Genomic DNA, 72,089 nt, shown 5'->3' on the forward strand with positions numbered 1-72,089 from the left:
GACATCCTACACTGGTGTGTAAATTAAATTTCCCTATTCAATATTGTTCATAAACACAAATCTTTGGCCTGTAGTGTTAGTATTTACAGCAGGAAAGTAGGCCGTTAGTGTCCGATATGAGTGACTATTCGAATTGCCTGATATCAATCACATTAAGACGAGGATTCCGGGGAGCCCTTCTATAATTATGATTCAGGTCTGCTCGTGATATCTTTATTATATATTATGCACTGTTTTATCAAAGTATTATTATGACAGTTGGCTGAACTCCTAGAAAAGACTTTGAGCTGCTGTAGTTTTGGAAAACGACTTCTCTGTTTCTGTGAAATATGATGGTTGAGAAAGTATCGTTGCAACGTCAGTGAATTCACCGTTGAGGGAAAGTCCGCGTCTGTTTTCCAAAGCAACATTAACAACATCACGCATATATTATCAGCAAACAAGCATAGATTTTATGTCGTCAAAGCATATTTCAAAAAAATACAAAAACCGTAGCGAGCACGGACGAAACTTAGGCCTGATTTCTAAATGCGCATGTGTTTGACAATTCAAAACGTACAAGTTGAATATGGGCCTTCTGCATCTTTATTATCAACCAAATTGACCAATGTTTCCCTTTCATCACCATAGTTCGACCTAATCCCATTGTTTTCAATGGTAAAATTGGATCTTTATACGGGAAAACAAGGATCCAACGAAATTGTCGAACTAATTACACATAAACGGAAGATTTCAAATAACTTTGTAGCTGTAAATTATCTCACATACAGTATTTACGTGTTTCATACATTACTCTATGCCAAACAAAATAATCGTTGACGCAATGAGAAAACAAAACAATATCACTGTACAATATCACTATACATTGACAATGAACAGACGTCCCCTATGCCGACCACTGTACCCTAATAGGCAAACAAGACGTTCCATATATCTCTTTATTGTTTTATCTCTAGGTCTCTGACGGGAAAGTGTCGAATCACGGGAAATTGCGGTTGTTGGTATGACAGAACACATCAAAATCTTTCACAAAATATTTTGGGAACCTATATCATATCATATCATATCATATCATATCATATCATATCATATCATATCATATCATATCATATCATATCAACGCTATGTCGCGTTTGGTGAAACAACAGATACAAACTATATGGTAAATAATAACCCAAAGCATATCTACGTGTTTCAACATTCTTTTCTTGTTGCCACCTCACAATAAGGTATATTCAAATAGAAAGGATACTCAGAATATGCACAGAAATAGATGAAAATTTGTAGAAAATGTATTATTCAAGAAATGTGACCATACATTCAAACTATATGCAGAAAATCGTAAGTTCAAAGTACGGTGTTTGGAGTCACGGTGACTGATAACTAGAGTGAATGCCTTAAAATTGACTATGCCTCCATCTACTAAAGTCACATTTGCTTGGTGTCGTCGTCATGCGCCATTATTGCAATATATCTTTTGTAGTATACGTTTGACACTTATCGTGTCTATTTACATTAACGGGCCAGTAGCTGTAACTTCTTAAGATATTTTGACTATTTTTGTTTTCAATGTCAACTACAGTGTTTCTTGTTCTACTCCCAAAACCATTTTGAGGTACACAGTATTCAGGTTGTAACTCAGCTTGTACATGTGTAGACTGTATTGTTATTGTTGACAAGTGAATTCTGGTCAGGACTAGAATTCAAATGTAAACAGTAACTGTGCATTCAGCGCATATAGACACCGTGTTTGGTATGAGAGCTAACTAGTCGGTCTTTCAACATCCTTTGGGGAGTAAAAGAAAAACTTTCGATTGACATACAAAACAAATAGAGCGAAATATCATCAAAAGTTGCAGTTACTGGCCCTCTAAAGTGACACTCCAACTTGGTAACTTTTAAAACACATTTTTTTTTAGTGCCAACGGTCGATATTTGACGTGGCGACTGCGCCCGGATCGCGAGATATCGATAAAAACATGTCATTTCCCGAGCGTATTTTTCATATCCCTGAAGTTTTACGATCGTTTCTGATTATGACCCGAAATCCCCCGAAGGTTTGTTGTGCCGATTGACGATATTCTAGGGAGTCCATAATAAGTTGGAACAACGCAATTACTAGTAATTTACCTCCCACTGCGAGGACTTTATATACAGCATTATGCCTTTACCTCAGATAAGTTTTTTTAAAACCTCTCCTTAGTTTTTGTCGTTTTCATTATTCTCAATCAGTTCTATTATATTTTTAACCAGTACCACACAGATATCAGTTTATAAGTGTAAAATATTAGCCGCCTCTGATGACTACTTTTTGTCGTCTGCTAGTGCTGAGACAGCCTGTCGGCCGAAACTTAACCTCCGTTTCGTAAAAATGTTTCCAATTTGAATATGCAAGAAAATGTACAGTTCAGATTTATATCTCTGATATCATCTCCTACCGCGTCAGGGTAGTTTTAGCCATATTCAGTTTCAAAATGTTGAAATCCTGTCAATGTCCATTGCCACTGTATTGTATTGCATTGTCGACTCGGGTCGGCTATCCGTGCAGTGTGAAGATGTGTTATACTTAGGTGTGCCGACCGCTATTATCCAGGGTGTTTCCGTGATGAAATGTTGTTTATTTTCAAGTTAAATGTACTCCAAATATTTTGACAGTTTTCCTGTAGAAAGGGTTAATCTGTGTGCGACTAGAATTGAGTCACAGACGATAGATGCATCGATTATCAATGGGTAAAGAATGCCGAGGCGCTCCCGATAGTTTTCCCAGCGGCTATACTATTCACCTATGCGAATTCTGGTGGAATCAGCAAACTTTCTTTTTCGCTTTTTTGCCTAGTCAGTAAGACTCGTCTCGGGAATGACCTATCACCAACGCGAGTGGTACTATGGCGTACACCAGCGTCAGCGTAGACTCGTACTCCCTAGCGTAGTTGACAATGTCCCCAGTGCCGAACGTTCGATGTTCGGAAGCTGAATTTAGGCGGGCCACCTGAATTCGAACTTTTACTTTTTTGAGGACATGTTTTTATCGATATCTCGCGATCCGCGCGCAGTCGCAACGTCAAATATCGACAGTTGACATTTAAAAAATGTGTTTAAAATGTTACCAAGTGGGAGTGCCACTATAAGGTAGAACGCGCCTCGGGGACAGATGTTTGGACCCTCAAACTTTGACAATTCTTTTCTGATATGCCACTTGTGGGGGTTCATTTTAAAGCTCTCGGTGTATGAAAACTTTTCACAGTCTTATTTTTTCGAAAAACGAAAATTTTATTTTTCTCCATGGAGTTTACACAGAGATGGCGGCCATTTTGAATTTCAGATATCGGTAAATCTTGAGTAATTTGTGTCCGTAGAACCAAAGTTTGCACGGTGACCCCCGATTTTTATTCTTGATTTTGAAAGAGAATAGTTGAAATATTCCTTGAGGAAATTTTGGGCAAAAGTTTAAGTCTTTCACTTTCGAGGCGCATACTACATTAAGCATTCCTTTTTGGCGATGTAAAGTTCCCATAACTTCCCCAAGTTTCTTCTTTGGCAGCATTAGGGACTTCTTTTCATTAATCTTCGAATCCAATTCTTGCTTAGAAGACCCAAATCGCCATGATTTCTAGGTTGTACGAGTTTTGCTGTTTGATTATTACTTCCTTACAAGGAAGCATAGCGTTCGCCATTATTTGTTCATTAAGACCTTGTTCAGTGTCCCTTCATCAATTCTTGAAAGGCGGTGTTCAAAAGCCGTGTAACCTGCAGCAGTTGTTTAATTAGCTTCAGGAACAGAAATTCACTTTCAGGTCGATAATCCGTCCGAGTGCATTTCCACTGCTATCTTCAAATTACATTGAGTATGTTCACCTCCCTGGCATTGACTCTCAGGGTCAGATCAACCTCACATCCAGCAGCGAAAATGAAAATAATCCATCTCTCATTTAGAAGACAACGATGTCTACATTGGCGATAGAGCATCTCACCCAAGGAGATCAGTTGTGCTGGTGTTGATACAGCGCATATCATTGCCATCTCTTGCATCGTTGCAATGACGTCATAGGAAACTTAAATTTCCACTCTTGTCTTTCTTCACAAATACAGCAGTGAGGTAAGAGAAGTTAACTCCAAAAATGATAGGTACATTAATACGCCTCTCAATTACGAACATGCGCATGCACTTATAGGTGACTTCAATGGGAAGGCAGGTGCAGGGTGCAAACTAAGCGTGTGGTAAACAACCCACTGCTTTAAAGTGTCAGTCACAACATATGTTTAAATGCACACAGTATTCTGTAAATTGGGTGCAAGGATCGAAAATTTGCCGATACGTGTGACGTTGAGAAATGATAAAACACCAAAATAATCGCATTTCATGGTAAAATGTTGAAAACAACGAAACAACGAAATGGTAAAGTATATCTGTTGTAGTCATAATTGACCAATAATAAGTGTTCGATATTCAAACCTCGTACACAGTGATTCCACCTGCCAAAAACTCATGGACCACAATTAATAAAATCGTGAATGTCGTGCTGTATTCATCTGCAGTGAGTCTCACAAAATTGGCTGCACGCAGTGAGTGAAGACGAACAGTCTGGCAGCCGGCAATAACCACACATCACTGGTGGTGGCGTAGATTCATTTCCATGGTTGTCGACGATCGTCGGCGTCGGTCCGATGGTTGGCACTTCCTGAAGAGTTGCGATATCTTCCTTTTCGTAGTCAGCAGTCGAGAGTGCGGGGCCCTTGTCCCTGTCTATATTCAATGCTTTCTCACCTCCCAGTTTGTCGGTGATGAAGTTCGGTGAAAGTCGGAGCGGAAATGCAAAGGCTGATGTCACTGTTGTCATAACTACCACAGCGACGACGAAAACCTCAGCATTTGCCATCTTTGGCGATCTACAATATTCAAAGCATTCAGAGAAACACTTGTCAGAATTAGGTTAATTTTTTTTCTCGATCTATAAAGCGTAATACCTTGAAACCGTTTGGGACTAAGCATTACAAGCAGAAATTATGGACTCCCAAGGCAGTATAATATTATCATAAATACAGCGATTTTATTATCTTGGCTGGGAGATAATCTTTGTATGGACAAAAATAATCCATCTATCACAATCCATTCATTGGAACACATGGCATTCTAAAACCCTTGCCCTAAGAAACTTGATATTTGCTCAGACCACGGGGGATAATGTATGCGTTGTTACACTAAGGGAGGCGATACAACATAATATATTTATGATCTGAAGTGATCTTGTAACCCGATGACTGTTGTCAGCCTCTATCCGAAGGTTTCTTGGTCTCAGTCTATCTCATCTTGTCTAGCTATCTATCTCATCTTATCTATCTATCTATCTATCTATCTATCTATCTATCTATCTATCTATCTATCTCTCTCTGTCTGTCTGACTGTCTATCTCTATCTATCTATCTATCTATCTATCTATCTACTATCTATCTATCTATCTATCTATCTATTCATCTATCTATCATCTATCTATCTATCTATCTATCTCTATCTATCTCTGTCTATCGGACTGTCTATCGGACTGTCTATCTGACTGTCTATCTATCTATCTATCTATCTAGATCTATCTACCATCTATCTATCCATCTATCTATCCATCTATCTATTCATCTATCTATTCATCTATCTATGTATGTATGTATGTATCTATCTATCTATCTGTCTGTCTGTCTGTCTGTCTGTCTGTCTGTCTGTCTGTCTATCTGTCTGTCTGTCTGTCTGTCTATCTATCTATCTATCTATCTATCTATCTATCTATCTATCTATCTATCTATCTGTCTATCGATCTATCTGTCTCTGTCTATCTGACTGTCTATCTCTGTTTATCTATTCATCCATCGATATAATATCTATCTTATCTAGCTTTATACATGTATCTATCTATACCTATCAGCTCAATGTGTATCTATCTCTAGCCATCCAATATGTATGTATCCAATTATTTATCTATTTAAATTATCTATCAATCTATCTATTATCTATCTATCTATCTATGTAATGTTTATGTCATACATCTATCAATATCTAGATGCATCTATCTAGATCGATCAATATGGATGCTTATGGGAGTGATTATTCTCATGAAAGATCGGTAACAGATTTAGGAAACTTGTAAATATGTGTCCAAATAAAATGAACACAATACAACAGTTACTGTATGAACTTAACGTATACACTGCAATACGTTAAGGTTATCCCTATTTGCTAGTTTTCCTGCATTGTTATCAGCTTTCACTGCCAACACTTTGTGAGAGAACCATACATGAATATGACAGTACTGTAAACTAATTTAGCTGGTGAACATTATTCACCAGATACATGCGACTTTTATTACACAGTACTTAGTTATTCATCTAAAACGAGTGGATGCAAACATGACTAATCTCTCAGACAAACGCTAAACAAAATATGCATGTGAGAAGAAAGTTTTAGTGAGAATAATTAGTCAATATTTTATAAACCATTTTATTTAAATTCTGACGACGATTTGAAGAAAAACAACGTCGACTTTTCTCATCACCACATAGGATGCACACCCTTCATTATAGGTGAAGTTGTTCATTTGAATAATCTAGTTGACGTTTTTGTTCAATTTCCTCGGTAACTAGACCGTTGTTTCCATCTGTCCCTTTCACAATCTTGCTTGTAGCGTCGAGGTATCAGTAAGTGATCCATCGGGTTTAGCGATGCATAATCAAAAACTTCGCCTCAAACACTACTCTGCATGCTGATATTTGTAACATATGTGTGAAGTCAATGCCCTTTATTGTATGTGCCAGTGTCATTTGCATATTGATAGGTCAGGCGTTTTCTTCCAGCAATGGGGATACACCAGTCGGAATGACAAAGCTGTAGAAGATACATGTGCTTCATGCGCGTCGGTTTTGAATCACAATCTAGATTCTTGTTACGGCTCTGCATGTGATGTCGAGCCGGCAGCACTCTGTTGGACTCCGCTTTTTCTCGCCACGTTCTTTCAAAAAGAGCTATACAGCAATATTAGTGCTTGGAGAGAAAGACTTCAAATTTTCAAATCTGGTTATATTACCTTGTTTGGCGTACAAAATGATTCATGGAATATGACAAAAAACCCGAAAGTCCTTGACTGTGACGGTCTTGACTATGTATATCTAAAAGCATAACTAACTTCAGCCCATATTCACAATTTTGTAGTTTTCAACAAATTTACCCTGGGCGAGATTTACCACACAGGTGACGTTTCTTAAAAAATGTGTATCAGTGGTGTCTAATCACAGATCTTCATTTAGTAGCCGCCAAAAAAAATGTACTGACAATATTAAATGGTGCTGCGGTAGTTTTGTGAGTAAACTTGAATGATATGGCAGTTTTATCATGAACTGATATATGCCACTTTTCGTTCAGTATTTTAATGGAACACTGCACAATTGAATGGGTATAGTTCCTTCAAAAGTCAATAACCGAGTAAGATTTAACCTTTATTGAAGAGAGATATTTGAACTGAAACCAATTCCTGATATTAAAGATGCCCACCCGACATGAATACTGTATGTGGTATCCATTATGACTTTCAATATGTTTAGTGCATTCAACATTTTAAGTCCGTCACTAAGATTGATCTGATAACGAACAAGATCTAGTACAAAGTCACATTCTAAAACTGCACATGCATATCAGTCTGCGAAAAAGGGCCATACACTCACCATCTTGTATTATTGATGACCAAACGACATAGCCATTAATGTGTGAATTGTTATTTTCAGATAACGAACACCTCTCCGCTTTCACAGGCGTACATATATAAACCAAGACGTACATTTTATGCGTAGATGCATGCATATTGCATACATGCGTACATACATACGCACATTATACTGTACACATTTGTCAGTCCGCTTGTCTGTCTGTCTCCCACACTGTTTCTTTCTGTCTTTCTGTCTCTGTATCTCTCTATACTTGTTGCCGTCGCGCACAATGCAAATTTCATCTATTTATTATAACGCGGCATTTTACTGTTAAAGATGTAGTCATGCTTATATTGTCGAAAACTCTGTAAACGTTGCTTCGTCATAATGTGTGGAATCTATACTTTTTTCCCGCCATCAAAGTTCGACATTGCAGGTAGCATGTTATATTTCATAGCCGGCATAGAAACTTTGAATAATGACAGAATACCTCAATACTCATCGAAGTCTTCATCGAATCTTTTACAAAAATATAAAACTGTACTAATATGTATTTTTCAAAAGACATAGCGCACCAAACGATTGTTAATGTATTCCGACTGATTTTCTAAAAGAGACAACCCCATCTCAGTCAAGCTTGTTCAGAATTATTTGAATGGTGAATTCTTAGAGCAATACGCTCACTATGATATTATAATAAGGTCCATTCAAACACAACACCAGATTTTAAATGGAGTAACTCTTAGCGAAACATCAACAAAAAGTTTCGTCGTATTGTGTATCACCTGCAAGACGATAGTACAGACTAAAATACCTGGCTCGCAGTACCCATTTCTATAACTCTATTAAATTTTACCTGTACGCTGACACGAAGAGCTTTACGCGCTTTCCTTATTTATGTATTTAAAAACTTTGCTACCCTTACCGCAGAATGTGCATGAAAAAAGTTAATGATAATATCTTCCAAGTGTTCGATGTTAAGCGCGCGGTTTGGCGTTACGTATTTCAAGCAATTACCAGTAATGGCTATCACTGAGATTTCTTATACAAAAAGCACAACAAAAGGCAATTAAATCCATTGCCAAGTTGTGAGTATAAAGATGGGCTTACCTTTGACCTTTTTGCATGGAAGTACGATGACAAGGCACTCGATTGTATTTTCAGATCGGACAACTGAGAACTGTGTGCAGTAATTCTTGAAGTTTGCGTTGTCGTGTACACAATCTGTCACTGTTGTTTATCGGCGGCGCCAGAGAGATACTAACTCAAGCTGTTTCATTTGCACGGTTTCTTTATCTGCACTACGTTGGTCTTGAAGGCTAAATACAGAATAAGTCCTAATTGGCGGACACTTAGAGGGCCTCAGTGTCTCTCGGTGACTCTAAAAGCAACGATGCCACACACAAACACTTCGTGATATTTCAAAGTTTAATCAAACGCTGCTTGCCGTCATGAATTAGTCTTGGAGAAAGACTTCGCCTAGCGATTAGCGTTTTGCCGCGGCACCAATCCCAGCGTGCTACCGTTATTCATAACTTCGCAAAAGCTGGTTTTCCATTCATCAGTAGTTCTTGTTCGCGCCTCCAGGCATCTAGAGTTTTCCAAGTAGCGGCCACAGAAACAGCTTCTTGTTTTGTGACACGGGTTCTCATTAAACGAGTCTGTTTTTTATGGTTGGCGATTGTTACCAAAGTTATATCCTCATAATTATCGGCATATCACAACGCACATGTGCCATGAACGGTAAAGTTTAGACAGAAAATTCCTTGCAGTTGAATCAATGTTCTCATATCACAGACGTCTAATAACTCAACAACGAATCCAGGCTTCGTGGTAATATCTGCAACAAAAATGGAGAAAATATACATAAGTCATGGTGCTTCAGGGGCCGTGAAATGTATTTCTCTAAGACTTACAAAGGCGAATAAGGATTGTGCTGTCTGAGCCCATATTTGAATGTAATTTCAATATACAAATGTAAAAATGTTTCTTTTCGATGGAATAAACAGTTGCATAGAATCCTAAACACTGGAGTCACTAAAGTTAATTATTTATCACTCCGATCTTGTTTCTCTATGTTGCGTATTTTTTTCAGAAAATATCTTACATTTTGAGGTATTCTTCAATAACAAAGCGGGGTCGAAACTACGGTATAGTTAAAGTAGTTTCCGATCCCTGTAGGCAAGCTTTTGGCTGGGTTTTTCCTTGGCGTTTCGATTGTGAAAGACTGAAGAAAATAGCAAGTCATTCGTGAAATAATTTAGCTCTTGGAGTAATAACCATCCACCTTGATAACTATTTGATGATATGTAAATCTTAATTGGATTGATACATGACTGGGCTAAACCAGGGAATTAATACACGGCTTCGTCATCCATCTAACTACTCAACCATTCGAATGAGAGCGATGCGCTTCGGGTGTCTTCACGTACGTGCTCAGATACCGAACGTAGACATATTCACGCGTTGGGCAAAGCAGAATCGAAGGACAGCGCCTCTGGTCGTAACATAGCATGCGATAACTTTCATTTTCAAAATAAATATTACACAAAAATCTACGTACACAGGATTCAAGTTTACACCGAGTATAACTGTTATGCAATTATCCTAAAGCTTTTTTGAATAAGATCGCAGTATTTTAGAATAGTTCAGGTAGTTTTTTGAGCGGGAAAATAGAGTAATTCTCAAAACTATACAAATGGTGTGTATTGCGTTTTTTTATTTTGTTTAAAATGTTTCCGCCATTTACTTTACCATGTGGATCCTTATAGCGCATCCATTCAGCCAACCTGGTACTTTGGTTAACCTCTCTTCGATCACTTTGGACTTATATAGCATCTCCAGCTTACATGTATGTGATTGTGGCCTCTATCCCTTTATTGTGACCTTTTTATGACACTTGATCAAACGCTACATCAATTGTTATCATTGTATTTTCCGACATTTTCTCCGACTCGCTTCTCGTCACTACTATAAACCATGTGTATTCTTTGCAAATGTACGATTCATCTCACTGTTAAATAGAATTCAGATTTTCAGGACCTCGATCTCAAATCTCATATCACGACAAGACTCGAAGAATATGAACTGTTATTAACCCACAAGGTAAGGCATAGTTAGGGGATAACAGTGTCGGCTTTCTTTTGTTTAAAAATGCGCCGCGCATAAAATGACACCAGCCGCCCGCCAGCACGGAGTCTACGGTTCCGTTCCCCGATTCAGAATGAACAACCAGCAGAGTCTTTAGCACATCCTACTGAGTGTAACCGATAGGACGGCTTAGAAAAGCGGAGCATATTGTAAAAGGCGAGTTTATCCGTCGATACAGGGTCACGCGCTCCCATTTTCAATCTTCCATGGCCACAAGACTTGCGCGCGCGCTTAGCATAGCAGGATCCCTCCATTTTCCACATACTATACTGCCATCACAATTGACTGACACGGTGAGAGTATAAAGAGGGACACGAAACTCTGACGTGGTTCAATGCCATGCATTTACTCCGAAACTTGAGCTAAAAACCACTCTATCAAAGAAAAATATCTTATGAAGTGATGCCTAAGATTTTCATATTCAAGGATACACCTCATCCAGTCAATTACGTCAGCAGTTTGATATGCAGCAACTTCCAGCACACAGCACATTCAATGTCCGTTAGTGATTTTGTTTTCAAAATTTGCAGTTTCTTTTATGTTGGTATCACCGTTGTCTTTGGGGTCTCGAGGCTCGACACATGCAGGTGAAAGTGAAAATGCTGCTACAAGTAGAGTCTCAAAAGTTAATTGGAGACAGACGCTACGCTATGTAAGCGCACAATATCCCAACGCTGAAATCGAAAGCCGTACTACACAGAGTATATAAGTTTAGCGATACCTATATATATATATATATATATATATATATATATATATATATATATATATATATATATATATATATATATATATATATATATATATATATATATATATATATATATACAAGGGATGCTGGAGAATTGATTTTACAATGTCATCTCTACAACGTTGTTTCGTGAGTCGCGAAACTCACTCATCAGGAGACTAGACTGGAGTGAATCTACATGGGCTAAACATCGCTGGTTACACAGGTGGTGGAATTTTGGTTGAGATTGACAGTTGTTGCATAACAATATATTGCTGCTGCTATGAATATTCATGTATACGGAGAGGACTGATTTACTTCGATGGATATACCGGGAGTTACTAGTTATTGCATAACAATGTCTTGCTTCTGTGACGGCATGATGACACAAGTTCATTTCTTTTATTGAGTGTGGAACATTCTGGATGGCGGATGATAATAAATTTTTCTGTTAAACAAAGGTTGCCCGCTTGTTAGTACTGTCATATGGCTTGGCTTTGGCTAGGACCTTCCATGAGATAGTGTGCGTGATATTGTTGTTCTTTAGCGTCTAAATGTGTTTACTGAGTTCGGTGGAGTTTCTGGAGCGTTCATGTCGGAATGATGTGATGTGGTTTCTGTATCTTGTCTTGAAGTTGTTCTCTGTAAGCCCAACGTACGTTTTTGCAGTTTCTTTTATATTGGTATCACCGTTGTCTTTGGGGTCTCGAGGCTCAACACATGCAGGTGAAAGTGAAAATGCTGCTGCAAGTAGAGTCTCAAAAGTTAATTGGAGACAGACGCTACGTTATGTAAGCGCACAATATCCCAACGCTGAAACCGAAAGCCGTACTACACAGAGTATAAGTTTAGCGATACCTATATATATATATATATATATATATATATTATATATATATATATATATATATATATATATATATATATATATATATATATATATATATATATAGGGATGCTGGAGAATTGATTTTACAATGTCATCTCTACAACGTTGTTTCGTGAGTCGCGAAACTCACTCATCAGGAGACTAGACTGGAGTGAATCTACATGGGCTAAACATCGCTGGTTACACAGGTGGTGGAATTTTGGTTGAGATTGACAGTTGTTGCATAACAATATATTGCTGCTGCTATGAATATTCATGTTTACGGAGAGGACTGATTTACTTCGATGGATATACCGGAGTTACTAGTTATTGCATAACAATGTCTTGCTTCTGTGACGGCATGATGACACAAGTTCATTTCTTTTATTGAGTGTGGAACATTCTGGATGGCGGATGATAATAAATTTTTCTGTTAAACAAAGGTTGCACCGCTTGTTAGTACTTGGCTTGGCTTTGGCTAGGACCTTCCATGAGATAGTGTGCGTGATATTGTTGTTCTTTAGCGTCCAAATGTGTTTACTGAGTTCGGTGGAGTTTCTGGAGCGTTCATGTCGGAATGATGTGATGTGGTTTCTGTATCTTGTCTTGAAGTTGTTCTCTGTAAGCCCAACGTACGTTTCGGAGGTGTTGTTGTCTGACCGTGTGACTGTGGCTTGGTAGACGATGGAGGCTTGAAGGCAGTTACCGTCGAGTGGGCATGTGTCTTTTTGCCGGCAGTTGCATGTCTTGCTGTTATTGGTCTCAGTGGTATTGTTGTTGCTTTGAGGCCTCAAAATGCGTTTGTTGTGGCTGTCGATAATCTGCTTCGTGTTGTTCATGGTGCTGTAGCTGATCTTTATGGTGTTTCTGTTGAATATTTTTCTGAGCTTGTGATTTACCGGAAAACATTTGTCTACTAAGGAAAGGAATCTCTGTCCGATGTTGGTGCTTACATTTTTGCTAAATGGTGGGTTGTACCAGATGATGTTGTTTCTTTGCCTGTTTCTTCTTTTGTTTGTGGTTGTCGGTTCGTATCGTAGAGTGTATTGGTATCCACTCTCGTCAAGTGCTTTTTGATATGGTGGGGTAGATTGGTCGAAGGAGGCTTGGTCGGATGATAGGTTGGAGAGGCGTTTGTTGATTCCGGCTGGTATATTCCTTATAGTGCTAATAGGATGGTTGCTTTCACGGTGAACGTACTGGAGTGTGGTATTAGGCTTCGTGTAGGGTTGATATGTATTTGCGGCTAAGTTGAATGTGACATCGAGGAAGTTGATAACTTGTTTGTTAGCTTCGATTGTGATTTTCAGCCCGTTGTTTTTGAAGATGCGGCAGATTTCTTTTTTGATGTTTTCTGTTTTTCTCGGGTTGGCGTCTGAAATGGCTAGTCCGTCGTCTCTGTAAAGTCCTATGTTGTTGCCGAATTTAGTATGTAGCTGGGAAAGAAGCAAGCTGCCTACCAATTCGCATGTTTCTGCACCGTCAAAACTGCCCATAGTTACGTCAAATGCTGTAGTGTTTTTCTTCTGCCATGATTGTTGTTTATGTATCAGGAGGGCGTTTTTGGCGTGGATGATGATGTTTCGTTCATCGGTGGTGATCTTGTCGTAGGTAGAGGCGAAGTCAAGTGCTTTGTTGAGGAGGTCTTTGCTGATGGATGGGTAGAATTCCTCGATGTCGAAGCAGATAAAGTTGTATTTTGCCTTGTTTTTGATAAGCTTGAACCATTCAACTACAGCTGAGGTGTTTTTCCATTGGTTTATTTTGGTTGCTGCAGTGATTTTCATGTTTATTCGGTCGAGGATCTCTTTGCTGATTTTGCCTATTTCGGATTTGGTGGGGTTGATCAATCTGCAGGTCGGTTTGTTTGCAAAGTTCGGTTTGTGGTCTTTTAGCGTAATAAATGCGTCTTTGTTGGCTGTAACGTCTATCCTGTCGTCGATATCTAGTTTCGATGCGATGCGCTTGTTCTCTATATGGATGGCTTCGGTAGTGGCGTGGTGGGCTTTTTTGTAGGATTTGGTTATGTTTTGTTCTAACAGATCGTTGTACGTTGAGGGATCTATCTTGTAGAAGTTCGTGGTTTTGTCGGCGGCGATCAGTAGTTTGCTTTCGTTCTTGATACGTTGGGCATCGTCTTTAAGCTTGTTTAGAAAGGGGTTCCTTACTTGTTTGAATTTCGTCGTCTGTATTATATTCAGCATGCCGTCTTCAAATTCTTTTAGCTCGTCGATCGGGGTGGGTTCTTTGTGGACTTGAAACCGTACGTCTGTTTGCAAGATGAAGTTGAAATGGGATGGAGGAAAAGTGTGCTATCCATCGTATTCTGCGTAGAAACTGTTCAGTCTTTTCGATGAGGCGGTGTAGATAATCTTTCCTTGATGGGAGAGGAATGTTCTTGGTGGAGTAGCCGATGGTGAATTTCTCCATGTCGGGTAATCGTAGAGTGCTCGACAAGTATTTAAACTGGAGCGTAGTATACGAAGTATGCGGTTCGACTTGTCCGATACAAAGTGCTCAATACAAAAGTAGAGCGAGATATACAAGGGATGCTGGAGAATTGATTTTACAATGTCATCTCTACAACGTTGTTTCGTGAGTCGCGAAACTCACTCATCAGGAGACTAGACTGGAGTGAATCTACATGGGCTAAACATCGCTGGTTACACAGGTGGTGGAATTTTGGTTGAGATTGACAGTTGTTGCATAACATATATTGCTGCTGCTATGAATATTCATGTATACGGAGAGGACTGATTTACTTCGATGGATATACCGGGAGTTACTAGTTATTGCATAACAATGTCTTGCTTCTGTGACGGCATGATGACACAAGTTCATTTCTTTTATTGAGTGTGGAACATTCTGGATGGCGGATGATAATAAATTTTTCTGTTAAACAAAGGTTGCACCGCTTGTTAGTACTGTCATATGGCTTGGCTTTGGCTAGGACCTTCCATGAGATAGTGTGCGTGATATTGTTGTTCTTTAGCGTCCAAATGTGTTTACTGAGTTCGGTGGAGTTTCTGGAGCGTTCATGTCGGAATGATGTGATGTGGTTTCTGTATCTTGTCTTGAAGTTGTTCTCTGTAAGCCCAACGTACGTTTCGGAGGTGTTGTTGTCTGACCGTGTGACTGTGGCTTGGTAGACGATGGAGGCTTGAAGGTCATCATGCCGTCACAGAAGCAAGACATTGTTATGCAATAACTAGTAACTCCCGGTATATCCATCGAAGTAAATCAGTCCTCTCCGTATACATGAATATTCATAGCAGCAGCAATATATTGTTATGCAACAACTGTCAATCTCAACCAAAATTCCACCACCTGTGTAACCAGCGATGTTTAGCCCATGTAGATTCACTCCAGTCTAGTCTCCTGATGAGTGAGTTTCGCGACTCACGAAACAACGTTGTAGAGATGACATTGTAAAATCAATTCTCCAGCATCCCTTGTATATCTTGCTCTACTTTTGTATTGAGCACTTTGTATCGGACAAGTCAAACCGCATACTTCGTATATATATATATATATATATATATATATATATATATTATATATATATATATATATATATATATATATATATAAAACTGTCAGCGATAGATCGGATGACAGTTGTCATCTTGTAAGAGAAAGACACCATTGGACATGATGCGAACCTGCACGCAGATATATAATTATGCAACTTATTTTACCACTATTGGCCACGTGATATTCTATTGTCATTCGTTTAATCCAGTAAAAACCAACGCCCTCCTTTTCTTTTCATGCAAATTAACAAACCACCACTTTGTAAATCAGTTAACATAACACTTTTATCAATATTATTTATGTAGTAATTCATTGGTATACAAATAGTGTAATTTCACTAATTCAATTACAAATAGATGTATTGCGGTTTAGTAATCCGTATATGATTGCGACAAGAATTACAACATGCTTGCTTAGTATAGGGTGACCGGACGATTTTTAAAACTGAAATTTTTTGCCAAAATTTTGATGGCACCTGTTGAAAGTGTTGATACAAAGTCCAAATCTGAAAAAATAATTTGGCTAATTAGGATAATCACAATTTGGCAGCCTCTGGAAAATCAAAGTTTCCAAATTCTTTCCCTGACAATATTGTAACTAGGAATTATGAGACAGTGTGACCAAAATCGGATCAAATATTGTTAAAATGGCTCAAAGATGGCTAACTGTACAATAATGAGTCAGGTGAAAGGTGCATTGATAGTTTCCCAATTATTTCCGTGAGAATATTGCATTGGTTGATAAGTCCAGTGAAAGAAAATGGATACAAGCCATTGTTTGTGGTCAGAGACAGGTGCGCACGGGTGAAAAAGCACGTTGTTCAAGTACGGCACTATTGCGAACTTTTCTTCCTGCTTTGGGAAAACCGTGGGCGCTAAGTTGCGCTGCATAGCTGAGCCTTTTTAGAGCACAAAACAAGTAGAAAAATAACTAAGGTACAATTTGCCCGTATGGCCATTCCTTCCCTTCTTGGAAAATGATGCCAAAAGACATAGTCGTTTCAAAGTAAAACTTTCGTCAGCAGCAGGTTCTCGGATGAAAAACACCTTTTTAGGAAATGTTTGCACTCATCTTGACTTCCTAGTCTTCACAACATTCAATGTGAAATGCAACGGTTTCCGTGCACGCGATCTCGCATAACGACCGTTCGCGTGCGAGTAGACAACTTTCAAAATGGCGTCCCCTCTAACATTTGTTGACAAAATGTGTTCATAAGGGACTGGACATAAATTACAGGGGGGGGGGCGATTTTTTTCGAAACACCGCTGCATCAAAAATAGTGACCCTTCAAAAGTTCAAGCACAAAAATTAGTGATCCTTCCCCTTATCCGTGCATGAAAATAAGTGACCCTCCCCTGTTACTCAATACCCCTCCCAACAAACCCGCAATGTGTTCAAGACCTCCTTCTGACTTGCTATACTTTTGAAGTCCTCTCCCAAAAGGAAGGCAAAATGTGGCCGATATAACGCTTTGTCCAAAAAATATCAAATCATATGTGTGTGATAATTCATGTAAATGTACTTTGCTTGAAGTGGCAGGTAAAAAGTGCATGCGTGTACAAAAAATGTAATTTTTAGATTTCATCGATAATGGTGATTCACTATACATGGTAGTCGACAATAAGAAAACTATGAACGTGTATTTTCCAATATGAAACTAGCAATATCTGTTCATCCATAGATGTTTAATAACTGATATAAATATACTTGATTTGCATGGGTTGTTTACAGGTGCTCATGTGAACAAGATATTTGATTTTGGAATTTCGCTCAAAATGTTGATCAACTATACATGGGAGTCCATGACAAAACTGTAAAAATTTTTTTCACAATTACAAATATGCTCTATTTGTGCATATATGGACCCTGAATAATTGATATAATTGTACTTGATTAGAAGAGGGTGGTAACACGTGCATCTTTGTACAAGAAATTTGTTTTTGAAATTTTGCATAAAATGTTGATCCATTATGCATTGTTGACTATGACGAAAGTATAATTTTTTAAAAAAACAAAACTTGGCAAATCTGTGTATTTATGTATGCTTGATCATTGATATTTATGTTCTTGATTAGACTAGAGTAGTTACAAGTCAATGGTTGTGCAAGAAATTTGATTTTGGAATTTCACCGTAATGTTGATTCATTATTCATGGCAGTCTATGATGTAACCCTATGAATAATTTTTATCAAATATAAAAACAGGAAAATCTGTGCATTTATTTACACTCGATTATTGGTATTAATGTTAATGATTAGACTAGAGTGGTTTCAAGTCAATGGTTGTGCAAGAAATTTGATTTTGGAATTTCACAGAAATGTTTATTCGCTATGCATGGCAGCCTATGATGAAACTATGAATATTTTTTTCCAATACAAAACTAGGTAAATCTGTGTATTTATATACACCTAATTGTTAGTATTAATGTTCATGATTAGACTAGAGTGGTTTCAACTCAATGGTTGTGCAAGAAATTTTTTTTTGGAATTTCACTGAAATATCGATTCGCTATGCATGGCAACCTATGATGAAACTATGAATATTTTTTTCCAATACAAAACTAGGTAAATCTGTGTATTTATGTACACCTAATTATTAGTATTAATATTAATGATTAGACTAGAGTGGTTTCAAGTCCATGGTTGTGCAAGAAATTTGATTTTGGAATTTCACCGAAATGTTGTTTCACTATACATTGTAGGCTATGAGGAAACTACAAACACTTGATAGGTTATCTGATCTTAAATTGTTATTCAAAAGTTTTTCGACCTGAAGCTTCCAGTTGTTATTGATGACATTTTGCACTATTCTGAATAGTTTGTATTCTGTCAATGTCCTCAAAAAATATAAAAATGTACATACAGCTTCATGAACATTTGACACCGACCTATACCCAATGTATTGTCAATGGGAGAATGATATCAAATAAGTGATCTCCCAAATTGTTATTGGAAGCGTCGTCATAGGGGACAGTTTATATGCACAATAGAGGAGTTGGATAAGTAGAAATCATGACAACTTAAATCAATGTGGCTTCTTGGATCATCAATATATTGTTTATTATACCCTTAAACTTGCGCCCGAAGGGCGCGCCGAAATGGAAATGGCAGGAATTGAAAGTGCCAGGAGGAATTTTTCCTTTTTTCAGTATTCCATATTCTTCAATACGTGCACATGAAATTTCAGGTTTGATGCATGAAAAAAGGTGACCCTCCCCCATAGGCTTGCACAAAATTTTATGACCCTTCAAAAATGCTTGCGCGAAAAATGGCGACCCCCTGTAATGTGTGTCCAGTCCCTAAACTTCAAGATTTTCACATTATTACCTTGTTCACAGACATAAATGTGCACAACTGTTGCATACTTTAGGTGAATTTGTACAATTTATCACTACCTGGGTCCCCCTTTAAGCCTTCGATTTCGAGCATTCAATCTCAGAAAACTCGTGTAAGCCCCATTGTAGGGAATAGGAGGGCCTCTCGTCACCCTACTTAGTAGAGAGACACAAAACAATTTTGTATATATATGAGATCCCATTGCGTGTGCATTCGTTATAGACTTTCGAAACTCAAACTTCCAGTTGTACAACATAATACACCAAATTGTACAACATAATACACCAAAAATTGTGATTCGCTTGCTTCAATGTCTGCAGTAAGATTACGTACCAGTGTACATATTTCATCACTTCTCACTAATAATAATACACCAAATTGTACAACATAATACACCAAAAATTGTGATTCGCTTGCTTCAATGTCTGCAGTAAGATTACGTACCAGTGTACATATTTCATCACTTCTCACTACCTTATTAGTCATACGGTGATTTCTGTCGTGACCCTGGGAATCCCCCACACAGTGACGCCCCAATTGATGTATAGTATTTCTTGGTACAAACGACATGCTCATTGAATTTCAAATAATCTCCCTACGCTCCAAGACAGGGTTTCGTAAAAAAATCACGGGTTTAAAATCTTCGGACAAGTTTTGTTCTATGGAGAGTATCAAACTAGGAAAATATAAATTAGGAAACCTACCGCCCAAGGTCGCTCTCAAATTCGCTTTCCGACATGAGAGAAGTACATCATGTGCATCCTTCACAAGAGCTTCGACCCAAATGAAATGGAGAACTGTTCACGTGTACAGATAATTAGTATAGCACGTGTGAATCTTCTAATGGACCAATCAGATCAAAGCATTGCTTATAATGCAGATGTTTTCTTCTCAAGCCAACACTGATTAGTATCGATCGTCTGTCACCACATTGTCATTTACTGGGATTAATCAGGAAGATCAATTTGATACTACAATTGATTATAATCGAGGTAAAACTCGGAAATACAACTCAACTCGTGGTATTTCCTATACCACAGTCCCTCCTTTCGGGGAACACTGTGTCCATATTAAAAGTTTGTGTACACGTTCCTTGACCGGCAATGTTATCGAATCGGCTTGTAAAGCATGGCGTAATTTACATACGCGCCACCCTAAAGAGTTATTATATCTTATGTGTATAGATTCCTCAGATTTGCTCATATGCTGATAATGTCAAATAAACTCAATTATGACCAGTTTACGTCTTTTAAATTCAAGCATAGAGACACAGAAATGGAGATAGTACAGGAGTCATACAGGGCATCTTATTTCCCTATTTTTAGTCCCTAGTGTAGATACTGACGTAAACAGCCTTTATGAACCGAAGAAAACGCATGAATTCCAATAAAGTTTGCTTTATTCTTATCTCTCGAATCAACTCTGATACTTTCCGCTACCATATTGACTGAAACGCGTTCACTTTATGATCAGAAGTTGTCTTCCCTTGTTGTAGTCTGGTTTCCTGTCCTGTCCTACCACTAGGCCGCTGTGCTAATGAAAAGGGTCAGGTATGCGCCATTCTATCCACGGCTGTGATTGGACAACACTATTTAACATGTTGATTAGCTAACAAAGCTTCATGGGTGTATGTAGTCTGCTTCTGTGTCTGCTGCATTGTCAGTATGTTGTTAGAAAAACCCCTCGATTTTGTCACTTTGGAATACGCACTTTCAGAAGTCAATCATGCACCGACGCAGTTCACCTTATATGTTCTACAAACCGAAACAGATTAATTGTTTGAAGGGTTGTGTTTGTGGTGACGGCCCTGCCTTGTTGCTGACTTACTGTCAAGGACGTTCCAGACTGACATTTTGCCCAAAATCTAGCCGTAGAAAGGGGCAGGGAACCAGCCTATCCTTGTTGCGGTCTCAGATGAGCTTGTACAAGCCTCGTTGTGGACACAGACGTTTTTGTACAACCCTCTTTGTGGTCTCAGACGAGCTTGCGCAAGCCTCTTTATATAGTCTCTGACAAGCTTGGACAAGCCTCATGGTGGCATATTATGTCCAAAGTCTGAGGGTATATAAATATCAAACTAAGTAAATTGAAGGAATGAACTTCATCAGACTGTCACTTGCTAATGAGGGCATTGCAAATTAAAAGTTTCGAGTCGGCAAGAGGGGTTGTTGAAAACTTGCACGTGCGGAACGGGCTAATCAAAAATTGTGAATGCCCACAGCAGTTCTGCGGCCGCCCCTCCGCCGGCCACGGCCCTAAGCATGGCAAGATGACAAACAAATAGTCGAGATGTGAAGCCTAGTTGCTGATGAACAAATATCGTGAAAACATTTTCTTCAGCGACGACTTGCATAAATGCACACTTTGAAATATTCGAGCCCTAAACTAGTAACACAAGATCAGTAATACCGACTCAAAGTCAATTGCATGGTTCTCTCAATGACTGCAGAACATTCCGTAAGAGCCATCAACACTTTACTTCAACAATACCCGTATACGTTGAAATGGCGCATCTTCACCTATAATTGGTGCTAAGCTAGTCTAAAACACGGTCCTTTTGTGGAGGGACCGTGTCTAAAAATATGAAGTGTGCGATACTCAGTGCATGAGCTCCTTGAAATGTAACGGTCATAGGAAACGATCGCCGTCACGGATGCGATAACTCTTGTTCGCCATTTAGGACCGCACATCATTGTGAAACAACTTTTCAAAAATCTCATTTTTAGTTTTGTCCAAAAAACTGACTCATCCACTGCAACGATGAAAACAGGCCATTTGAGACTGAACATCTGCCAAGCATTGGTTTCAAGTAATACGTTATTCTGGTCAAAAGTTATGTAACTGTCACGCGATCAGAAATCTACATTCCTAAGCTGTGCAATTTCGCACTCGAGGCGACTTCTTTTGGTGTTAAGCGACGTTAAATACTTTATAAATCTATCAAAAACGCTGTAAGCCATGTCCATTCTGTTCAAAAGATTTTTTGTTTTAGAATATGTTCGTAGACGATGTTCCTACATACCCTATTATCTTGTTAGAATTTTCCGAAATATTTTGGCAAATGTGCAGCGTCTCGGAAAGTTTTATCGAATTGGGTGGCTGAATCTTACCGTTATAATTGAATAATACAAATAACCTTCAAGGCACGCTGCACACGAGCAGAAATATTAACGAGATTTCCTTCTGTGCCTCTGTGTGGAAGATGCAATACCATGCTGTTATCGTACACATCTTCCTTTGGCGTCTTATTCAGAGTAAAAGTTGATCGATCAAAGGAAGACAATTTGCAAAACATGATACTTGGAGTTTGGAGGCAATGAACTGCAGCGAGTATCATTTTGCAGACCTATACTAATTCAGAGACCTTATTATACGTAAATAGAGACCCAGTGGTCCTCACTTGCGCAAGTGAATTCGCCCTGTTTGTCTTATACCGAGGGGATTAATCCTTCAAGTCACTTTAATTTGAAAACCTTGAAGGTGATTCAATCTAATTCCAAATTATGGCAAGGTTTTTCCCCCTGATTCTTAGTCCATATGTAATCAAGCTGATACTCTCTGTTTCTGTCCTGCTTCCAATCACGTCTGCATTGTGACTGTATATCAGTGAGGTCATGATTGTCGACAATCTACTGCATATAAGAAGAAACTGAAACTGAAAATCCCATGTGAATGGTTTGATTCCTAGCCTAAACCCTCTACACTTCATGACTTATGTATTTTGATTCAAATGAAATCTTGGTTGATTTAATATATCTAAAGCGAGTCAGAATCAAAAGAGACTTCTTCTATATGTATACCGACACACAGACTCCACACCGGTGCTCTATTGAAGCAATTGCTTGCGTCGTTTTCTCCATTTTCAAATTAATTAGCGTGCAAGGGAACACATTGGACATAAACAAGGAAAGACTTCTCGACGTTTGTTGTTGGAAAAGCTATTGTAACCATGAAAATACAAGCATTTGATCAGTTGCCTTATTTTTTGTTTTGTTTGTTTGTTTGTTTATGTGAGTTTACTCACTCATGTGATTTGAGTTTGTGCACACTGTTAGTGCTTATCTGACAGACTTCTCCTTCGAATGTAGACACTGCATGGACAATTATCACCGATAAAACGAAGTAGAGTCGTCGTTCCTAATTCTCATAAAATCTCACAAAATACTGCTATTCATCACCTAATTTTCTGTACCGATTGTTTGATCGATGATAGAGATTTACACAAAAGTTTTTCCTTCATTATCTAATCACTTCTGACAATTTTGTAAAACTGATACACATTTAGTAGCTTTATGTCAACAGCTAATTGCCATTTCGTTTCATTAAAGCTTTACAAAACTCTCTGAGCCTGCTGCGGATTTTTTTTATTATTATGAATTCAGTAGGAGGCAACACGTTAACATATTTCTAATTACCTTATCTGGGTAACGGAATGCCATCTATTACTATGCGTTTTTTCGAAGCGTAACAGACCATTCTTTATAGTTGACGTCGGTCTGTTCAAAAGAGAATATATAATCTTTTCAATTAATTCAATACCGCCGCGTGAAGTTCTCTCACACTTACAAAAGCTGCCGCCGCCATCACTATGACAAATGTGTCATTGATAATTTTTGTGATAAAATCTACTTTATTGAAATTAGGTGTTTAACACTGGTTTTAATGAGCCCTGTACAATATTTTAGGCTTTCAAGAACTAATAAATAAATACCATTCACTTGTGTGTCACTAAGGTCAATTTATTCAACGTTTTTAATGCAACGCCGAGCAATTTTAACGGGTACTTAAAAACATAGACTCAAAGCTCTTTGAGTCGAAGCAGAGAACTAGAATCATTATAAAACATTTGACAAATCTAAGCCGACTTGTATGTAGCGTTTGTGTCGCATTGTTTAGTGTATTGATTATATTCATACAGAAAGACATGTACTATCCGCCGTGCCGATTATTATCACTCAATTTATCTCCCGCTTTAATGACTGCTTCAGTCTGTAAAACGCAGATAATTTGAATTTTTCAAAGCAAGAATGGATACACTGGAAGACAGTGTGTTGTAAATTTAGGGCACTGAGACAAAATTTACTGTGTCGTTTTGAACAAGTAGGAATGAGCATTATTTGTACCCGCTGTGCACATCCAAGAGAAGATTCCTTGCCTTCTTTTAAGCAAAAAAGAAATCTCTATCCTAAAGTTTAGTGAGAACAAATTTTGACACTATGACCCCCTTCGAGTTTTGCGTTGAATGATTCCCTTCCGACAGACAAATTGTTTTTGTCATCTTCTTCATGGCCCTGCGTTGATGTTTGAATACAATTCAAGTAGACATACCTTCAGGGATAGAAGCTTTCGATAGAAAATTGCACAATCAACCGACGATACGGTTTCTGTAAACCAATTATGATTTACTCGGAGCAATGGCATACTATCTTTATGTTACCTTCTGTCAGTACACACTTGGATCCGAGTCGATGCCCTTCTACGTCAAAATGAGTCGCGAGGAAAACCTTCAGTGTGCCTGACCAAGCTCGTCTAGATTGTTCTAAGTGGTTCTTGTGAACAAACTCGGTAAATTTCCAGCTTGCGTTCTATTTCTATCATCACCGAAAGTCACAATCGATAACAAAATCACCAATGGTAATTATTTATAAGTGATTATTAATAAGTTATCACAATTAATATATAGGCCAACTGGGTACATAGAGTTTATAAGTGTTACAGTAGTGTTTATGCTGGCTCCACATTTCAGAAATGTTAATTCAATATTCATAGCACGAAGATCAGATAGATATGTTCATTTCGGTCATCGAGTAACAAAGACTGACACCCATATATATATATATATATATATATATATATATATATATATATATATATATATATATATATATATATATATATATATATATATATATATTATATGTAGAATTATGATTTACTCGGAGCAATGGCATAGTGTTTATGCCGGCTCCACATTTCAGAAATGTTAATTAAATATTCAGCACGAAGATCAGATAGATATGTTCACTTCGGTCATCGAGTAACAAAGACAGACACGCATATATAAATATATATATATATATATATATATATATATATATATATATATATATATATATATATATATATGTGTGTGTGTGTGTGTGTAGGTGTGTGTAGGTGTGTGTGTGTGTATATTACATATATTTTACATATAGAACATTCAACACTCTTGAATGTTCTATATGTAAAAAAAGACTAAGAATGACTGCTCGGCAGCAATCTAAACTTGCGTCTTGAAAATTGACATATTATATGTAGGTCAATGCATAATGTCATTTGCCAAGTTTAAAAGCAGTCAGTCAAACAATGGCTGTGTAATGGCGATAGATATGAAATGTTTCATGACAAAATGACCGCATGATAAGTTCACATGACGAAAGTCGAACTGCAGTTTGTTTATTAGTCAAAGCAGCCATACGTCAGAGGGATAAAAAGTAGGTGGATTAGAATTCAATTTTACTCCATAAAAAGTAACAATTGTGAACAGTTTCCTGTTCGTTGAGTTAGTCCACTTTCGATAATACCATTCCTAGGTATAACACACCATAGGCAGTAAAGTACATGGCATACAACGGGAAAGTACATAATGATTTAGCTATCTCATCAGCGAGATTGACTCTTCGAACTGAGACTGAAATCCAAACATGTTTCATCCATTTGCGGAGACGATAATGGCCACACTGTAAGGTGAAAATGCCAGTCACTCTCTGAGAAGTCACGCTCCCCCGTTAAAAAATCCTCAAAAATGGATAAGCTCTTTAACATCAAACACATCTTTTCTCGGGGCATTGCTGCCTGTGCATTTACTTCACGTTAGGTTGTCAGTCTAAATTACCTTAAATGCAGACATGATCTGCTCTGAACATGGTTTTTTAATCTTTTAGGCGTTCTCGCGAGAATTAACTCACACACCTAGAACTCGGTTATGACTGTTGTGAGAACACTGCAATCTGTCTTACTGTATATTTTAGACCTGAGCCATGGTTTTGAGGATGTCTTTCATTGGGTGTTCGTTGCATGCAGTTTCAAAATGAATCTGACGGCCCTTTTTCTGGATATTCTGTCACTCATCTATTCTTGTCGTTTTTTGTGTATCGTACAAATCATAGCTTGCTTTTTCTCTGCTTGTATAAGCTTCTTTCTCTAAGTGTCTGTTATTTGCCTGTTTGCATTATATATGATATATGTGTATAACGTCTTTTTGTTAGATAACATTTGGTCAGTCTCCTTGTCTGTGTTCTTCTGTGTCTGATATCTGCCTACAGAACTGCCTCTATATTCCTTTGACAGAAATAATTATCATGATATAACAAGGGATCTGATATAGTTACGTTTCTTTATGTCGATAGAAAAGTACACGTGATTTTTACACATAAATATTCTAAGAAAACCAATAAAACCGTGTTGTTTGACAAAGGAGCATATATCATGCAGGAGCGAATATTATGAGTGAATAGTTCATTGGAGATGCTACTTCCAACGAAAGGAATAAAATACCCGATATATGTTTATTGTCGTCTGCCCTCAAACCCTTTAACTGAGAACAATTAGCAGGACTCTTTTAACGAGAACGCGGGACAATTCACTACGCCTAGATTGAATCTGATAAAAGTTACGCTCTAAAGACTAAGCCAAGCCTAAACCTTCATAATATTTGCAAGACGAGATAATCTCCGCTGAAAGAAGAATAAATGACCTTCACTGAGCTGTAAAATTGTTAAAAGTTCTGTGACCTGTATTTATCGGATTAAAGCTACTTCATCTTCCCATCAAAGTTGGCAATCAGCGACATTTGACTTATTTGTGAGACTTTAATGCTGTTATGTGGCATTCAAATTTTACCCAAAACGTCAAAACGTCTGATTTAATTGTATACAGAGAAAACTTTGAAATACCATCTCAACGCACACAAATATAAAATCCTTTACTGGGAAATATTATTCATCAAATTGACGCTTGTTTCCTGTAATTTCTATATTGCTTGTATTTCACCAGTAAATGAAAGTGAAAGAAGCAGTATGCTTTGCATCGAATGACATACTATTGTCGTTTAGTGAAGTATGTTTGCTGGAGTATGCTTGGCGTGAACCTATCAAACATTCCTGTTGTGTTCCCCGACGGCGTAGCAAACAATACTCAAGTCATATTATCCTATATCTATAGTTAAATGCATGGACACCGGGCACAACACGCCCCAATATTATTAGCAAACATGAGCTCGAGGGATATTTACTCAAAATAAAAATGATTCGGTATGATTCTTGTAAACACAAAAGCTTGAAACTACTTCACATTAAGAGCAAAATGACCGAAATAATTAGAGACTGACGGCTTAACTACGGGCAAATACGGAGTTCACAGACCAATTAAAGAACGATACAATTGTAAATTTGCACCTTTTGCAGTTTGTAATAATGTTCTTTGCTAATTAATAGGAAGTCCTTTAAGTCACTCTTAGGATAAGTCACCTTTACCAAATACTCATCGCATGAATCCTTCTGTGAAACAGGGAAAGGTAAACACATAAGTAAGATGGAAAAATCACCAATGAATCGACAGATGCAGAAAGGCAGCGACCGATGGAAGGACAGTTCACATCATTTTTCGCGCCAAATGACTACGTGCATCATTAAAACAAGAATAAAAGGATTTCTGGATATTCATATTTGCTGCCAAGCTGTCGATGTCATATCAGAGGTGTATAAATACGTGTCGTTGTAATTAGGAGCCGCGATTAAATAGTTGTCAATTTTATGCGTCTTCTAGACCTAATACCCCTTTCTTTGATGAAGTGTACGATAATGCACTGGAACACATCACATGCGTGTTCTATCGCCACATCGTTCGGCTATGTCGTCTCAATCTTTAAAAAGTACTTTGAAAAATCAGCTTGTTTTATAGTCGCGTTAGGCCTACAGTCAACATACAGGAAAAGTTAAAATCTGAGTCAGGCATTAACGGGCCAATAGCAGTAACTGTTGATGATTTTTTTCACAGTTTGTTTTGTATGTCAACTGCAAATTCTTCTTATACACCCCAAAAGCATATTTAAACATGAACTATTTAGCTCGTCAAGGAAGTGTCTATACGTATAAACTGTACCGTAATTACTTACATTAGTATTGCTGTCCGGACCAAAATTCACTTGTCAACAATAACAACTCAGTATAAAAATGTAGAGGCTGAGTTAACAAGCGAAAAACTGTGTATCTCAACATGCTTTTCGTAGTAGAACAAGAAACTGTAGTTAGCATTAGAGAAAAAATAGTGGAAAATTATCATTAAAATCAGAGCTACTGGGCTTTTAATTAATCAGGGCATTGATTTACTGAAATGTTGAACTTCAAGGTTTGCAGAGAAAGAATCATCTATATTGTACAAATGGAAAGGGACTTCAAGCTAGAAGAAGGCGAGATGTTTAACAAGCTTGAATCTTGAATAACTTTTGACTGTAGGGTTCAGTAGCTTTTGTGAGCGGTCCTAATTTGCTGAGGTGTGTCAATTTTCATAGAATGCTCTAATTTAACATCAAGAGGTCCGCGTACCTATTATGACGGTCTTTCAAAGGAACGAGCGTTCTTGCTACAGAGTTATCGTCGATAAAGAGACATGACCCATTTTGGTAATTTTATAGGAAGATCTTATGTCAGGGCATTACTCTACTTTGACGATAAATTGCTGGTTTAAATTCCGTTTAAAGCGAAAACGCCGCTCTCACGTTTCGTGCTGTGTAAACACACGGCAGGAACTGAAGAAACATAATCATCCCATGACATGAGACTTAAGATTTCTTTTCATTTCATTTCTTTTCAGGCCAATTGCAATATTTTTGAAATTAAATGCAACCTTGATGTGAAAACAGAGATGCAGATTATAAGTTACAGAGCCCGTGTACTCTTGATTAAAACACTTCTCAGTTATTAGGTACACGTATAGGCTAGTAGACGCTGTATCTGCATTGTGTAAAGAATTGTAAAAGATACTCGTACATGGCTACCAGTAACAGCCATCATCGCCTAACTGTCTGAATTAGTCATTGTAACTAAAGTGAGAAACACCAAAGAGTCGGAAGAGAGTCGCGATTCGCCATTTGAATATATAGAACTGTAAGATCTGGTGAAGTAGAATTGTATTTGGCGATAAGTGTTAATTCTGTAAGCTGTAAATACTATATCGGACAAAGAGAGATCCACAGTCAGTCAGCAGTAAATTAGTCATCGTTCTAGATCACCTATAAGAAGGAACCTTACACTCTTGAATTCACAAGGACACTGTACAAGGATACCTTGACTGTTTCTCGAAGGTGATCACTTTTCTTCTCCGCAGAGAGGATTTTCTCGCAATGAAGTGAATTAAATAGCTAAATCTTACCTGTAATCGACGGTTAGCGACTTGGAATCATTCAAGGTGTGTCTGTATGATTGAATCCAGACGTGATAGTGAACATTTGATAGAGGTTAAACATTTCTGTTTCGTTCGCTGCGAGCAGATTACAGTGAATAATAGCCGTCCACAGCGATGGATAGCGTGCTGGCTTCAACGGCGCAGTGTTGGTCGATCCGCGGTGTCAGACTCGTTTAAACTCGCACAGTACCTCTGAAATCTCGCGAGAGTGTGCTTAAACGCGCAAGAGTAAGGTAAGCCTGTGGCGACCTTTTATTCCAACAAACGGAATAACAACTGCTTCGTGGTTTATTGTGTAAAATTATGAAGAGTTTTATCTCTCTTTTCTAATATGAATATAGATGAATATGAGTGAAAACAATTTCTGTGAATTCGCCAAAGAAAGTATCGACTGCCAAACATTTTAAGAAAAAGAAAAGATCACACAGCTAACGTACAAACGGTACACTGTCAGCTTGCATTCGACCCTTAAGTGTCTTCAAATTATCTATCATTAGATCCAAACCTTCTCCATCGCTTCTGAGGAAGTCTCAGTTCCTTTCCCCTCAGCGTGTTTCCTTTGGCTTGACACAAACAAGCTCACACATTGCCATTGCAGCGAGTTTGTTGAAAGGAACAGAGTTAATACCTTGTCGTTTTGTGTGACGAACCTTGGGCAAAGGTGCTTTCAGCCTTTCATGATCGGCCTCCATGCATATTTGAAAACTCTCATTTCATATTTTTCCTCGAGAAAAGTAGATTGAAAATTAATTGAGAGCTATTGACTGAGACCTTACTGCTCGCAGTTTGTGTGTTTTGTATGATCTTCAGAATTTCCCATTAGCTTCGTTTCAACGCCTGAAAATTTTCCCAGATAATTTACATCAAATACGTGTTTCTTCAATCCCTAGTGACAGACCTGTCGTGTGTCTGATAATGAACCGCATTGGTTTTCTATAGTCCAGCTGTATCGAGACCACGGATATTATGTTGCAGATTTTAAATGCGTGCAAGAGACAATACTGCTTACGTCTACTAACCTGACTGTCAAAATCAAAGTTCAACAAACACACAAAGCTTTTTAAGCTGTCAGAGCGCTGTAGTGAACGACAGAACTATTCACATCTGAAGTAATCAACATTCCCTCGCCATGGTTGTCATAGTAACCACCGTAATACACAATCCCTTTTATTGTGATGCGAGCAGGGATGTTTGATACTGTCAAAGACGTGACTGAAAAATGAGTTGCAACAATGATGTTGTGCTGTAGGCCTTTGCCATGGGTAAAATGCCAATTCTAACTAATTCAGGAGGGAATTTGTTCGCGTTTGTTGTAGTTTCTGTCAAATCGACACAGCTCAAAACAAAATACGCTTTCTTTTGTTAAAATCTAACAAGCCCTTGCATATTGACGAGAGCATTTTGCTCTCCTGTCTACAAGCCTTTTCTGTGGATAACATATGGAACATACACCATTGAAGGAAATATCTCGATTTCAATACGCACCACTTTACCAGCTTTGTAAGCTGTGTAAGTATGCTTGCAAAAATCGGAAAGCAACATACGGAAATAACAACAACGCAAACACATGCTCTCTCTCTCTCTCTCTCTCTCTCTCTCTCTCTCTCTCTCTCTCTCTCTCTCTCTCTCTCTCTCTCTCTCTCTCTCTCTCTCTCTCTCGTCCACGTGAACACAAGAACGCCAAAGACATTTAATTTATATATTATAACTTCCTCCGTAACGTCTGTTATAAAATGATTGATAATTTGCCTGATTTGTGTACAATGTGTAAATTGATTAGACCAGACCGCTAAATTATTGAGAGATAATGGTTAATGGATGGCAGTATGCGATAGATAAATAAAGTATATTCGTAAGCACGTTTTCGTAAGTGTATTCGTAAGTATGGTTAATGGACGGCAGTATGGGGTAGATATTCGTGTACATGTTTTCATGAGAGCACTGCTATACTTATGTGATGATACAGAAAGGCGTGACGTAATAATATTGCATATATCGTTCTGTTTTGATCCTGATTTCACGTTCCAGGCGGCAAACAGACATGTTTGTGGTTTGATGGGTCCTCTAGCGTGTTGAAATCACACAGTCAAGCGTAGACTCTCCACAGTCGCTGTGCCTTGTTTTGTTCGCGCCAACAATGGGCCTGCATTCGAAGGCTACGCTGTGCTAGCTGTGAGAACGTGCTGCCAGACACAGCGACTGTCGGTTTTTGCAAGTATATGAATATTCATAAGGGTAGTGTCGTCAAAAGAAACACCTAATTGGGCGGAGAAAATTTTTACTTGTAGCTGGTAGACTTATATACGCAGTATGTTTTTATTTTTCATTTTTAACTCATTTGGCTATGGTACTTGTCATTTTTTTTGATTAACGGATGCGTGGAGTTCTATAAAGTATCCGGATCAGGCAGAAATCCGACCGGTCGCTTGCAAGAACGTCCAGACCCTGGGATTCGCGTCGCGTCTCTGAAGGGCGCGCGCGTGTTCCAACAGCTGGGGAAGAACGCGAATCGCAGGGTCTCTGCCAGACTAAGTCAAGCGTAGCTCTTTTTTTTTTTTACAACTACATGTATTACATGTTTTCTATTATTCTTCTTTACAGATAATACGTGGAAATCGAGTCTGTGCATACGATGATATCTTTCCGTATCTCTGCATGCATGCATCTAGTGTATATACAGTACATACAGCTACCTTTGTACACAAATAGAAGGGCACATTTCGGTTTGGTTTGTCACGTGACAACAAAAATTCAAATATTTTCAAAATTGCGATTACCACTTTTGGCAATCAACTGGTTTCAAGTGTTCATTCTACAGTACCTCTTGATACCGTCTGGTTAACCCCGTTTGGTGCTGAATTCTTTGAATATGATTAAAAAGGGAAAATGGATTCAATTAAGGACTAATTAGAGAGGATTCCGAAATATCAGCAAGATATATTGCAAACCATCGATATCATAGTCTAACAGGTTCGGAACTTTTTGTATTATACAGGCTTTCCAAAGATTAACATCGAGTACAGTCCTCAAACACTCTCCGTGTTACAGTCAGAGGAATGCTAAAGATTTTCAGCCACTCGCAACTGAAGATTGGTTAAATCAATTCTGAAGGACCGTTGTAATTCGCGGTTTCAGTGTCTCGGGTATTAAATAGCTCGCCGGTCTTCTCTCATGTAGAATGGAAGTAAGGTTTTCGAGCTGTGATAAGTGGTAAAGCCGTCAAAGATTTAAGTTGGATGAAATGAATTTGAAGCTGACCGAGCACCTATCAATTCGAAGGTTTAGTCATGTATGTCGAATAATTTGCATATCGTACGTGGTGTTCCACGCATGCGTCCTTTTTACTCGGTACTTTCACTTTTTTGCTTGCGTTTTCTTCATAAGACTGCTGTTGAAGTGTTGTGGAAGTAAATCATAGCTTCATAGTAATACCGGATTATTATAATGTGACAACAGTAGTCCATATATAGCAGAACTGCTGAGATATTTTTTCAGAAAAAAAGGTGGCTGCAGTGTTTTAAGAACAAGTTATTTTTGTCACGTTTTCCTGTGCTGTCCAATCAGTTGCTCATCTTCTAACCCGTGACTGCACAAAATTGAAAGCTGTATTGAGAGCGTATGATAGGACACTGAAACACAATATTGCTAGATTGAAACGAAAAACATACGAAGAGAATTTCGTTGTATGATAAAACATCACCTAGTCACCATTGAACCTTACGGTGAAAGTACTTCCAAGTCTCAAATATGAAATAGCTCATACATGTATTATGAAAGTATTCGAGTTTTCCTCTTCGTTCGTTTGGTAACGAGCGCTGGTGGTCATATGTACCGTATCCAGGCTACCAAAATATAATAGCAGGCAGGCTTGAGTTCAGCTATCAATGGAAATATCCTCTTATCTCAACGGAGTTTATTTCGTTCCTTTCATCAAGTTCTTATGACTTTACAACTCCAATATAGAGGCAATTCTTCATGCCATGGATGTGAATTTAGGGCTTTAATGGAATTGTCATTGATACAGTTTTGACTGTTGCCAAGCATTTTCATCAGTCGACCACTGGCTTTTGAGTAACACAACTTATTTCGAGAACTTCCTTTTTCTGTTTTAACATAAAATGACGCGCTAGGGTTTCGATACGCAGTCTCTTGTATACGATGTATAACAGTATCACCTCAGGTGGCAGCGGAAATACATTCGGGCGATTTCTACGAATTACACTGGATGCGAATAAAAATATGCTCGTATACTTGTGAACCACGGGCATCATTTAAACATTTTATAAATGAGATGTTGCCCGTCAGACATAAAAAATCTATCACAATAGCCCACAGGAATATCCATAAACGTATATAGATTGAATAGTACAGCAGTACAATGTGTTTGATGCTTCCGCTCCCCTTCTTGTACGATAGAAATCATCACCTTTGATGCTTCAACACATAAAATAGGAAAATTTTATGTCACAGCGGTTTCATGACAACGTGTTTACGAAATCGCAGACGATAAATGGAATAATTACTAGCCATTTTCACCATGTACACCAAACTGCATGTCGATCCAGGGCCGAACCGTTATTCTGGCATGTTGAATCAAAATGTAGATGGATAGACAGTCACATACGTACAGACAGAAAACACGAACATCGAATCTACATCACCTCTTGCGTTACTTCGGACATTGGAATTAGTAAAAATTGTATCTGGAAAATGTTCTTCCCGGATATATTTATTGATGATCACTGGGAATGCGCCACAGAGCTAAAGAAGCAGGTGGCTCTTTTTAAAATGTCGTTGAAAATGGTCCCCGGTCGACATGATTTATGAAATGCTTGGCAACACAATTTATAGAAATTGTTAAAATTGGTAAGGGAACGTGTTCCAGTGTGCAGAATAAAAGAGGCTTTTGAACTCTTTGAGAAGCAAAATGAGACCCCGTAATGTATTCGACGGGTTCTTAATAAGAACGAACTTCGGTCAGACATTATAAAGACGATATTCGCTCATCATCTCACCGCCACTTGAAAAGGTAAATGCCCTTTACAGATACTGGGAAGTAATCTTTTTTCCCATAAACGAGCGATTTCCGCGATATTTTTCCTTGGCAAGATATCTCATTGCCGCTGTATAGTGTCCGGGAAATAAGCCGGGTAACGGATGACAAAAAGGTCGCGATGGGTTTAAAATTTGTTAACGTGATAAAGTAAGAACATGAAGGGTATTTTTCCAAAGGAATTAGCAAAGGTCAAATCTGTGAACAGTAAGCTTCGCTGTAGGTCGTGTGAGATGCCAAATACAGCTGCCAGCGTGGTAATGAATTGTGAAAATGATTTCAGTATATTATTGTCATCGCCAGGCCGCTTTAAAATGTGTGTGTGTACACGCTTAGCTTAGTGTTGAATATAAGATGTAATGATCGATAGTTTCGTTCAAAGACAAACCCATACAGCAGTTGATAACTCACACTTTGGGTCAGAGATGTCGTTTTAGGCATTTGTGTCTCTGTACTTGAAAAACACTATAGTGCGATGACAGAGCGAGGGATATTATGCAATGAACCACACACAGCAACGGTATATCATAAGATTTTGACCAGTTCATGACATAGATAGCGTGTGCATGTATGTCGCGAACTGGTCAAATTGAGTGGTATACCCATTGCCGAGGTGGTATATTGCTGTTATATATATATAAAAGATTATTGAAATTCCAGGTGAAACGTCCAAAAACAATTTTTCTCTAGCTTAGAGGTCGAGCGTGTTCTAACCGTGCAATATCGCAAATACAGCATGATTATTTCTGTCTCGACCAATTACACCACTTCATTTCCGTCTTTAATATACTGGTACACAGCAAGTGAGGCTACCCACAATTCCCCTTGATTTGTTCACTCAGACATTTTTGCTAAAGGCTTTTTCAATTTTATCAGTTTCTTAACAATTTTTAACTTACAATTTAAGTTCAGGATTATTTGTCAAGACTATGTTCCAAAATTATTGATTATGTTTACAATTCAAGTGCAAATTGAATGAGAAGTCGATGTTTGGAGGTGCTAAAAATTGCACACTTGTCAAGATAAAGTTATCAGCAACTAAGATGGTCTCATCATACCACCTGTCAGACATGCAAATTTTCTTGATACGAACATTAAAAAAAAATCAATACCCTTTATTTTGCCAACACAAATGCAACTTATTCCCTTAGTTTCCTTGCAAATATTGTGTATGGCTGTCAAAATCTATGTCGACAAAATTACAAAATTGCTATCTCCTCCGCGGAAAAGGGGTTGATCTTCTCATTATTCACAGTGAGAAATCAGAAAATTATGATGATCAGAACTATGTTGCCCGAATTTCGAAATATGGACCGAGTTGTTCTGTGTACAGAAGAAATTTGCTTCAATTCAGTGAGTGATCTCCGTGTGTACAGATCATGGAGCATTGTGGGTAGCCTCACTTACTGTGTGGTATGATAATATCATCAATACAGCGTTATTTTTCCCCTGCTGTGGTTATAAGATAATCTTGTAAAAGGATGGATAGTGATTACTTTGTTGCCATGGCCTCTCTGTTACTCTTTAAGACTATATAGTAATTAGTACTAAATTACGCTTTCTGTGAGTATAAGGTAATTGGCCTCCTGGTTTGTGCCATTGGTACAGGCTATTTACCTGAAAAAACGAAATGTGACCATGTTTGTGAAATTATTATTGTCTTCACAATTCAATATAAGCAAAGCTTTGTCGTTTTCGATTTGCGTACCTTTCATTGCAAAGATTGTGCCTGAAGCCAATGATTAATAAAATATTGAAAATATCTTGTGAAAGAAAACAGAAATTGTGAAGAGGTTCACGGTTACAAGTAAATAGATATATCTTCTTAACAACGCGCTGGTCATCGTAGTTACATTCTGTTTCTGTAATCGCTTTCAACCAAGAAAACACAGCTAATGTGCAGCATCTCGGAAGCTGTTACCCAATTTGTTGGCTGAATCCTACCGTTATAAATTGAATAATACAAATAGACTCCCTAAGTTGCTGTGAACAGTGACAATCGACCAGTCAGATACAACCTTCAAACCACGCTGCACATAAGCGGAGAAAAAATGATGAAGACTCGTTTGACAACATGATGAATTATCTCGGTATTGTAAGAAAAAAATATTATCATAGAAACGAGATTGTAGTGAAAATAATATCATTTGCAGTATTAATGCCGATTTGTAATCAAGACTGCAATTATTCAAAATACTGCATACATTACAAATCTGCTGACGTCATCACCATTGTTTCATTGCAATTACTGATGACTTTCTCCTAATAATTAGCATCTGATGTTAACGTCATAGATAATCCAGGTGTCTTTTGAGGCAAATAAAAAAGGAAAAAAGTCTAATTAGTTTCCCTGTCCGGGTAATTTGACAGGTAGATGTTTCATATTCCTATCGATTCTCATTGTATTAATAAAGATAAAGAAGTTTTCACTATTTATATAGCAAGGGTTTACGGAAATCTATATTCAGTACCGATTTCACAATACTTTATGAAGCCATCCAATTAAACTCTTCAGTTATAGAATGCTTTGAATATGTTTACATTTAGGAAAACGGGATTGATTAATGACAAATTAGAAATAAAATGTTCCCAATATATCGCAAAATGATCGATGATATGAGATGGTAGGTTCAGACGGTTGTGAAATTACATACTACTGTTAGACTCTCAAGGTTAAAACCGGTATTATCTTTAAAAGCTCTTCGTGTTACTTTTATCGGAACGTTAAAAGATTTTCAGCCACTTGGAAACGACGATAACAGCACATTTAATTCTGGCAGACTGGTCTTATTCGCGTTTTCAATAAAGCTGGTATTAAATCGCTCAACGGTTTCCCGTGTTTGTTTGAAGAGCAGGTTTTTTGCGATCTGTGATAAGTGATAAAGCAGCCGTGGCTTTAAGTGGAGTACGCAGCTGCCGATGACTGAGTGTCTATCGTTAGCAAGAAAGTGGTCAGTTTATTTGCATATCACAAAGAGTCATCCCATGGGCCTTTTAGGCCTGGCCTAAGATTGTGATAAGATAATAGGAAAACAATTGGTCCACGCTTACACTTTATTTGAATCTTCCTCCTCTAGTCAATTATCGATAGCTTACTGGACCACCTGTTAGGGAGTCGACTTGACCCACACCCGACTTAACCCGTTCGCACACAATATAGGTCTGGTCTAAAATATGGTTCGGCTTCGGAACCTTTGACCCGACCGAATAACCTGGCCCAGTGCCACCCTAGGCACGACCAATCGCGTTCACATTGCTTTTTCAAAATCAAGGCAGCGTGAGAGGCGATCTAAACTCTGTGGTGTGAACGTTGCAAATACAATTCTCGATCAAAATATATCCCTGTCAAGTGAGTGTTACTTGGTATGTGTTAAATATAAATGATATCAATTGAAACATTATGGCTTACATTTTCTCCATGTGAAGATAGAATCCGCCACGGGACAGATATTCAGACTCTCACAATTCTTTTCTGGTCCACCACTTGAGGGGGCTTATTTTCAAGCTCTTGGACTGAAAACAAATCATCAACTTAGTTTTTCGAAAATCGAAAATTTTATTTTTTACTATAGAATTAAGGCGTGGAGGAAATTTCGAATTTCAAATATTGGTAAATGTCGGTTAATTTATTTCTCTAGTACAGTAGGCCTAATCCCCAATATTTCATTCTTGATTTGCTAAGGGAACGATTGAAAGTTTCAGTTTGAGCAAAAGTTTAAATCTTTCACTTTCGAGGCGCATACTACCTTTATGAAATTATACGTTTACTCAGAGATTGTGCAGTAATCTGTGGTCATCGTACAGTCACTGTAATTTAGAAGATGGTAGGTAGAGTTGACGTTGATGTTATCATAAGAAGCTGTGACATTGTACACAAAAATGTCTGTTCAATAGCGTTGACCTTTGAGTCCTCCACATTAGGGTCATTTGGTTGTCTGTCTCTGATATAACATTGCCTCTGATTTGTATAAAGATGACTCCATTTGCAAAGCTCTCTTTCTTTTGAAGCAGTTTTCTTTTACAAAAGAAATGTATTGTTATTGTCCTACAAATACAGATGATGCATCCTATGTAGACTGGAGACCGGATAATTCCTAAAATTACAGGTATTTACCGGCGATGAGAAGGGCTTCTGTCAACGTCACTTGCAAATTATCCGATGAGGCTGTATGCTGATCCAAAGGGAATTATGGAGCATTTATATTATTTCTCAGATCTGCTTTCCGGCTCCGCCAGGAGTAGCAACATCACATACTGAAAGCCGATGGCAGAAATATTCTGGTACTTCAACTTGTTCCATCTTTAGACAAACATTAGCGTAAGCATGTTTTCATCCGTTCAGAAGTCTGAGTTGAGTATCCGTCCCTGGCTGAACAAACCGGAGAGAAAGCTGTTCAGATATGGCTTTGCATGACGCTGGCGAACCAAATAAAGGGAAAAATTGTTGTCAAAGCATTTACTGTGTTAAGATCAAGAAATGGATCCAGTGAGAGACTTTATTTTCTCATGTAAACAGGTGTTTGCCTTTTTCATACAGTGACTGCTAGGTTGCATTTTTGTTCTGGTATTGAAGGAGACAGCTGCGTGGCGATATATTGTTATTGCAACATCATCATAGGAAGTTAATAAATAATTGGTTAAAGATTTTAAAAATTCGGTACAAGTAAATTTTTCTGGATAAGCTGTAAAACAATTCAACGGTATTTAACAAAATGGCTATCTCATATTTATACTTGATTGTGCGATGAAGCCGCTTGTAAAGAATTGTTGCAAGTGAGCCTCTGAGCTTGCGAGCAGGTGGCAAATTTATCAACGCCCTGGGGGAATGGTCCCCTACCGACATGGTTTACATAATATCCATGTCAAAACGTTTCATGTTAATGCTTCGTGACATCTACAAAATTCACAGAGAGGAGGAATTGGTAATTTTTTCAGGAAAACATTTTCTTAATTTGTGCTGGCAAGGGTAGGCTTTTTTAAATTCTGACGAACATCGCCGAACTCTTCGAAATGCAATTAGACCTTACTTGGCTCAGAAATTACAACTGGTATTCGCTATAGCTGCCGCCGCGCGAAAGTTTAGATGTTCCGGCACAACCAAGTAATTTACGATATTTTGTTGCGGACAAAACTGTCATATTTAGGGCGGTATCGGGAAACCCCTGGTAACTAGTGCCCTCTCTTTATTAAAATCAATCAGATCATTTCGATATCTGTCACCAGTTTTCCCGATACTACCCGATGCTCCTGAAGTAAAAAGTGTTGATCGTCTTATTTTTGTCTCCCATGGAGTTAGCACTGGGGTGGCAGCCATTTTGAATTTCAGATCTCAGTAAGTCTCAGGTACTTTGTTTCTCCCGTATAAATTTTTGCACTTTAACCCCGAACTTGTATTTTTGATTTTGAAAGAGAATGGTTGAAAATTTCGTTTGGACTACTTTCAGCAAAAGGTTAAGCCTATCAGTTTCGATGCGCATACTACCCTTAAGATGTATGAATATGTCTTGTATCGTCTTTTACAGGCACAGGACATCCATAAAAGGTTTGGTCTGTCCTTTCATAATCATTACTTTATAACTGGTCCAATGTCGCGAGATAGTTGATACTTTATTTTCATCAGTGATCGATGACCATCGTAAAACAATTTTCTCCGAAGAGGATGTTACAAAACACTGGCGATATATGGTACATGGTGAGGCTGCACACAAGGGGAGAAGCTCACATGTCTATGTATCGATTGGTGCTGAATTGTCAGCAGGTCTAAGAAAAGTTAAACCTCTACACGATTTTGAATATAGTCCTACTTGTACATTTCACGGTGTCAATTGATACGAAACGCCTGAGGGTCACTCTATGTTCTGGTATTCTTGTAAGGTTGCATGCACCTGGAAAGAGAAGGACTCAAATTTTTGCTGAAATTTCCCCCTAGAAAACTTTCAACCATTCCCTTTCAAATAAAAAAATAGATTTAAGTTAGTACTAGAAAAACAAAATACCTTATTCACCGATATTTATGCAAAATGGCCGCAATCCATGAGTCAACTTTATGGGAAAAATGAAATTTTCGATTTTCGAAAAACTAAGGCTGATTCTTTCTTGCACCAAGACCTTTAAAATGAGTCCATACAAGTGGTAGATGAGAAAATAATTATTATACAAATTTGAGAGTTTCTGTCTGCGAGGCGCATGCTACCTTTAAGGTTTGGGTTAGAGTGAATGTACTCGTGGTGCCTTCAGTAAGCATGCCAGATCTGGTTACATTATAACGACTAATGCGATTGGTACCGTAGGGGTTATTGGTATTGTTAAAATATTTCAATTATATTTGTGTACTTATGATACTACAAATGTTTCAAAATCATAAGTCATTCTTGACAATGGAAATGGTGTATTTTCAACTGTCGGTAAAAGCAAACCTAATACATGCTCATACAGAGAAAAATTCATTAGTTTACTAATGGCGGCAGTGATGGTGGTGTCTCACACGGTCACTGGTGTACCTTCACATAACTCTAAAATATGTGAAACATCAATCAGCAAATCTTAGCAGGCAATTCCAAGGTTTCAGCGAAGTATGACGATGAGCTTCTAATCGTCTAAATATCTGTATTCCTATTTTCTTTTGCTCAGATACATCGGAATTAATCGAACTTCGGAATTTGATCAATTAATATCATAATCAACGCTAATGAACTAAAAATGATACTGAACAATCCTACTCTTTGACGCTATTTCAGTTCTATTTCAGTTCTATTTCAGTCACGTCAGTCAAACCATTCTAAACGTCTATTGTGTGTATCGATTCCTCAGCAAGAGATCACTTTCAAGCATTTCAGACAAATCGCGCTCGAAATGACGATGAGCTTCTATTTCTATTTCATATAGATGTGACCTTTAGAAACGGCATAAGGTGGGCATTTTTTATGGTTTTCCCGCCAAGAAATTGCCATTTCTATCTGATCTGACTGAACAAATTTGTCATTAGGCTTTAAGGTATCTGGAAACAAGACGATCCGTCACGCACAATAATGTCAGAGAAAAACAAATAAATGACATTACCGCTAGATGACAGTGATTGTCATAAGGTTGGTGATAAGAAATTGATCTTATTTCCGCTGATGTGTGGGACTGATGTTAACAAAATAGAGATACCGGTTTTCCCCTCAGTGTAATATCTCCAAATGATTTTTCTTTCTGGCTAGGCTGACTGATCACAACAACATTTCCCCCGATATTCTTACACTGAGTAGTTCACAAGAGCAGTTCTTTCATATTTTCGAGAATGGCACATTTCAAAAGCAGACACTTCTAATTTCAGGACCGCCTTGAACGTCCATTCAAATCCTTCTTTGATTCAGAATATCCATCCTTTTTATATCTGTAACTCTTATATCGAGGCCGCATGTCACGTGATCGAAGCATCCTGATGAAGACACGTTAAATTTGTCGAAAATTTGGCAAATGATGGGCAACAATCAGTAAAAGGTGATACAAAGTGTTGAAGACAACGGGGAATTCAGAATATCAGTACTTGATATTATCCAACTTTAATCAGCGTTGCAAAGAGAATGTTGATTTACTTTGGAGTCGATAAAGGTCAGCGAAAACAACAAGATAGGTACTGGCAAGGAAATACGATAAGTCAAGATTGAATACTACATTTAGAGAGATATCGACAGATTTGAAAGACTTTTATGAAGCGTTTAACGTTCTAATATTGGAAGAATAGATGACACGAGTAAAGATCAATGAAAAGTACCTTTCGATAAGAACTGAAAGGGATCCGAGGGACCCTCTCTCTCCACATCTTCTTTTCCTAACCCCAATAAGGCTAACGATTCCCAATGTCAGTAGGCATTAAGGTAGTATGCGCATCGAAAGTGAAAAAATTAAACTTTAGCTAAACTTTCCGAAAGAATACTCTCAACCATTCTTTCAAAAGGATTAAGGGAGTCAGCGTGTAAGGTTTGGTACTTTAGAAACAAATAAACATAAATTCGCCGATATTTAAAGATAAAAGGGGCTGCAGTCTCTATGTTAATGCTTTTTGGAAAAATAGATTTTCACAGAAATAAGACTGCGAAAACTTGATTCATTTAATGAGCTTCAAACTAAGTCCACACAAGTCGTAAATCAGAAAAAGTATTGAAAACATGTGAGAGTCCGAATATCTGTCCCCGTGGCTTACTGGATATTAATTCATGCGAAACTCTGCCTCTCTGTGTCTCGTGTTTACTATTCATATTAACATCTTCAAATCAGTATAAGATAGCTCTACATAATATCAAGGTGTTGGTATATAAATGGAAGGGCACATAAAATATATTTGATAAACTGCAGGAATTCAACGATGTAACGGTAAGTGAGTATTTCGGCAAGTAGATGAAAAACACGTGAAAGTTGCCGAAATGCCATAATTCACACCGATGCCTGCGCAATAGGATTCAGGTAGGTTTCTGCATCATCTTGACAGACTAGCTGCCATTGCGGGTAACAGCAAACTCTAATTGACAGCAATGGCTTTTGAATTGGCATTTTGAGAGTGCTAGCCAAGAAACGCATATCTCATTTGACCTAATGGAGGTCGCGTTCATTGCATGATAATTTTCAGATTTACAAGGTAACGGGATGTAAATGGACGTTAAGTGATATCACGAGCGTTCCACGGCTTGGTACAAGCCATAAAACTCTCACCAAAAGTGTCGTTTACATTGAAATCTTCCGAGTGGAGTTCCATTACCATCATCAATAGTCTTCTCTTATCGTTCAATCTCATTTGAGCAAACCAATGACGCAGAAACAAAGCCACAGCGTCAACACGAAGAATTCATTTGCTAAACTGACCGAGAATCTTTCATGGTCATTTCTCAAAGGGTTTCAAATCCATTCGTTTCAAGTACTCTCAACTAATCGAAAAAACATAATGTTCTGCAGGCTTATTTTAGTCCTCCACAGTCTGGAAACGAGGAGATGGATGAACCAAGGATAAAATATCAGACACACTGGAAAAATGTACTTCTACAGTAACTTGTAGGTAAATTAAAATTTAAGTGCTTTAAAATTTAACGCATTTCAAGTGAATAGTAACAAAAAATGAAATCAAAGTGCCGAGTTCAGATCTAAAGAGAGCTGTACTTTCTGATTAATACGTCTTTTAGAATTTTCACGGGAGCGTTTTGTAAGTGTCTGTCTGTCTGTCTGTCTGTCTGTCTGTCTCTGTCTCTGTCTCTCCCCCCTTTCTCACTCAAACACACAATAGAGTCCCATTTATGTAATTGCAGATGCAGTGTTTATCAAACAATAGAAACCCGACATCGAGTTCGACATTCGACCGATGCTGTGTAAATTACAAAAACAGGAAACTAAAAAACAAATGAGATATGAATCATTAAAATTACTAATGATTCTCTTGTGAATACAGCTGCCAAACTGATGAATATCTACCAGGCGCCAAATGTAAAATAATTATTTTACACATTAGAAAAACATATTCATACGAAAGGGTGTATTTGCATGCATTTATCAATAAAAAACTACTATAGCATAAGTATAAATAAATCAATACAGACATAAGTAAATACATATATGAGTGAAAAAACATACATATATGTGAACCAATTCACACAAGACCTATGAAGACAGACATATACATACATACGTGCATACGTACGTGCATACATACATACATACATACGTACGTGCATACATACATACATACATACATACATACATACATACATACATACATACATACATACATACATACATACATACATACATACATACATACATACATACATACATACATACATACATACATACATGCACTCACACACGCACACACATACATACATACATACATACATACATACATAAATACATACATACATACATACATACATACATACATACATACATACATACATACATACATACATACATACATACACAAGCCCATATGCACTCATGCACGCACGCACGCACATACATACATACATACATAGCCCATATGCACTCATGCACGCACGCACGCACATACACACAAACCCACACACTCATATACATACATACATACATACATACATACATACATACATACATACATACATATACATACATACATACATATATACATACATACATATACACACATACAGGATCGAAAAGTTTACATGAGGGGAACGAAGTACGCATGCGTATATCCACTCGCACACACACATACTGCTGCTCGGAAAAGTTTACATAGGGGGAACGAAATACGCATGCGTATATCTACTCGCACACACACACACACTGCTCTGAAAAGTTTACATGAGGGGGAACGAAATACGCATGCGTATATCTACTCGCACACACACACACTGATCCACGCATTTGTTGATCCACGCCGCCCTGGAAGATATCCTATAATGCATTGCTGTAAGCCCAACGCCTAAACCGGAAATAGGCTCATTTGGCGTCAAGACACCAAGGCGAGCGGACCGGCCTCGCTCATCCAATCTTGCCGCATATGGCAAGCAATTGCGATAATGACGAATGCTTTATTTCCAAAAATCAGTAAATGACATGCTTTATCCATCCGTACTTCAGTGAGACACGTTCCCCAGTCAGTAAATGACAATGGGGCCGGGGTACCCCAGGCCTCCCACAAGTATCAGAGTGTTCACAGCCCCGTGGATAGCTGTGATATCGCAGCGGTACTCGTGGCGAACGCGATCGAGTCATTGGGTCATCGCCACAGGGACTGTGGCGATGACCCCAAACCAATGATATCACAGCTACCCCGTGGATTGTTGTAGCGAAGCCAGCAGTTTTTTCTCACAGAAACAAGTTGCATAATGTACTCAGTAAAACGTTGTCAGGTACATGTAACATGAAAACTGACTGAGGTCGAAGTGACTAAGGCACCGGGATTGATTTGACCACAAACAACGACAAGAGGGTGTGAATTACTTGGGTCGAAACGGACAGGGGTCGAGGTGACCTGCTGCCCCGGTCCTCAACTGCAGGCCTGACGGCCTGGCTATGTTTACATAAGGCGTCCACATTTTAGAAAATCACTAAAAGTAGGCAGAAAGAAAGCCCCCATTACGTGAAAACGCTAGGGGTCGATAGGGGTCGGGTGACAGTTTGACACATTTCGTACCATTAAGAGTCGAATGATACTACATTGACCGGGTTGACCATATGACTTTCATCAAAAAACGTCTGGGGAAAAGTGAATACATTTGATGTTTGACCAAACTTTACAAAGCATCAATTTTTCGATCAAAAAATTCACGCGTAGAACTAATGAAAATTCGTGAAAAAATACCACTGCCTTGTACATCAGGCACTAAAATGTCGTAGGCGTGAAAATGAGTTTATTAGAAAATACACAGTGGCTCTTAATATTAGTTTGAAAATTCCAGTTCTCCGTACTCCGTTGCTGTCTAGTTCCAGTGGGCATACTTGGCATTCCAGACATTCATTCCCTGCTGAGTGGAGCTATGTACGATCCTGAGTAAAGTAAGCAGAGAGTTTAGAGAGCAGAGAGTTTAGCAGTAAAGCTGTTGCTTTAGTTCCAGTAAGCTGTTGCTGTAGTTCCTGTTGAATGCTGTATTTAACCATATAAGAATATAAGCCGAATGGCAGAGAGCTGTAATACACGACTCCCAGTGTTTTATTGGCCTGGGTTGGGCCGTTAACCCCAGCAGAACTTCGCCGGCATGGCAGGTACCATTAAGTCAGAAACCCTTACGGGCCTCTAAGCACTGTAGTATTACTCAGGCCGGCTACCACTTTACCACTGTGTAAAGCCCTGTACGAACCCGACTCACGACACAAAGGCAAGAAAGAGAAAAAGTGTCGCACATCTTTGTCATCGTCACTAGCCTTCGACGCCGCGAGGTACGTAGAGTCCGAGTTAGGAGTGAGCTCCCCGGTGTGGCACTTCCGGGCCTGCAGATCGTCGCGTCAGTGTGTGTATCTCAGAGAGAGTAGCAATGTGTGTGTGTGTTGTGTTGTGTGTGTGTGTGTGTGTGTGAGTGTGTAAGTGTGTGTGTGCGAGTGGATATACGCATGCGTACTTCGTTCCCCCTCATGTAAACTTTTCCGAGTAGCAGTGTGTGTGTGTGTGTGTGTGTGTGTGTGTGTGAGTGTGTGTGTGTGCGACTGGATATACGCATGCGTACTTCGTTCCCCTCATGTAAACTTTTCGATCCTGTATGTGTGTATATGTATGTATGTATGTATGTATGTATGTATGTATGTATGTATGTATGTATGTATGTATGTATGTATGTGCGTGCGTGCGTGCGTGAGTGCATGCATGCATGCATGTATGTATGTATGTATGTATGTATGTATGTATGTATGTATGTATGTATGTATGCACGTACGTATGCACGTATGCACGTACGTATGCACGTATGTATGTGCGTGCGTGAGTGCATGTATATATGTATGTATGTATGTATGTATGTATGTATGTATGTATGTATGTATGTATGTATGAATGTATGTATGTATGTATGTATGTATGTATGTATGTATGTATGTATGTATGTATGCACGTACGTATGTATGTATGTATGCACGTACGTATGCACGTATGTATGTATGTGTCTGTCTTCATGTCTTGTGTGAATTGGTTCACATATATGTATGTTTTTTCACTCATATATGTATTTACTTATGTCTGTCTTGATTTATTTATACTTATGCTATAGTAGTTTATTTTTATTGATAAATGCATGCAAATACACCCTTTTCGTATGAATATGTTCTTCTAATGTGTAAAATAATTATTTTACATTTGGCGCCTGGTAAATATCTTCCCGACAAACACTTTACAACATCCCTTATTGACAATATTGCATCGATAACGGTCGATAATTGCTTAACGTCTAGTCTACTTAACGTGAGTTAATTTATTATTTGTTCAATTTTTTTATGGAAATAAATATCATCATCCACTGAACAGTACAACGAGAAGTTAGTCATTTCCCTATATCGAAAAGGAGTGTCATTTTGACTCAAGGTTAGACCAAAAAAATGTTACAGCTTTTTTGATCCTGTGTTCCTCGCAAAAAATCCGGCATCGAGCTTTTTTAATCTTATCTTAGTTTTCTGCGTTATTTTGGCTGTTTGGTATTTATTTTATGATCTCTATAGATGCACAGCTTCTATTGTAATGAAAATAACAAAAAACACGAATCTTGTCATGCAGAGGTAAATCGTTCTCACATCTAGATGACGACAATAAGTTAACTGTTTGCAACTGTATAATACGTGCAAGTGATCCTAAATCTGAAATAAATTGTAGAGTCTTTTTTATGTCATTTTTATACTTGGCCTTCTTGACGCGGCTTCTTTTGATTAACGTATTAGAAGATAAGAAAACACGCCTTTTCTTTTGTTGTCTTACTTCCAGGCACAATTCTACCATTTGCAAAATATATCCAACATAACGACACGATTTATTATCCTCGGGGAAAATAATGGCATTACGCTGCAGATTTCAACCGCTGACGGCTTCGAGGAGCCATGGGATAGCATGTAAATGAACTATCGTAGAGCTCTGTAATTTATAAAACATGATGTTATTACCTTCAAACGTAATGGTGTTCTAGCAACCTTTCTCCTCTTTTCGTTCGGCACTTTACTGAATTAACCCTTTGAGCGCTGTAATTTTCTCCCGCCAAAATTTTAGTGCAAAATTTCATCAATTTTTATGAATTTTTCTGTAATTTTTTGATAATTTTGGACCAAATAGACATCACATTTTATTTGCTACAGGTTTTTGGGTTTATTTTATAAAGGGCACAAAAATATACTTTGGCGCTCAAAAGGTTAAGGAGAGTAACCTAGACAAATTATTTATAGAAACAGCAACCTGTTAATGTCAGAAATGCCGGCAGGCTAAATGTTGAAAAATTATACAAATTATCCTCCGAACCAGCGGCATATGCAGTATGGAAACGGAACGACAGTGCTTTTACCTGCAGCGGGAGTGGAAAGTAAAGGTCGTTGTTTTTCACAAGTCAATGACATATCAACTCTGTATATGAGTCTATGCGTACTTTTGACTAAAGAGGAACGAAACTAGTGCGGCGGTTCATAATACTTTTTCTTTCTCCAGAATGCTTGCTATTACAGTCGTGTAAACGCCAATACAGGGCCCTGCCGAGGTAAAAAGCGTCAATTTTAAATCTTAACGGATAACGGAAATGATATAACTACATATGCTGTTTAATAAATTAGCGGTTAATTTCTATGATTATTCAATATATCGCAGAATATTCACCAGGAGTCGGTATCCGGTTTACAGCTACCAGGTAGAAATGTGTTTGTAGATTTTTTTAATTTCCTGATTGTAAAATAGGGACTGTTTAGCAATTTGACAAGAACGTACTTGGTTCTTCTGCCGTATTTAGAAGTAGAAACAGACAATGAAAAAGCAGACAATGTAATCCAAATTTCAATGATTGATTAGCCCTTAAGCTCAGCCAGTACTTTGATATCAAAACGTAAGGCTCTGCTGTTATATTCTCACTCATGATATGATAATAAAACAAGCACCAGATGTTGTAAAATGTGCCAGAATATTATCAGTACAAGCTGGTTTATTTAAACGATGTCACAATATATAGTAAGGCTACTTTTAACATCAGTAATATGCACAAACTCGTGTTTATCCACAGCCTTTGGCAAAATGTTGAAAATACTGTTTCTTCGTGATTGCAATTACCATTTCTAACATGGTAATTAATTTCTTTCTCCAAATATTTTGATGATAAAAACATAAAGACGGCATGCATTAAGGGCCAAAACCACGATCTACGTCTATAATCAAGGTCGAAAAGAGGGAAAATTGTCAAAAATTGTTGTCAGGCGACAAGAGTCGCGTACGCATTGTTTTATTCACAAACAAAAGCGAAAAACACGACCAGATCTTGTCACCGGTAGTTGACCACATGTACATCATCTTTTGCGGTACCTTGACATCTAGGTCATCTGTGATCAAATTTTACACCGTGATTGAAACTGCTTGAATAAATGTTCCTTTTAATTAATCATTATCGCCATCGTTATCATCACTACCATCGCCGCCACCGTTGCCACAACCAACATCATCATATCAACAACACAACCAATGCCCATTGGTCGTTGTCATGGTTATTATAAATTTCAAGCCATTGTTTTGTACCGACAGATCGTAATCACATTTGACGTTGTTGGTTGCTCATCTGGATGTGATCGTAGCTGTCTTGATCTTATTCAGATAGTGATTTAGCGTGATCCAATTATCGTACGGTTTTAGCGCTATCCTACCGTATTTTATCGGCAATTGAAAAGCATGCCGGGTACATCTTATTCCCGACAGAGAAATTGACTCAAGGTATTCACAATCAAGTTTTAAATATTATCTATAAATAGTCCCCAGTGAAGCAACTATAAATCATGTAAAACATTGAAATGAGAAAAAAAAACGTATCCGATCATGATAAGTATAAAAAGTACGATCGATTATATATAAAAGTGCTTTTGATAACAAATATTTATTGAAAGGAATGTGGTGTGCGGTTGACCTAAATTCTGAAACTTACCCGCTAACAGTAGAATATGCCTCGTCTAAATGTAACTTTCGCCAAGGAACAAATTTTATAATTCCCTTTTGGCAAAAGTTAGTTCTTCAAGTTGCTTAGTCTGTCTTGGTTCAACAATGGTTGAGTCAATGATATACCTTGGGTCGGTAGCGGAACTAAATATCCCCTTTCATAGACTCTGACAAATTGGAGAGAAGTACATTTCTAGAAATCGATACACGATGTATTCTCCGGTTATTTCCATACGGTTTTGCTGTTTTCATTCTCATAAACACATTCCGACTAATTTGCATTGCTAGGAGTAAACGTATCCAATTCGAGCTCAAATTCAATTCTTCTTTGGGGCAAAGGTCACTCCGCCTCCAGCGGGAGTACGATGGACTACATACTTGAAATTTGCCGACTGGGAACGAAGTGGTTTAATCGAACGAACCGCTTCAAGGCAGGAAAAATATCGACTTTCAAGTACGGTGCTGTTCAAACCGTTTTCCGTGTTTACCGATTTCTGCCATGACGGTTGCGACTTTGTGAGGAGACCGTTTCTTAAACCATGAGATACGTCGGATGTCCCGACTCCTTTCGAATCCACGATGTTTTGGAGTTTCGGTCACTGGTGTAGCATCAACTTAGGATCTATCAATTAATGTAGAATGCACCTTTGGGACAGATATTCGGACTTTTGAACTTTTATTGCAAGCTGAAATTTTTCGGTTTACCATTTGTGGTAAGCTCTCGGAGTGAATAAAAGTTTTTATTAGCTAGTTTTTGTAAAAATCGAAAATTGTGATTTTCCCACTGAGTTAACACAGGGATGACGGCTATAAATTTGTATATACAGTACCAAATTTTGATCTTGATTTCGAAAATAAATTGTCTGATAGTTAGTTCGATCAGAAGTTTCAGACTGTCCATTTTCAGCCGTGTACTACATTGGTTACGCTGGCCTTGCTGCGTACATATCATCCTATACGTCATGGGAGAAAACACTGGGGATATTGTTTGGATCATTTCACAAATACTGACAGTGTCTTTAGTATTCTTTATAACACAACAAAACTTTTAAGTTTCCAATTGCACTTTTTATCGGAACTTGATCTCAGACTGGTGTGCGTCCCAATCTTTTAAAGAAAGTTCCAACCCGAGATGTAAGCATTCTGGCAAACCACTCACCCAGATATTTTACGCTTGTTTGAGGAAGGAGAATGTGAAGTAAAACTCGTCAAAATCACCGAGTGTGCCAGATCATTAAGTTTCAGCGGTTTAGATTCCACAGTGTCATTTTCCGTTAAATTTCAACAAACACTGAGCTAGAGTTTCGCATATGACATGATATACATGCAGGTAACGCTAGAACTTGAATGCAATATCGTGTTCTCTGAAATGTTGAAATCAGAAGCATTGTTGTCGGAGGTAGGGTATCAGAATGACCTGCTGCAATGCAATCGCTGATCACAGTCATATCTCTACTTTGTTCGAGTTCAAAATCCGCACCGTAACAGATTGCAGATTCACGATTGCGCGTTTGCCGGAATCAAAACTACGTCAATTGCTTATGATAATTATAACGGAAATCCATGATGTGAATAGATGTTTACTTGTATTGCAACTGGCGATCGGTATACCGTGCGTGCATTCGTGAACTTACTCAGTACTCGTTCCTCCTTTCTCTACTATCGCCTGTGTGTTTGCTGCCACGTTCCATTTTTTAACATATCTTATAAATATTTTTCGGCATGAATAAGAACTCGGCGCGCGATTCTCACTGTGTACGGCCCTCTATGAGCCTAGCGCCTGTGCTTTCGTCGCTTTTACCGCCAAATCCAAACGTATGATATAATACGTTGTATCTACACATATATATTTTGTCTATTACTGACCTTTATTTCCATATTTTACAATAAGGTACGAAATTCAAGTACGGAGGAGAGAAAGTTCCAAAAAGGAATTCGGTGCTGCATCAGTGCCGACTGGTTGAAGACAATGGGTGATTTGTATTTTGATGGCCAGCAAGCTGCGGCTATATTTGAAGCTGTCCGCCGCTGGGTAACCGCCCTTCCAATTTCCAAAGATAACTACATGCTGCAGACCCTGGGCGCTAACGTGAACAATTGTTGAACAACGATTTGACGATTGCTATCACCGTTTTACTAATTTTTGATACAAACAAAATAAAAGCATACGCAGCGGCAAATTATAGAAGTGGTATTGACAGTTCACGATACATTATAGCGAGTGACGCTATTGTGGACGACTTTCCTTTGTCTAAGGCAGGTATGACGTCATCACCTCTTTGCGGTACCACTTCTAAAATGTGCACCTCATAACCTTTTCGTCGTGGCATTTCAACATGGTCGGCGGATCGGACATTCATTTGAAAATATCACAATACTAGATATTTACCTTATCAACAGTGCAAGCTAGGATATATCAGGAATTTCGAACTTCGTTTGTTTCCATGAGTCAGCAGCTGTCTTTGCTCGTTTCAAATGGAGTCTGTTGACAGAAAGTAGACGCCGACGGGGAAACGAGTGTTTTAGCAATATTCAGCTGTGCACTCGTGAAGTTGCAAAATTATGTCGCTAGCGTCTAGACACCTGTTGAGTTTCATAAAATTCAGAGAGGGAACAACGTACAGAAAATAAACTGAAAATGCTTGCAATTGTATGTGCTATTCATGTGATTGACTATCATCAACCTTTTGTCGATATATTTAACTTCACATATAACAAGAATATTAAAATTAGATCAATGGATTTAACATGAACATTTTTTGTCGCGGCATTTTGAATGACATTTTATGTAGTTATCAATCTTGTCTTTTCGATTTCACAATGTTTTCATTGCAATGGCAGACCCTGGAAAGGATAAATCTGGGTTTATTTGCAATAAGCATAGATAAAGTCAGTATTTAAATAAAGGTGGGGAATATTTGACATGCTCCAGTCTGTAAGCAGTGAAAATTTTGAGACACGTGACAGGATTAAATATACATATCTTATAAGCTCTATATTATTCTTTAAATAGATTTCTATGTTTATAATTAGAAAAATCAACAAAACAAGTATTTCCTAACAATGAAAATACAAAACAATTAAAGAACTACAAATAAAAGTTCTGTTTTGAACCAGTTACGTCTAGGTAGCATTATGAACCGAATGTTAAACTAGATGTGAACTGAATGTGTTCACTTGTTTTATAACAGGTTCATTAATAGCAGTATGTACGCTTGACAGAACAATCAGATATCTGTTGTATCATTATATGTAGCTTGTTTCATAAACTTTCGCACAGTACTCTCAGAGTTAATCACTAATTACAAAACTTTATTTGATATGCAAATGAGCTATTTATTAACTTTACACTGCTCAATGCTTCATGGGACAATTAGATATCTATCAGATCAACATATGTAGCACGTTTCATCAAATCTAATGTTGTAATTTTGGAGTAATATCACTAATTACAAAGTTCATTAAATATTCAAATGAACCCTTAATTAACTTGACACTGCTTAATGTTTCATAGCACAATTAGATATTTATCAGATCAATATCTGTAGCAGGCTTCACCAAATTTGATGTCGTAATTTCAGAGTTATATACCTTATTACAAAGTTCATTAGATATGCAAATGAATCCTTAATTAACTTCACACTAACAATTGCTTTACACCACGGTTAGATATTTGTCGGATCAGTATCTGCAGCAGACTTCATCAAATTTGGTGCAGTTATGTCGGAGTCATATGCCTAATTACTAAACTTCATAAAATAAGCAAATTAGCTGTTTATCAACTCGACACTGCCCAATCCTTCTCAGTACAATTAGATTTTTATCAGATCAATATCTGTAGCAGGTTTCACTGAATTAGATGCCGTACTTTCAGAGTGATATACCTAATTACAAAGTTCATTAAATATGCAAATGAACCCTTAATTAACTTTACACTACCTAGTGCTTTACACCACGGTTAGATATCTGTCGGTTCAGTATCTGCAGCAGATTTCATCAAATGTGGTGCAGTTATTTCGGAGTTATATGACTAATTACAAATTTCATAACATATGCTAATGAGCTATTTATTAACCTGACACTGCCAAATGCTTCTAAATACAATTACATATATATAAGATCAATATTTGTTACATGTATCATCAAATTTGGTGCAGGAAGTTCAGAGTTATGTCCCTAATTACAAAAGTTCATTAAATATGCAAATGAGTAGGTAATGGACATGACACTCACAGTATCATCATAATGTTCTGAGATTGTCATCTGTGAAAAGTTTCATGGAATTTTGTTCAGTATTTCTTGATATACGTCGACACTGTCATTACTTTCTCCATAGAGAAACCATTATATGAAAAAAATGATATGTCGTAACTTCATTAATATGCAAATCACACTAACCAAAATCTAATCAGTTCTTGCAAGTGGCATATGGTACCTGTCTACAAAATCTGACTTGAATCCGTTTATGCGTTGTTGAGTTATTGTGAAAACAGACAGACAGACAGACAGACAGACAGAGACAGACATACACACACAGGGATAGACAAACAGACATCGTTATGACATTAGCTGACCTGTGTGAACACGTGAGCTAAAAATTGGTTACCGATAAAAAATTGCATTGCTTCTGCATATGAGAAATAAGTTTACACAGGACTGACAACAGGAAAACAATTGCTGTTCTACGCATTTCCTCTACTCTAGTAGTGTAGTGTAATATACCCCAGACAAGGAGAAAAAGTACTGTAGTGCAGTAAAGTACAGTGCATAGGGTAGTATAGTATAGTATAGTCCGGTCTAGTTTAGTCTAGTCTATTCTAGTGCAGTGCTGTGCAGTGTAGTTTAGTTTAGTGTAGTGTAGTGTAGTGTAGTGTAGTGTAGTGTAGTGTAGTGTAGTGTAGTGTAGTGTAGTGTAGTGTAGTGTAGTGTAGTGAAGTGTAGTGCAGTGCAGTGCAGTGCAGTGCAATATACTATGGTGCAGTACAGTGCATAGTGTAGTGTAGTGTAGTGCAGTGTAGTGTAGCGTAGTGCAGTGTAGTGTAGTGTAGTGTAGTGTAGTGTAGTGTAGTGTAGTGTAGTGTAGTGTAGTGTAGTGTAGTGTAGTGTAGTGTAGTGTAGTGTAGTGTAGTGTAGTGTAGTGTAGTGTAGTGTAATGTAGTGCAGTGTAGTGTAGTGCAGTGCAGTGCAATATATTATGGTGCAGTACAGTGCATAGTGTAGTGTTAGTAGTGTAGTGTAGTGTAGTGTAGTGTAGTGTAGTGTAGTGTAGTGTAGTGTAGTGTAGTGTAGTGTAGAGTGGTCGTGAGTAATTTAAAGTGATGTATAATTATCCATTTCAATAGTTTTCAAGTTTATTAAATCTGGCAGTGAGTTTTAATTTACAATATCGTGCGTTCGTATGATCACCTTTCGGCCATGTGTTTCATTTTATTTGATATGTTTGTTTAAGGTAGATCACGCCCCGGGGACAGATATTCGGACTCCCTAATTTTTACAATTCTTTTCTATTATACCATTTGTGGGGGTTCATTTTAATGCTCTTTGTGTTAGGAAACTTTTCACAAGCTAAGTTTTTCGAACTTCGAAAATTTTATTTTTCTCCATAGGGTTAGCACATGGATGGCAGCCATTTTTGTTTTAGTTATTGGCAAATCTTGGATTATTTTATTTTTCTAGTACAACAATTTGCACCGTGACCCCTGATTTTTATTCTTGATTTTGAATGAGAATGGTTGAGAGATCCCTTAAGGAAAGTTTGAGCAAAAGTTAAAGTCTCTCAATTTCGAGGCGCATATCAACTTAAACAGAACAGATTCAATTTCTGTAAGAATCTGCCGAGACGAAGACAACCCTTTTGATATCGAAAACAAGTCTATCACAGCCACTGTATTCGGGTTCCTCAACTTCCTGTCCAGCTAAGAATCCGAAAGCGATAATTGTATTCAACGTCGCTCGTACAAAAGGTAACAGAATAGAGAACTTGGAAACCAATGAAGTATATATATCTAAACCAATACCTTCTTTCTACATACTAGTGATACCTGAAAAATATTCCCTTGTACTCATTGCATCGTGCTATCTTTATTCCTATAACGATACCTGGGATTAATTTGCCAGTCAGTCAATGCGGGGTTTATTCTCGGACAAGTGGGTTCATGTTTCCCATGACATTTATTAGACAATCTAAGGAGAAAACAACTTCCATATAGTCTGCTCCATAATGTTCTTATTTCTAATATCCATCAGCAATTTTGAGAGCAGACGGAGGAAGCGGAAGGAATTAGATTTCTCAACGGTTCTGCTAATTGACTCTAGCGAGATCTCTTTGCCCACGATTACTAAGAAATCAAGTGATTTTGCAAATGGATGTTCCTGTTATTGCTTTTTGAAAATGCATACCATGTTTGGGTCTCACACCGGATAATTGACCAAGCAATCTTCATTTGAAAGGTTTCTATAGATATATCAATGACAACTGGTATGCAGAGAAACCTACAAAGAACCACGGTCCTTCTCTAACAGTTTATTACTTTGCTCTAATGTTACAACGTCACTATTCAATGTATTTGCTGCCAAAAGGCTCCACAATGATAGCAGTAAAACGTTTTTATTTATCCTACAGTACTGTGTGGCTTCCATTTCCCTGAGATAGTTTACAATAAAGTGCGATTGTCAAGCACAAATACACCCGGCCGCTTAGTAAACACTTTCCTTTTTGTCAACTTTTTAAAACTCAGAAGAATTTCCCTGATGTTGCTGGTTATGTCTGAACGTACATTAAAATGGATCTACTATCCATTGTGGCGATGTCTGCATGTTTAATACTCTTCTTAAATATTTCAGAAATAATTTTACAGCCAGAAACCACTCTCTTTTATTAATGAAAATGATATTGTATGTTCATATTAATGCTTACAATAATGACCCAGAAGAAACTATGAGAGAGAGAGAGAGAGAGAGAGAGAGAGAGAGAGAGAGAGAGAGAGAGAGAGAGCGTAAGAGAGCGTATCCTTGGTATTCGGTCAGAGCTTTATGTTACGTAATTTTCGGATGACCGGTCTTTGACAATGAAAAGGAATTACGTCTTGAAACTTGATCTCAAAATACGCATGCATATTATCTACCTGTTCTCAATTAATTGACAAAATTTTAAGTGGTAGTTTTTGGGGATGTTTATTTTGTACTATAATAATGACTCTGCTTACTTTGGTACAAACCTAGTATCAAACGGACCACTATTTTGTGGACTCCCCATGGCCATCTCACGGTCTTATGTCGACAACGAGAATGAAAGTGGGATGAGCTACACAAGCTGCACTGTTCTAACGAAAATCTGTAACCACAAACAACCTCTTATCATAAATGTGAGACTTTTATAAAGGCTGAGATGATCGATCTAAGCAAAAGACTGCATGAAGATAGAAAAATTAGTATGTTGCAACTTTAGATGATACTCTATATATATACATTATTAATCACTCTGTAGATGTATGACCAGGTATTCCATCCTATAAAAGTAAAAAGAAAGTCGAACAATTAAATAATATTCACAGACTTTTAGAACTGCATTTGGCCTCTTAATACGGTAGAAATCAAACTGTAACACAATTCTGCCACTCAAATTGCTAATTAGCAAAGCCAGCCGTAGGGTGGAGTTACAAACCCTTCTAGCTACAGCGAACAACAATATGTAATCAACGTACGCTAATGTGCCCGATTCAAGTTGTGTATAAGCCACAGGCGTTAATAAATTAAACACGGGATAATACCGACAATCGCAGGGTCGTCAATGAATTTACGTTAGTCATGTAGTGACTCTTGAGGCGATAACCTTTCTACAATAAAACTTATTTAAGGTAGTGTAAGCCTCGAAAGTAAAAGACTTAAAACGTTCGCTCAAATTTTCCTCAAAAAATCTTTCCACCATTCACTTTCAAAATCAGGAATAAAAATCGGGTTCACTATACAAATTTTGGAACTACAGAAATAAATTACCGAAGATTTACCAAAATTTGAAATTAAAATTGGCCGCCTCTCCTGTGTTAACTCTATGGCGAAAAATAAACTTTTCGATTTTCAAAAAACTAAGACGGTAAAAGTTTTTCTTACGCAAAGGACTTCAAAATGAATCCCCACATGGTATATATCAGAAAAGAATTTAAAAAGTTTGAGAGCCTTAATATCAGTCCCCGAGGCGCGATTTACTTAAAATGCACGGTTGTGAGATGCTTGACCGTATGGATATTCCGTTTGCAATGAAAGAAATTTACCAATGGATTATGACTTGATCCTGTTTAAGGTAGTGCACGCCTCAAAACTGCAAGACTGACCCTTCTGCTCTTACTTTCCAGAAGGAAACTTTAAGCCATTCCATTTCAAAATTAAAAAGAAAAATTGGGGATCACCGGTCAACTTTCGGTACCGCTGAAACAAACAACCTGAAAATATACCGATATTATGGCCGCCGTCCCTGTCACAGCTCTATGGTGAAAAAGGCATTTTCGATTGGGGATAACTTAAATTACTCGATCACTTGAAACTCCTACAAATGGAAGACCAGTCCAATATATGTCCCTCGGGCGCATTCAACCTTAATTATGGTCAGCAGGTCATGCAGAATTAGAGCATCAAGATAAGCTGAATTTGATTTGAGACAATTCGATTAGTGGAAGACACACTCAATGTGTAACAGTATTTTCATGTTGTTTGAAAAAGGAAAGCCTGCAGATGATAATCCGTCATGCAATATAGAAAATATTTCGAATTTATTTTCGTCTCACAATATCGGTAAAATGCTTTGTTGAATACGATCTGTGTGATTTGAGATACGTGATTGGACGGGCAAGCTGGTCATTTGTACCGGATTCAAACCAGTATTAGTCTGTAGCGTGTCTGCAACAAACTGAAAATATCTTTTTTTAGACTAATCCCGGGTATGGATTATCTGAAATGTGTTTTTGTGAAAGCCATTACTTTCGAGTATGACGCCGAGGCTCTCAGTCTGTGTCAAATCCTACTTCGTTTCACTTTTTTTTACCAAATAGTCTCGTCTCAAAGAAGAAAGATGAAAATACATACATAGATACATAGATACATACATAGATACATACAAAGATACATACATAGATACATAGATACATACAAAGATAGATAGATAGATAGATAGATAGATAAAGATAGATAGATAGATAGATAGATACATACATACATACATACATACATACATACATACATACATACATACATACATACATACATACATACATACATACATACACATCAATCTATCCAGACTGACAGATGACTGACAGACAGACAGACAGACAGACAGACAGATAGACAGACAGATAGACAGACAGACAGACAGACAGATACTAGGAACGTTTATTTAACATCAGTTTGTTGAGAAATTCATCAAACTGATTGATGGCAGCGCCTAATATGATTTTAAAACTTTTATGCATCCCAGTATGTGAGAAAAGCGACCGGCGTCAAAGCACGTTTAACATATCTATGCCATTGAAGGAGTCGATTAGTATATTACGCATTGTGCAAAAAGTCTAAAGCTAGAGTTACCTTTAAGTCAGAGATTTGCCTTAGTGGCATTCAAAAACTTCCCTTGGGACTCCAAAAACTCATGAAAAACCGCGTAATCTCCGGGCAGTGGAGCACCGTAGTCTTGATTGGGCCATGGTGAGAACGGTAGCCGCTGGAATCGCGACACAATTTTCGTTTCGAGTTATTAATGGCAAATGTCGTAAAATGAGATAACTCTTTACTAAGGAATTATTGTGCTTAATTATTGATGATACCTTCGGCATTAAATACATCTCCTATTCTTAGTTGAAATTTAGCAAATGCTCATGAAACATAACGAATTGAAGAGTGATGAGACATATATCTTGAGAAATCATTATATTGACCCTAAGGCCGTGAAAGAACAACAACACCGTGACCGTCCATAAGGTGTAACTCTCGTGTCTTACCCTATGCCCAGTTATGTGAACGTTTTTGTGCCTTATATTACACACAAAGACGTTATCGTCTTTCTCCATTAAATTTAAGTTTCGAAAACAGCGAAATTTGCAAATTTGTAGTTGCTATTAGGCCGAACAAAAAATATTGTGCTGTTCCGATAACCCGACCTACCCTATTTTTCCTGACGACCCTAAACCTTTTAGAGCTCCGTAAATACGGAAGTAAAAAAAAAAAGAAAACACCCGTAAAATCACGCGTTCGTTACTTGGGATTTGATTTTTGTTTGAACGAGGTATATATATATATATATATATATATATATATATATATATATATATATGTATATATACATATGTATATATATTTCCTTTTGTATATGATACATTTTTCTTGAAATGTTATGGCCAGTGTTTGACCGCCCTGAACCCTTGAAAATACATATTTAAAAATAAAAATATTTTGGAAACAAAATCCTGCCGACGCATTAACCCTACTTTTGAAAAACAATGATATAAAGGAACAGCACAATTTATTTTTTTGGCCTTACCAAATATCCTGCGCATATCGAACTTCATTGTTGAATGTCTTACGAACAATGCTACTCACACACTAACTTCTTACATCCACTAGGAACACACAGTGACAATCAATAAAACAACTGGCGGCTGTCATTAGAAATATGAAAAAGATATATCACTTTGGAACGAAGAACGTGATCCTTGTACCAGAAAATCCAATTGAAAATGGCTTGCCACGCTTTCGAGCAGAGCCATGAGCCTAATTCCCAGATTCCCAACCATACTTGCACACTATTTTTGAATCGTTGTTAATTACAAAACCAATCCGTCAATTGCTATTCATTTGACGTCAGTCGCACAAAGTGGATATCCTGTTTGAGTTACGCATGTCTTAAAAACAATCAGACCGAAACAAATTAATGTAGTAGGTACAGAGTATAAATAATGCAAGGTTTTTTAAACTCTTATATTGCATCTGTTTAAGCAAGTACATATCACGTTTACTTCTTAATTTTCGTAAACATGACAACTAGGTTAACTAATTGGGATTATAATTCTTTCGTGATATACCTTCCATGTTAAAATGCTTTTTGACAATTTATTATGTTTTATCATCTGATTTCTCACCACATATCGATGTCTAGATTTCCTAATTTTAAGCTTATCCTTGCTGAGGCACTACTCACCTCGATCTTAATCTTTCCTCAAACATTTACAGATGTTTGAAAATCAAAATGGCCGCCACCGCTGTGTTTACTCTTCAACTTTGGGGAAAATTAAATATTTGATTTTCACAAAACTAAGACTATGGAATCTTTACTCACTCAAAACGCTTCAAAATGAGACCCATAAGCGGTTGACGAAAAGAGAATCGTAAAAAGGTGAGTCCAAATATCTTTCCCGTGTCGCATTCTACCTAAAATCACGTTTTACAACTCTATATTCGTAAATTAAAGAATTTCAAAGTTTCGAGGTAAACATGTTTTGCCGAGACGAATTTGTATCAAATCATACCTCTAGAAAATTTCCTAAACTACTTCGCCAATATCTGCATAGAACAAGCACTTGAAGTTTAGCAAGGAGAAATGAAAGAAACCATATTAGGCATACACATAGATTGAGATCTGGTCGGTCATTTCAACACACCCACGTGAACTCTTTATGTGTCTGAGCAGTATTCAGAAGGTCACTGGTTTACTAGCTTTCCCATTTACCCTTTCCAAACTTACTAATATTCCCATAATCAACTTTTCAGCAAGCAACATATGACTTCACACAGGAGTTTGTACAGTTTATTGCGCGTAAGACATCTAATTACTGACGTAATGTTACCAAAATTTGGATCTTTTGGCCAATTATCGTACTCGCCACTCGTATTGGTGTTTAAAAATTGTTTCGCAAAGCTTTCCGCAATGTCTACACCGCAACCATCGCCATTCTCTAAGATTCATAATGTCGCTTTAGGAAGGGTATGTTTGCATTTGTTGTGAAAAAAACTCAGTAAAACCAGCGACTTTGTCTTGGTATTTTGAAACGTAAACGAATAGCGATTTAACCCTAGTTATTAAATTTACATATCACCTTGATGACCTAACCGAGTCTACAATGCCATACCTTACATCCGTGGGCTAGAGGGGGTCTACGTGCATCCCCCCCACAGGATAACAAACCTGTATTTTTCAGAACCCTTGGGATCCCTAGAATACGAAATGGAATTTAACAGAAAAAATATAGGGACGCAATAGCTGTTATGGTCATGTTTTGAAGGGTACCGCAAAATCACGATTTTCCAAGCCAAATGCATTTTCGTCAAATCTGTCTTCTTGTAAGTCATGTGCTGAGCTCATTTTGAACATAACCTGGCTTGTTTGGTATCATTAGAAAGGGAATTTATTCTTCTTTAAGATGACATATTGCATTATGCAATATCTTCTACAGTTTTTGTCAAATATAACCAAAACTTATCCCTTACCCCAAAATTTAACATTACAAATTACAGAAAATCTCAAATTCTACCAATTTTTTAGCTAGGCAAATAAAAATGCAATGCTTTGTCTGAAATCTGTTTTATTTGATACAGGACATGTCAGAAATATGAAATAGACTTTTAACAGAAAAAATATTGGGAATCTACATCTGTAACAGTCATATTTTGAAGGGTACCGCAAAATAATAGTGTTGCAGATTTGCATGCATTTTTGTTAAAATTGTCTTGTTATAAGTTATCTGCTGAGCTTGTTTTTGAATATAACCTGGCTTGTTAGGTATCATTAGAAAGATAATTTACTAATCTTTAGAATGACATATTGTAACATGCAATATGTTATATAGTTTTCATGATATATAACCAAAACTTACCCCATACCCCAAAGTTTACATTGAAAATTTCAGTCATAGCTAAAACCAAATTCTACAATTTTTTAGCTTGACACCAAAAATCTGGCCGTTTTTGCTATTAAATCTATTTTATTTGGTACAGGGACATGTCAGAATTATGAAATAGACTTTTAATAGAAAAAATATTGGGAATCTACATCTGTAACAGTCATATTTTGAAGGGTACCGCAAAATCACAGTGTAGCAGATTTGCATGCACTTTTTGTTAAATCTGTCTTCCTATAAGTTATCTGCTGAGCTTGTTTTGAATATAACCTGGCTTGTCAGATATCATTAGAAAGATAATTTACTAATCTTTAGAATGACATATTGTAACATGCAATATGTTATATAGTTTTCATGATATATAACCAAAACTTACCCCATACCCCAAAGTTTACATTGAAAATTTCAGTCATAGCTAAAACCAATTCTAAAATTTTTTTAGCTTGACAACCAAAAATCTGGCCGTTTTTGCTATTAAATCTATTTTATTTGGTACAGGGACATGTCAGAATTATGAAATAGACTTTAATAGAAAAATATTGGGAATCTACATCTGTAACAGTCATATTTTGAAGGGTACCGCAAAATCACAGTGTAGCAGATTTGCATGCACTTTTGTTAAATCTGTCTTCCTATAAGTTATCTGCTGAGCTTGTTTTTGAATATAACCTGGCTTGTCAGATATCATTAGAAAGATAATTCACTAATCTTTAGAATGACATATTGTAACATGCAATATGTTATATAGTTTTCATGATATATAACCAAAACTTACCCCATACCCCAAAGTTTACATTGAAAATTTCAGTCATAGCTAAAACCAAATTCTCAATTTTTTAAGCTTGACACCAAAAAATCTGGCCGTTTTTGCTATTAAATCTATTTTATTTGGTACAGGGACATGTCAGAATTATGAAATAGACTTTTAACAGAAAAAATATTAGGAATCTACAGCTGTAACAGTCATATTTTGAAGGGTACCGCAAAATCACAGTGTAGCAGATTTGCATGCATTTTTGTTAAAATTGTCTTGTTATAAGTTATCTACTGAGCTTGTTTTTGAATATAACCTGGCTTGTCAGGTATCATTAGAAAGATAATTTACTAATCTTTACAATGACATATTGTAACATGCAATATGTTATATAGTTTTCATGATATATATCCCAAACTTACCCCATACCCCAAAGTTTACATTGAAAATTTCAGTCATAGCTAAAACCAAATTCTACCATTTTTTTACCTAGACATTTAAAATCTGGCCGTTTTTGCAATTAAATATAGTTTTTTTGGTACAGAGACATGTCAGAATTATGAAATAGACTTTTAACAGAAAGAATATTGGGATTCTATGGCTGTAACAGGCATATTCTGTGGAGTACTGCAAAATCACAGCAGTGCAGACTCATAGTGTTTTTGTTAACTTTGTCCCATTGTAGGTCATCTGCTGCGCTTATTTTAATACATAAACATGTTTATTTGGTACCATTGAAAAGATAATTTACTAATCTTTAAAATGACATATTGTTATATGCCATATCTTATATAGTTTTCATAGAATATGACGAAAACTTACCCCATACCACAAAGTTTATATCGAAAATTACTTTCGTAGCTATCGTCAAATTCTACCACTTTTCTAGTTAGACATAACAAATAAGGCAATGCTTTATATGAAATCTTTTTATTTGGTACGGGTGAATGTCAGAAATATGAAATAGACTTTTAACAGAAATATATTGGAACTCTACAGCTGTAACAGTCATATTTTGAAGGGTCTCGCAAAATCACAGTATTGCCAACTCGCTTGCTTTTTTGTTAAAATCTGTCTTCTTAAAAGTCATCTGCTGAGCTTGATTTTTGACATAACCTGGCTTGTTATGTATCAATAGAAAGGTAATTAACTAGTCTTTAAAATAACATATTGTAATATGCAATGTCTTGTTTAGGTTTCATGAAATAGGACCAAAGCTTACCCCATACCCCAAGGTTTACACAGCAAATTACTGCAAATCTGAAACTCTACCATTTTTTACAATTTATTAACTTTATATACCAAAGGCAATGCTTGTATGCAATCTATGAAATATGTGTTTTTGTTAAAAAAGTATGTTACAAATATGAAATTAACTTTTAACAGGAACATAATATGATTTTGTAGCCTTTTTGATCATATTTGGAAAGGTACTTAGGTATCAGGGCAAATTTGCCGAAACACATACATTTGCAATATATGGGTTCCCCCTCCAAAAATGATCCAAATGGCTACTAAATTGTATCATCTTCCCGTTAAAAGTAATTTTATACTTGTGACATGCTTTTGTAACAAATAATCAGATTTTAAACAAGAATTGCCTTTTGTATTATGTGCAGCAAAAATGGTAGAATTTAAGGTACGCTGTTATTTGCGATTTGAATTTTTCGGTATGGGGTAAAGTTTGACCATATTCCAGGAAAACTATGAATGACATTGTATATTACAATATGTCATCTTAAAGAATAATAAATTTCCCTACTAATGATACCTCAAAAGCCAGGTTGTGTCACAAAATAAGTTCAGCAGATGACTTACAAGAAGAAGAATTTAACAAAAAGGTGCCAGTTTGCGGTACTGCGATTTTGCATTTCCCTTCAAAATATGGCTGTTACAACTATACAGTCCAAATATTTTGTTAAAAGTCTATTTCACATTTCTGACATGACCCAGTACCATATACAACAGATTTAATACCGAAACAGAGATATTTTTATCATGTCTAGCTAAAAATTCACGGAATTTGATCACGTCATCTATGACAGTACTTTCAATATAAACCTTGGGGTATGGGGTACGTTTTGGTCATATTCCATGAAAACTGTACAAGATATTGCCTGTTACAATATGTCATTGTAAAAATTATTTAATTACCTTTCAATGATACTAAAACAAACCCGGTTATAATCAATAACAAGCTCATTAGACGCACTTATAAGATGACAGATTTAACAAAAACGCATGCAAATCAGGAATACTGAGATTTTGCTGTACCCTTCAAAATACAGCTGTTACAGCTATAGAATCCCAATATTTTTTCTGTTAAAAGTTCATTTCATATTTCTGATATGGCCAAGTACAAAATAAAACAGATTTCATGCAAAAAAATTGCCTAATTTTTTATGTCTGCGTAAAAAATTGCTGAATTTGACATTAGCTATGACAGTAGCTTTCGATGTAAATTTTGGGGTATGGGGTAAGCTTTGGTCATATTTCAAAAAAATCTGTACAAGATATTGCATGTTACAATATGTTTCTTTAAAGACTAGTAAATAATCTTACCAATGATACCTAACAACTTACATTATATTCTATAAAAAGCTCAGCATATGACTTAAAAGACAATAGATTCAACAAAAATGCACGCAAGTCAGGAATACTGAGATTTTGCTGTACCCTTCAAAATCTGACTGTTACAACTACAGAATTCTAATCTTTTTCTGTTAAAAGTCTATTTTATATTTTGACATGACCATTACCGAATGAAATAGATTTCATACAAATAAATGCCGGAATTTATATGTCTAGGTAAGAAAATGGTAGAATTTGATTTTAGCTATGACTGCAATTTTCAATATAAATTTTGGGGTATGGGATAAGTTTGGGTCATATTTCATGTAAACTATATAACATATTGCATGTTACAATATGTCATTTCAAAGATTAGTAAATTATATTTCCAATGATACCTAATAAGCCAGGTTATATTCCAAAACAAGCTCAGCAGATAACTTATAAAAAGACAGATTTAACAAAAATGCATGCAAATCTGCTACACTGATATTTTGCAGTACCCTTCAAAATATGACCGCTACAGCTGTGGAGTCCTAATATTTTTCTGTTAAAAGTCTATTTCATATTTCTGACATGTTTCTGTACCAAATAAAACAGATTTGATAGCAAAAACGGCCAGATTTTTTGTTTCTAGCTAAAACATTGGTAGAATTCGGTTTTAACTATGACTGAAATTTTCAATGTAAACTTTGGGGTATGGGGTAAGTTTTGGTTATATATCATGAAAACTATATACATATTGCATGTTACAATATGTCATTTCAAAGATTAGTAATTATATTTCCAATGATACCTAATAAGCCAGGTTATATTCAAAACAAGCTCAGCAGATAACTTATAAAAAGACAGATTTAACAACAATGCATGCAAATCTGCTACACTGATATTTTGCAGTACCCTTCAAAATATGACCGCTACAGCTGTAGAGTCCTAATATTTTTTCTGTTAAAAGTCTATTTCATATTTCTGACATGTTTCTGTACCAAATAAAACAGATTTGATAGCAAAAACGGCCAGATTTTTTGTTTCTAGCTAAAACATTGGTAGAATTCGGTTTTAACTATGACTGAAATTTTCAATGTAAACTTTGGGGTATGGGGTAAGTTTTGGTTATATATCATGAAAACTATATAACATATTGCATGTTACAATATGTCATTGTAAAGATTAGTGAATTATCTTTCTAATGATACCTGACAAGCCTGGTTATATTCAAAAACAAGCTCAGTAGATAACTTATAACAAGACAATTTTAACAAAAATGCATGCAAATCTGCTACACTGTGATTTTGCGGTACCCTTGAAAATATGACTGTTACAGCTGTAGATTCCTAATATTTTTCTGTTAAAAGTCTATTTCATAATTCTGACATGTCCCTGTACCAAATGAATTTGGTTTTAGCTATGACTGAAATTTTCAATGTAAACTTGGGGTATGGGGTAAGTTTTGGTTATATATCATGAAAACTATATAACATATTGCATGTTACAATATGTCATTCTAAAGATTAGTGAATTATCTTTCTAATGATACCTGACAAGCCAGGTATATTCAAAAACAAGCTCAGTAGATAACTTATAAAAAGACAATTTTAACAAAAATGCATGCAATCTGCTACACTGTGATTTTGCGGTACCCTTCAAAATATGACTGTTACAGCTGTAGATTCCTAATATTTTTTCTGTTAAAAGTCTATTTCATATTCTGACATGTCCCTGTACCAAATAAATAGATTTAATAGCAAAAACCAGATTTAAAGCAAAAACGGCCAGATTTTATGTGTCTAGCTAAAAAAATGATAGAATTTGGTTTTAGCTATGACTGAAATTTTCAATGTAAACTTTGGGGTATGGGGTAAGTTTTGGTTATATATCATGAAAACAATATAAATATTGCATGTTACAATATGTCATTCTAAAGATTAGTAAATTATCTTTCTAATGATACCTAACAAGCCAGGTTATATTCAAAAACAAGCTCAGCAGATAACTTATAACAAGACAATTTTAACAAAATGCATGCAAATCTGCTACACTGTGATTTTGCGGTACCCTTCAAAATATGACTGTTACAGATGTAGATTCCCAATATTTTTTCTATAAAAAGTCTATTTCACAATTCTGACATGTCCCTGTACTAAATAAAACAGATTTCAGACAAAGCATTGCATTTTTTATTATGCCTAGCTAAAAAATTGGTAGAATTTGAGATTTTCTGTAATTTGTAATGTTAAATTTTGGGGTAAGGGTAAATTTTGATCATATTTGACAAACCTGTAGAAGATATTGCATAATGCAATATGTCATCTTAAAGAAGAATAAATTCCCTTTCTAATGATACCAAACAAGCCAGGTTATGTTCAAAAATGAGCTCAGCACATGACTTACAAGAAGACAGATTTGACGAAAATGCATTTGGCTTGGAAAATCGTGATTTTGCGGTACCCTTCAAAACAGACCATAACAGCTATTGCGTCCCTATATTTTTTCTGTTAAAATTCCATTTCGTATTCTAGGGATCCCAAGGGTTCTGAAAAATACAGGTTTGTTATCCTGTGGGGGGGATGCACGTAGACCCCCTCTAGCCCACGGACTATTACATCCATGGTACACGAAAAACAAACCTGAGCCTTGGGTGGCACGTAGTAACAGCTTTTATTTAAATTGACATGCATCTCTGTGAAGAGCCATAAACTAAACATTGTTGTTAGTTACCCCACGTTTGAAGTTATTAACCTCTCAATTTCCCTTGACCCATAATATTAATAACATTATTTAACGCGATCGTGTCTTGACTTTCATCAGACGGTCGATTTACACATTTTGAAATTAAGGTACATGCATTCGTCACACCCTAGTGAATAATTACTTGGCCATGACTACGCTGTACACATACACATTCCATTTCCCGTACGTGCGGCGTATTTGCAATGCCTACAAAATAAAATTTCAAATAAAAACACATAAAGATCCAGTGCAGTTAATGAACAATGCACCCTTACCTACATTAGTAAACGATAGTCAATATAGAAAACATATTTTAAACAGCTACAATGACTGCTACCACTATATTTTGTTTCTCTTTTATAATGCATCAGCTGTTCTTCTCCGTGCACTTGTACAATGTAAACAATCTTTCATTACGTCAGTGACTGAGTAACTTCACACAGAATGTCATACTTGGTCTTCATTGCTGAAATATTTCACGGAAACCATCCTCTAAAGTAAAGCCATGGGATCTAATAAACTGGTCTATGATTGAACTGCCTGTTTAACCTATGATGCATCACTGACAACAGTATCCGATCTGATAAGTCAAATATTGCTCAAAAGATCTAATCTTCGCAAAAAGTTAGTTTAGTAGGATAATGTTTCTACATTTTCAATCATGCACATGAAGCCAGAGAGAAACATTGAAACTCTCAGCAATCATGAAGGATAATTACACTTCAAAGTTTGCGAATATTGTGTAGACAGGATTAAATTGAGCTGAAATACGAGACCTTTCCAGTTACAGTGAGAAAGGTTATCGCACGATGAAGACCTTTCAGGTATACGTATGCCACGGATTTTCCATCTTTCTTGTTGATACAATATTTCGGGCCACTTTTTACCTTTTCTAATTAACCATTGTGTCATATTCTGCATTTTAAAAGTCTTTACGGCACTTGTTTTGAGATTTTAATGCTTATATTGCCATTGAGAGTAGAAAAAGCAGGCTAATTAAGATGCAATGGCGTTATTTCAGAGGATGATTCAGTTAAACATTTCAGTAATACAGACACTGTATGACACTCTGTGTGAAGTTATTTAGTAATTGAAGTAATGAAGGATTATTTATATTGTATGACTGTACGGGAAAGAACTGTTAAATCATAATAAAACGGAAACAAAATATAATAGCAGCAGTTATTGTAGCTGCCAGCGCGTAATATAAAGTATGTTTAGAATGAGACAAGGATAGTTACGGAGAAAAAAGCACAGTGCTCGCTGAAGAATATTAAATACCTCTGGGCAATCGTCAAACCCATAAAAGTAATCACTAAATTTGAGGTAGTTGATTAGATGTTTAACCAATCATACAAACCATCTCAAGATAGAGTCTCTCGTGTTGTATTCTACTTTCGCTAGTGGGGTTTGAATTCTGCCCGGGTAGCGGAAACGTGTCCAAGGTTTAATCTAGCCAGTGAGGTGCTCTCTGCTGGATGGCTTTCCGAATAAATTGATGTTTAATTTTAGTGAGTTAGCCGCCTCACTTCGAACAATGCACTTAAGATTTTTTGACGCCCAAAAGTTCCTTGAAATGGAAGATCTTTTGCAATTATGAAAAAGCTGCAAGAGATATTCTTGCCATATTCTTGGTCCAGTCATGGCAGACTCGCTTTTCTAAAGGTATAAATGTCGAATTCGTAATTGAACTGTTTCAAAAATATAATTGCAGCACAATCTAACCAGCGTTGAGTCATAATGACGTCAGAGTTCCAACGTCACCAACATGCAGAAATGATTTTTTTCTCCAAAACTTTTCACGAGATTTTTTGAAATAAAATTTACAGATATCAATGTCACCGGTATTAAGAATGAATTGTGAAACCAGGTATGCCAAAGGATACTCCTACAACCAGCAGTGAACAGGACATGTGTGCAAGACAACTTTCTTGGTCAGCAGCAAATGTCGTACGCGCATTGCTGTGTTTAGTAACAAACCTACAATCACGATCAGCGCTTTATGGATATGTTTGCTTAAATGTATATTTTGCATGAATATTCAACTTAACTTTTCGCTCAAAGTCTATTCTGAAAAGTAGGCAAAAATAGCATGGATCGAAAGTCAAATCTTGATAGACTACTTTACACAATTTCTGTCCAAGATTTAGTTTTCTGTTTACCAAACGTATCCCTGAAGTTCTCTTACTTCCCGCGTCTAAGAGTGTATTCAATATACCAGTTACGTACAAACTACAAAAAATATCAAGAAGTTCCTCCAATGTCACCAAGCCCAGGCAAAATCTCCTATTTAATTTGAATCAACAAGACGGCAGCAATCTAGAGGACTTAGAAGGCGTTTTGAATTCTGAGGATGGGTGGGTTAATATTTCTCGTGTAAAATATGGACCTGTCTGAGTGTTATTCAAGGTTTGCATTTTGTCATTGTGCATAGCATACTCAGATCTTGCCGATGATTAATGAACATTAAATAGCCATACAAGAATCTTAATAGACATTCTGTTCTCTTGGTCACTTGTATGTAGAATATCGTGTTTCTTTTCCATATCAGTAATGCTATGCTACATACCTATAGCGTCAGATGCAATCTCAAGATATGAGTTTAGGGTACTCACAAAACATATGATATCAGGTAAGAGTCGAATTGCATGCATTCATGTTAGCAACTGACTGAAAGTAGAAACTGCCGGAATATTATACAAATATATTGTATTTTTCATTCAGAGCACGTAGGCCTATCCCATTTTAGATGTATTTTA

The 72,089-nt window shown here is 37.1% G+C and overlaps 1 long non-coding RNA gene across 2 annotated transcripts; it reads right to left on the bottom strand.

Annotated features, from left to right (window-relative positions):
• Positions 1-429: 429 nt before the first annotated feature.
• On the bottom strand, positions 430-29,914 carry LOC139123184 (uncharacterized). Of its 2 annotated transcripts, none has more exons than XR_011549615.1 (3): positions 29,711-29,914; positions 8,794-9,523; positions 430-4,887 (listed from the first exon to the last, which is right to left on the bottom strand). It is a non-coding gene; the product is annotated as an uncharacterized lncRNA (long non-coding RNA). The 2 variants fall into 2 exon arrangements; XR_011549616.1 differs by lacking the exon at positions 29,711-29,914 and adding an exon at positions 20,005-20,085.
• Between the last annotated feature and the right edge of the window lie 42,175 nt (positions 29,915-72,089).

The sequence above is a fragment of the Ptychodera flava genome, chromosome 22 (assembly GCF_041260155.1).
Source record: "Ptychodera flava strain L36383 chromosome 22, AS_Pfla_20210202, whole genome shotgun sequence".
Taxonomy (NCBI): Eukaryota; Metazoa; Hemichordata; class Enteropneusta; family Ptychoderidae; genus Ptychodera; species Ptychodera flava.